The 72,089-nt window shown below is 47.0% G+C and overlaps 1 protein-coding gene and 2 non-coding genes across 3 annotated transcripts; all 3 read left to right on the top strand.

Moving 5' to 3' along the window:
• Window positions 1-13,225: 13,225 nt before the first annotated feature.
• LOC125550208 (cation/calcium exchanger 1) lies at window positions 13,226-15,451 on the top strand. The gene has a single exon (XM_048713152.2). The coding sequence runs from the start codon at window positions 13,423-13,425 to the stop codon at window positions 15,172-15,174; it is 1,752 nt and encodes a 583-aa protein (XP_048569109.2). The 5' UTR covers window positions 13,226-13,422; the 3' UTR covers window positions 15,175-15,451.
• A 3,635-nt stretch (window positions 15,452-19,086) lies between these two features.
• Window positions 19,087-19,157, top strand: TRNAG-GCC (transfer RNA glycine (anticodon GCC)). The gene has a single exon. It is a non-coding gene; the product is annotated as a tRNA-Gly (tRNA).
• An 8,046-nt stretch (window positions 19,158-27,203) lies between these two features.
• Window positions 27,204-27,274, top strand: TRNAG-GCC (transfer RNA glycine (anticodon GCC)). Its single transcript has one exon. It is a non-coding gene; the product is annotated as a tRNA-Gly (tRNA).
• The last annotated feature ends 44,815 nt before the right edge of the window (window positions 27,275-72,089 follow it).

Raw genomic sequence — 72,089 nt, 5'->3', positions numbered from 1 at the left:
AGGTCGTGGCGAGGAGCACGGGCGCCAGCGCGGCGGAGGCCACGGCACAGGCGGCAGGTCCGGAACCAGCGGTGCGTGGCGATGTCCATTGTCCGGGATGGATCACAGGGCCGCTCTGAAATAAGAAGATGCGTTGAGTATACCCGCGCATCAATCCATTTGATATTGGAATGCGCATCTGCACATTTGAAGTTGGGTAGCTAGTCGACGGAGGGGATGGTCTATGTGTGTATACACCTTATATGATATATAAAAAAGTCAAAAATTCCATTGTACTGGTGAAAATTTTGCAGCAAAAGAAAAAACCCCCCATTGACTTTCTTTTAGAAAGAAACAAAATTTTCGGCCCAAATACTATGAATAGTGACCTATGATAGTAAAAAATGTTACTTTATGCCCTGAAGTCAACGCTCGGGTTTTACTAAAATTTATATACTAATGTAAAGAAAGTCAAATTTATTCCAAAAAAACTTCTAAACTTTTTTGACTTTCATTTTAATTATTAAAATATTTCTCCAGATGAGGTGTATATACACCCAGGAATCAAAGTGTATTTCCTGATAGTCGACACACTTTAGCTACTTGCAAGTCTCCTGGATTTAGAATTTGTCGATTTTTTGGCCGTTGGATTTGTTATGAGATTCTTGAGTTTTTTTTTCTGCCTGGTGCGTTTGGTGGTCTTTTGCGTTGGCTCTAATCTGGCTTACTCCTTTTTTGGGCAAGATGATTTCCTTATTGGGCTCGTTGTATCACCTGTTCAGTTCCCGACGCTCGTTATCGGACGGTGAGCCCTGCCCGTGTCGCGTAGGGTGGAGGCCCTCCTGCGTCTCGGCTCTCTCTTTTCAATTAATTAGTCGAATCCGACCCCTCCCCCCTCCACACACCCCCCCCCTGGTTCTCTCTTCCAGCCAGTCTCTCCGCCTCTCTATAAAGTTCGTTGGTTCTTCGTGCTCTCGTGTTGATCTCTACCTTCGTTTGTGTTAGACCTGGTCTATTATTCGATTTTGATTGAGTTCTTGAGTTATGTTTTGATGTTGTTCTTCAGAATTTCGTTGGTGGTGCGTGTTAGGGCCCATCTGCTCCAACCACATCGTTGGTCTTCTATTTTGCCTAAGATATATGTTCCACATGCTTGAATTTGTGCGTTGTCCTTGTAATTTGTGCTTGTTTCCCTTTTGATTTAGAGATGTTGGTTACTTGAGGACTAGATATGTGTTATTGAGTTGATTTGCTAGTTTTTACTTAGTTAGCAAGCAATGTAAGTATGTAGCTATCATTTTCTTGTCCTTCTTTTGCTAGAATCTTTGCATTTTATATCCTGTTTGTCTTGTGGCTAAATCCCCAAATTTGGTTCTTTCGCATGTGAGTTAGCCCAAATTCTAGGTTTTTAGGTATGTGTAGTTTCTTTTCTGGTCGATTGTTGCCGTGATAGTCAGTTTTTACGTCTTAGGGGCACGTGCACGAAGACTTTTCGATTGTTATCGACAAGGTCAGCCTGGCTCCGGAATGGAAGCGACAACAGTGGGGTGTCGGCGATTCATTCTGGCGGTAGCGATGGTCATTCGATGGTATGAGGGCATCAATGTATTTTTTTTACTTGGGGTGCTTTTGTAGTTCTAATGAACATTTATGATAATATTCAAATTATTTTCACAACGAAAAAAGAAGCGTGTGAAGAAGAAGAAACCACGGTTCATGCGAAGAACTGCAATGCCTACCAGGACACTGGCTATAAAAGAACTGCGAAGGCGGCACTTTGTTTTACTCGGTTTGGGATTCCGATCAATCACGTCGATTACCCTGGAGTCCCTCTTATTTTTCCATCCGTGATGAAAATGGAGAACCTTGCAAAAACACTCCATCGGAGGCGCCGCTCGCCGTCACATACATTCGGTCCTCTCTCCTGGCTTGACAGAAACCACACGTGGAAGATTTCTTAGTTACCACTAGGCCGATGGATATGTTTAAATGTGGTTAAATCGGTTGTGTGCTAGTGTCTACCTGCCTTCTACTTCTGTATCTTGAGCTCCATCTGGCATTTCTCAATCAGTTGGACAGTGACAGATACACACACAACAATGTATTGCCTTTCAAAAAGGATTAAATGCGAACCTAAAAAAGGATTAAATAGGTAAAATAATATTAAAACATGCAAGTCAAACGTCCAAGAAGAGGTGAGGATGGTCGGTCAAGGCATGTACAATAGTTGATAAGATAGTCTTATCTTAAGTTTTACATGTAATTTTAGAGATAAAAAAAATGTCTAAAATAAATCATCTTTTAGCCTTATCTTTAATAACTAGTTATTCCTGTGAGACATATTGTGCTAAGAGATCATCTTTCTCCCACCTCAACCTCATTATGAGTTCTCTTTCCACACCTCGTTATGAGTTCTCTTTCCACACCTCATTGTTTATCGGAGTAATGCTACACATACAAACGAGTTACAAACTTTTACAAAGAGGGTTAATTTGATTGGTCAATAGGTGGCGAGCCCCCCCCCCCCCTCTCTAAAAATCGGGGAGGGGGGAGGGCAAGTTTATGATTGGTTAGTAGATGGAAAAATTCTAGTTAGCGTGTAATTGCGTGTAACTCTTTATATGTTTAGTATTATTGTTGTTTATCGTACGTGGCACTCTAAAATAACATCTTTGTACCTGCCTTATGGGTGTAGATTGGTGCTCCACCCCTGCCGCTCGGCGGGTGCAAATTGGTGCTCAACCGTTGGCGTGCTACATATACTTCGTTAGTTCGTTTCCTCGCAAAAAGAAAAACATATCCACGGTGACATGCACACACCCTTTGCACCCGTCGCGAGCAGTTTGTTTGCAAAGTTGACCGTGACGTTTATGCCCTGAAGTCAACGCTCGGGTTTTATTAAAATTTATATACTAGCGTAAAAGAAAGTCAAGTTTATTAAAAAAACTTCTAAACCTTTTTTACTTTCATTTTAATTATTAGAAAATTCACCATATGAGGTGTATATACACCCAGGAACCAAAGCGTATTTCCTGCTAGTCGGCGCACTTTAGCTACTTGCAAGTCTCTTGAATTTAGAATTTGTTGATTTTTTGGCCGTTAGATATGTCCTGAGATTCGTGTGGTTTCTTCTGCCTGGTGCGTTTGGTGGTCTTTTGCGCTGGCTATAATCTATCTTACTCCTTTTTTGGGCTAGATGATTTCCTTTTTGGGCTCGCTATCTGGCCCGTTAAGTTCCCGACGCCCGTTATTGGATGGTGAGCCCTGCCTGTGTCACGCAGGGTGGAGGCCCCTCCTACACCTTGGCTCTCTCTTTTCGATTAATTAGTCGTATCCGGCTCCCCCCCCCCTTCTCTCTCTCTCTCTCTCTCTCTCTCTCTCTCTCTCTCTCTCTCTCTCTCTCTCTCTCTATCAGTCACTTCTCTTTCAGTCTCTCCGCCTCTCTATAGAGTTCGTTGGTTCTTGGTGCTCCCGTGTTGATCTCTGCCTTTGTTCGTGTAAGATCCGGTGCATTATTCGATTTTGATTGAGTTGTTGAGTTATGTTTTGATGTTGTTCTTCAGGATTTCATTGGCGGTGCGTGTTAGGGCCCGACTGCTCCAACTAGATCATTGGTCCTCGGTTTTGCCTAAGATATGTTTTCCACATAGTCGAATATGTGCTTTGTCCCTGTGATTTGTGCTTGTTTCCCATTTGATTTGGAGACGTTGGTTACTCGAGGATTAGATCTGCGTTAGCCCTAATTCTAGGTTTTTAGGTGTGTGTAGTTTCTTTTCTGGTCGATTTGTTGCCGGGATAGTCGGTTTTTAGGTCTTAGGGGCACGTGCATGAAGACTTCTCGGTTGCCATCGACAAGGTCAGCCCGGCTTCGGTATGAGAGCAACAACAATGGGGTGTCAGTGATTCGTTATGGCGGTAGCAATGGTCATTCGATGGTATGAGGGCCTCAATGTATTTTTTATTTTTTTTGCTAGGGTGTCTGTAGTTCTAATGAACATTTATGATAATATCCGAATTGTTTTCGCAAAGAAGAAAAAAGTGCATGAAGAAGAAAAAAACTACGGTTCATGCGAAGAACTGCAATGCCTACCAGGACACTGACTACAAACAAACTGCGATGGCGGCACTTTGTTTTACTCGGTTTGGGATTTCGATCAATCACGTCGATTACCCTGGAGTCCCTGTCATTTTTTCATCCGTGATGAAAATGGAGAACCTTGCAAAAACACTCCATCGGAGGCGCCACTCGCCGTCACACACATTGAATCATTTCTCCTGGCTTGATGAAACCCACATGTCGAAGATTTCTTAATTTCCACTAGGCCGATGGATATGTTTAAATGTGGTTAAATCGGTTGTGTGCTAGTGTCTACCTACCTTTTGTTTCCGTATCTTGAGCTCCATGTGACATTTCTGAATCAGTTGGACAGTGACACGCACGCACGCGCACAACAATGTATTGCCTTTGAAAAGGCATTAAGTGAGCAAAATGATATATATAAAAACATGCAAGTCAAAGGCCCAAGAAGAGCTGTGGATGCTCGGTCATGGGTGCAGATTGATGCTCCGCCGCTGCCGCTCGGCTGCACCCACCGTGCACAAGTTAATAATATGCGTCCTTGTCTCGGGAAAAAAAAAGGTTAACATGATGCGTCCATGCAACCATTTCACCTCATCCATGGGTGCAAATCGGAGCTCAACCATTGGCGTACAGCATATATCCCGTTTCCTGAAAAAGAACACATATATTCCGTTTCACCTAGCCACGGTGAGACGCACACACACCCTTTGCACCCGTGGCGAGCAGTCTGTTTGCATGCGGCGGGGGGGCCTGAAGGCCTGAACCGAACCAACCAACCAACGACGAGCGCGCATCGGACGAGGGAGGGCCCCGGCCGGAAGGAAAAGGCAACGGTTTACCCGCGCGTGAGCCCAAAAGCTCTGGGATGGATGCAGACGAGACAAACAGAGCCCACACCGAGCAGACGCGGTCGCGCCATCGCCACGGTGCCCTCCACTCTCCTCTCCTGGAGATGGGTGGAATGGATGGATGGTCCTACGGGTATCTATCTTGGGCGCGCTCCGGCTCCCAATCCCAAGGCTCGGCCGACTAGGTCGGGACCGGCGGCACCACGGCAGGCACGGAGACGCGGGCGGGAAGGGACACGGGCCGACGGCACGCACGGACGGATAGGCGTCGGCGCTACATGGAAGGCACGGCTCTCCGCTCTCCAGGTAACCTGTATCCTCGGTTGGTGCCAAACGCCCAACCGTCAGATCCGCGACAAGTGCAGGCCGTGTGTGTGTGCCAGACGTCCAAGGGTTAGCGCATCGCTGACCAGTAACTTCTTCAGCGTTGAGTCCACTCCAAGGCGTACGTGTTACGACTTGAGAAAGATGAAATGGTCTGATCCATGGAAGGTCCAAAAAGGTTCTCATCAAATCATAGGCCGTCCTACGCACGTGTGGGCTCCTCTCCCTTTCTTATAAAAAAACATTTTTATTTGTGTGAAACCCTTTCTTATAACTCCATTACCGATAGGGAGACGTACATAATTGCACCGGCGATCGCAGAACGAAAGTATGTGTAGTACATTAGGTATCTCCACCCGCGTCCCAGGTAGACCTTTCCAGGCGATTTTTTCGCGCTGGCGTCAAAAAAACGGCCCAGTCGCGCCTTCAGGAGCCCGATTTTCGTCGGCCTGGGCCGAAAACAGCGCCGGCGGACTCAGGCCGAACCCGGCACGCTGGGGGGCGTCCGGGGGCGCCGGGGCGAACTGTTTTGGCGCGAATCAGCCGCGGGCCCACCGCGTCAGCGACACGGCGCCTCGTCTTCCCCCAACGGCCTCGGTTCCCGCGGGGAATCAATGCCAAGGCTGCCGCCGGTCAGCCTTGCCATTGATTCCTCACGGGTGGCGCGTCACGGGACGGCGCGCCGACGCCTCCCCTCCCTCGCACGCGTACACATGCGTGCGGCGCGGCTATATAGCCGGTGGCCTGCACTCGCCTGTGCCCACACCAGCCCCGCCCCTCGCCACCGCCCTTCCTCTCCCTACCTCTCCCGAGCGCCGCCGCCCAGCCCCTTCCTCTATCTCTACCTCTCCCGAGCCCGTCGCCATGGCGGAACGCTTCCTCGGAGACGAGGCGGCGGCCAACGGCTTCGGCCGCCGTTCGCTCCGCGAACAGGAGTCCTGGCTCCTGTTCCAGGCGAACATCCCGGCGCCGCCGGACATGCGCGCCGGGCCGACGGGGTGGAGGCTCAGCGCCAGGTGAGTGCCCATTCCCCTGTTGCCCGACGCCGTGGCGAAGCCGAAGTACTTCGCCAAGGAAGTCGAGGTCGTGCGCGCCTCCCTCACCGACGCCCAACTCTCCCTCCCCCGGTACGCCGCCGACAACCACGCGGCTTGGGCGGCGTATTTCGAGCGCCGCCAGCAACAGCGCTTGGCGTCCATCAACGGCGCGCCGGTGGTTGGCAGCCGGCAGAACAACGAGGGAGGCCACTTGTGGTGGGGCGTCCCCGGCCGCACACTCAAGGGCGTGCTGACGTACCTCGAGGGCGGCAACGACCCGCCGTTGGCGTACCCGGCGAGGGCGGCCGCCCCGGCGCCGCACTGACGCGCCGGGCCATGGGTGCCAAGGAGGTTCGGGTCCTCCTCCTCTTCTTCCTCCTCCCGATCTTCATCGCACTCCTCCGGCACTCCGGCCCTGCTCGGCGTCAAGGCCGAGCCCGCGGTGGAGACGCCGCTCGGCCGGCGCACTCGCAGCGCCGGCATCGTCATCAACGAGGGCGGCCGGCGCGCCTACTCGTCGGCTCCTCCTCCACGCTTCGTCAAGCCAAAGACGGAGCCAGGGCTCGCGCCGGTGAAGACGGAGCCGGGGCTCGCGCCGGTGAAGACGGAGCCGGGGCTCGCGCCGGTGAAGACGGAGCCGGGGCTCGCGCCGGTGAAGAAGGAGCCGGCCGCGCCGGTGACGACGACGACGCGGACCTGGAATTGACGCGCAGGGACTCTATAGCGATGGAGAAGGAGCGCCTGGAGAAGGCGAAGGAGCGCCAGCGCGCCGCCCTGCTTCGCTTCGCGGAGCTTCGACGCGGCCGCGACGAAGGCGGAGTCGTCGTCATCTGCGACAGCGACGACGACGACGACGATGCGTCGCCACCAGTCCGCCATGGCGACGCCGGGCAGGGGTCCAGCAGGGGCGCCCGCGTCAAGGAGGAGAAGGCCGACGACGACGATGGCGGCGACGGCGGCGACTTCACCCAGTTTTTCCTTTAGATTAGTTTATGTGTATGTGCTATGTAATGAAAATCCGCGAACTTCGCCGAAATGTGCCGAAATTTATCGTGTTTGGCCGAAATTTATCGTGTTTGGCCGAATTTTATCGTGTTTAAGCCGAACTTGGTCGAACTTTTTTTATTTTAAAACGTGCCTGGGGGCGGCCCTGGGGCCGGCGGCTGGGGATCAACTCACCCCTAGGCCCAATTTTTGCGCTGGCTCACCCCCAGGCGACGATTTTAGACGCTTCTTGAGGGGTACGGCTGGAGATGCCCTTAGTCACACACCCGTGACTAGGTGAAATGAGCACCCAAGATCACAACCGCGCCGCAAGGCTGTATTTCTGGAAAAGAAAAAAACACCTTAACAACATTGTTGTTTCAGCTATGAACAAACGTAACAATGATGCCGATGGCGGAACATGCAAAATATTACTCCCTCCGTTTCTTTAAGGTGTATACTTTTGGGCACGGTGACCAAAGCAACAAATTATGCATACATTAGTACAAAATTACCTTTGTCAAATGTATTGATTACTGGCAAGTAAATCAGTTAAGCTTTGGAAGAAAGAGATACATGCAATCATGAGAAATATATTTTCCTTATTTTGCTATAAAGAGAGGTACAGACAATCGGGAGAAAGATATTTTCCTCTTTTCTATAGGGATAAAAAAGGGATTATGATGAATTAGAAGAAATGCATCTTACATTGTGAGAATTTGTAAAAAAAATAAATACACCTTATATAAAGGAACGGAGGGAGTATTATCTTGTATGCTTTGTCAATTTCTTCATACATCCGTACAGTGGGTTTAAAGTGTTGAAATCCCCAGTTGAAATTATGTACGCCATCCAATCCAAATTAATTATCTCTGCTTTAGTACAAATTTAGAAGTTATTCTTGTGTGATGGACATACGGGCATCTATCTCTGGAGTCTGGTGCGCCCCAAGGATCGGCCGACTAGGTCGGGACCGGCGGCACGACTAGTGGCCGGTTGGGGCGCGCGCGTCGGCGCTACACGGCACGGGTCTCCAGGTTTGGATCATCGGTTGGTGCCGAACGCCCAACCATCATATCGGCGACAAGTGCAGGCCGTGTATGCGCGCCAGACGTCCAAGGGTTAGCGCATCGCTACCAAGTCCTACTGCAGCCAGTAACTTCTTCAGCGTTGAGTCCACTCCAAGACTCGAGAGAGATGAAATGATCTATCCATGAACGGTACTACATAAAGGTTCTGATCCATGGAAGATCCTAACACGTGTGGGCTCGCATCCCTTTCTTATGACTCCATCATGGATAGGAGATGTAGATAATTGCGCTCGCGATCGCACAACGAAAGTATGTGTACTGCCATGACACTTCATGAATAGATTGAAAGTTTTTCTCGAAAAAAAAATAATAATCACAAGTTTTTCCTCGTTACGGGTGGTTAGGTCAAATAAGCACCCAAGATCGCAACCAGTACATGTCAAACCATTTTTTTATAACAACTTGTCAAACCAATTTGATAGTAGACATAATGGCAAGGCTGTATTTCCCACCCACTCTCGCTCTCGCCGCTGTCTGGCAAAGCCCATGCGGCGGCTACGGCTGTGAGATCATGTTCAGGGGTGGGCCGACGTGGACGCTCGGAGGGAGAAGGCGAGATGGCAAAAGAGATGCGTGTTCGAGTGACCTGCGTAAGGCGGTGCTCAACTACGGTATTGGTGAAGCCGCCGACGGCGATCTTTAGTGACAGCTCGGCCTGGCGAGATGGCAAAGGAGATGCAAGTAGACTATTTTATGATGACTCAATTTGCCAGATGTGAATTTGGGATAAAAATTGATTGCATCATTCTAAAATTCACATCCACTTTGGTTAGTGTGGTATTTAGCAAAACTGTACCGAAATAGTTTGATATTTACCGAAGCCGAACCTTATAGCTATCTCATAACATATGAACAATCGTATCAAAATCATATTTCTTTGGAGAGGTTGCCTCTTGAAGCATGGAAGATATGTTGGACAATGAAGCGGAGACAATTGGTGTTTGACGCCACTTGAATCTTTGTAGCCCATGGAACCCGTTGTACTTTTCTTTGATTCTCTGTTGTTCCTGCTTTTTAGAGGTGAAGTGCTTCTTCAACAGAGTCCTAGTGCGCTTCTTCACGGCTTATTAGCTATGTGACGATTGACTTTGGTCATGTTGTGTAGCCACTTTGGCTCATAATTCACCAGAGTGCTTTCCGTCAAACTTCTCTTCTAAGCGCTTTTGGTTCAAAAATTTGGACCAACACCTCTTTCTCTCTCTCCCACTCTCTCTCCCCCTCCCTCCCTCTCTCTCCCCCTCTTCCTCCCCTTCACAGAGTTGCCTCTAGAGTTTCCAACTCAAAAAAGAAAAAGAACACCAAAAGGGCTCCCTAGCCTTTCACGTACGCTCATAGGGATGGCAGTTTTGCCCATGGGTATGGGTACCCGCGCGTAGCCGACCCGAAAACAACGGGTATGGGCAAGACCTGAAGAGATTATTTACCCATGGATAATGGGTATACATACCCACAAAATATATGGGTAGGATATGGGTATGACATTGCGCCCATGGGTAACCCAATGAATACCCAGAAACAATTAATAAATGAAAATAACTCCTATGACATATGGGTCATCATCCAACTCCTATGGTCCACCCTAAGTCTCGATTCCTTAAATTGGCCATAGCTCATAGGGCCGCAATCACCTGCTCGCCACTCCTCATGCATCCTATGTGACTCGTTGAAAAGATGAAATCTTGACTCTTCGCTACCAGACTCCTATCCAACGCTCGATCCAGCGATTCCCCATTCCCAGCATGACCTCCCACTGTACCGGGTTTCTACTAACCGCCGCTCATACTCCCTTGATGCCTCCAAGAGGCCACCCACCATAGTAGCCTGTGTTAGTGATATACTACTCGTCCATGATCATTTGAAGTTTAAACCCATTTCTCTACATTTTAAAATTTTAAATTCTATATATTATATCCACTGGATACCCATTGGGTATAGGATACCCGATGGGTATGGGCATGGGTTCCAATTTATGCCCATGGGTATTGAAATGGGTGGGTATAGAAATTTTGTGTGGGTTTGGGTTTGGGTAGAAGGAGGTTGTACCCGCCCATACCCTGCCCATTGCCATCCCTATACGCTCATACGTTGGTTGACTCATCGTTCAAACCCGAACAACCATTAGCTAAAGAGGGGAAATCTTCCTTTTTTCCTTGACAAAACGGTCTGAAAGAGGACGTGGACTTCCTGGTGCTATGTGCCCCTATTAACAACAACAACAACATAATAATAATACATGTGTTAGAAAGACTGTTTTTTTTTGTGCTAAACATTGTTTAGATTTTCGTCAACATTTGAAGTTTCATGGTGCTCTGGAAAAAGGGAAACAAAATCAATGTTTCGAGAAGGCCAATTTCAAAAGCATCCTGGAGCACTGATTTTGTATTATCTTCTCGAAATGCCATGAATGTATTCCATCGGGACAATATGCAAGTAGGTAGCAAACTAAGCGATGCTTTTCTTTTCTGTGCACAAATAAGCGATGTTTATGGCCGATTTTTTTTCATTTTTTGTTTTATAGGGATCGGAATTACACCTTTAGATAGTTGCACAAATCAACAAGAGCCCTGTCCTCACGCTTTTTTTAAGGAAAAGCCTTGTAAGACCTGCGTGCAGTAGAGCAAAAGTAAAGCTCCTGTCTCATTTCTTGGGGGAGGGGGGAGGGGGGGGACTTGGGGATAATGACAAATACCACCTTGCTAATTGGGAGTTTGTTTCTGAGAAAAGAATTTTGGGGGCTTGGTGGTGCTTAACCTCAGGGATTTTAATTTGGCTTTGTTGGCCTCTTGGTCTAAAAGATGTTTTGTAGGTGGACACAAAAATTGGATTTCTCTGGTCAATCATAGGTATAACACAAGTAAGCCCAACCTTCTTTGGTCTAACACTAATGTGGGCCCAGCTTTCTGGAAAGGGATCACTTGACCTTTTGTGGGAGCCCGCCCCTCTATAAATGGCCTCTAGGGATACTACGCTGGAAACACAATTCGGGGATGTTTACGATATGTTAGCAGCAATACTGCACTGTTGCACAGATTTGGGGTTGTACACTAAAACTGAAGTTCATACGATGTGTGCATGAGACGCATTTAACTAAATGGAAGGAGCTGCTTGATCTTATTCCAGTTTACGTCCCTAATTGTGATGATGATTGACCCATTTGGGTTCTGGGGCCTTCTAGCACCTATTCGGCCAGTTCCTTTTATAAAATGATCAAATGGGGTAGGGTTTGTACCCCTACCTGGAAAAACTTATGAAATTTTTTGTTTCCCATAGATATTTAGTGTTTGTCTGGTTAGCTTTTAACAACACGATCCGAACCAGTGATAACTTTAGTAAACGGCGACAAGTGGACGATCCGACTTGTCCTTTTTGTGAAGAGGATGAGTCTGTCCAACGTATGTTTTTTGATTGCATTGTACCCGAAGAGGTTTGGAAAGATGTAGCAGATGCTTTTAGCTTCATGTTTCCGTGTGATATGTCTGAATTATCTACTTTGTGATGTGTCTGTCACAAAAACTCTGTGGTTAACATTTGCGTTTGTTGCTACCATTTGGACATTATGGACTATGCGTAATTATCTTTTCTTTCAGGGCGCGGTGTGGACAAACACCTGTATTCTTCTGAGAAGAGTGAGTGACTTAATCCATCAATGAAAGATCCTATGTGCGGACATTAAGTCTGTACTGCTACGGTGATGTCTCGTGTTGCTGGAGCGGCGAAGAGGAGAGCTAATTCGGATCAGCTGGAGACGAAGAGCTGAGCTGGTGCAAGGAGCGGTGAGGGTGGTTTTGCGCTCAAGGCACATTCCGGCCAGTTGGTTGATATCAATCTGTTATCCGTAATAGCTTAAGAGCATCTACAACCGGATACACCAAATCCGGCCCATCAAACACCCACGGACGCGTCCGGACGTGCTTGCAATGACCGGTTGGCCCACAAATTTCCTTCTCTACATCTAAATACCTCATAGTTCAACCCTCAAGACCATACAAAACATGCAAAAGAAACATCTGCTTACTACGTAGATCAACTAAACCTACACCACACTACTCACTATCGTCGGAGATATCCACTATCTTAGCTCCGGGTACATGGGCAACAGATGCAACTTCGGCTCCGCGTCGGCCTCCGTCTCCTCCTATGCATCCAGCTCGTCGAAAAGCGCATCGGCCTCTGCATGTTCTTGCTGGATGAAGCGCCGGTTGGACTCCACGTATGCCTCATCTTGGATGGATTTCAGGATGGTGGTCTACTCCGCCATCTCCGCCGCTTGGGCGAGCGCGAACTCCGACATGGTGAAGCCCGCAACCAGCTCCGGCTCTGTCGCGTCTTCCTGCTCCGGACCCACCCCCTCCATGGACCCTTCCTCTTCCTCTTGCTCCTCCTCCTTCTTCGGCGAGTTTGGAGGGAGGCCGGCTCCGACACAGGCGGCGCGCCTTGCCCAGATCTCCTTCTGCATCTGGAAAGTGGTGCTCCAACGTTAACATAGTATACATGATGTTGTTCCACTGGGCCATGACGAAGACAGGTGGCGAGGAAAGAGGGAGACAGAGACGAAGAGATATGGATGGGCTCAGACCGGAGGCGCAAAGGAGGATGAAGAAGATGTGACTAGGGCTAGGGGAAGCCGTGCGGCTTAAATAGCCGGACTTTAGCCTCGGGCGCGCGAGCCGGCGTATCCCCAACATTGCCACAGTTGAGGCGTGTCCACCGATCGCACCGTCCGTCCGGAGACACGGACACATCACAGGGCGGCACGTAGCACGGCGTCCACAGAGTCCCGGAGCAGCAGAAGAAGGAGCAGAAGAGCAGCGGTGGCCTCCACGTAGTACACGCGCAGAGCCCACGTTCCCACTCGAGCGCTCGTTCGCACCGTCGCACGCACACTTACTTAACTCGCAAGGACCCGACCCATCACAAATCCTCTCCACTCCTCCACTCCGTCCGAGCATTCCCCGACACCTCCGGCCGCAGATCCCTCCCGGCCGCCCGCTCAGCCTCAGCCTCTGCCCGCCACCGCCATGCCCTCCTAGCGCGCCTCCCTCCCCGCCGCCCGATTTAGCCCCCGTCCCCCTTCTTTTATGGAGCCCCCGCGCGGCCGGCGCACTCGCAATGCCGCCGTCCCCACCGCCTGCTTCCTCCTCCTCCTCCCCCTCCTCCTCCTCGTCCCAACCCTCTCCCCCTCCGCCCGCCACCACGCCGCCCCCAGCCTCCGTCACGTCGTGCACCGGGCGGCCCTCTCCTCCCCGTTCTTTGCCGCCAGGCCGCGGGGGGACTGCCAGGAGCTGCAGGCGCTGCACGGCGCGGAGGCCCGGTGCGCCTACCTCCTGTCGCACACCCCCTGCGCGCCGGCGGGGTACGTCGACTACCTCCGCCTCTTCTACTGCGGATTCGCCGGCGCGGGGCACCCGGCGGCGGGCTACGCGGCGTTCCTGCTCTGGCTCGTGGTCCTCTTCTACCTGCTCGGCGACACCGCGTCCGAGTACTTCTGCGCGTCGCTGGAGGGCCTCTCCGCCGCGCTGCGCCTGCCCCCCGCCGTCGCCGGCGTCACGCTGCTCTCGCTCGGCAACGGCGCGCCCGACGTCTTCGCCAGCGTCGTCTCCTTCGCGGCCGGCGACGGCGGGGACGGCGGCGGGGTCGGCCTCAACAGCGCCCTCGGCGGCGCCCTCTTCGTGTCCACCGTCGTCGCCGGCGTCGTCGCGCTCGCCGCCGCGGGGTCACGGGGAGGGGCCGTCGTGGAGCTGCGCGGGTTCCTGCGCGACCTCTGCTTCCTCTTCTTCGCGCTCTGCTACCTCGTGGCCGTGCTCGTGAGCGGCACGATCACCGTCTGGGTGGCCGCGTCATTCGTCTCCATCTACGTCGCATACGTCGTCCTCGTCTGGACCTCCCAGTGCTGCGCCGAGCCGGGCAAGCCGCCGCACGCCGACCTCGCGGCGCCGCTCCTCCTAGAGGACGACGACGACGACGACGTACCTCCGCTGCCGTCCTACTCGTCCAAGACCGCGCCAGCCTCCACGACGGCAACAGCCTGCCTGCATTACCTCGTGTGCGCGCTCCGCATGCCGCTGTACCTCCCGCGGCGGCTCACCATCCCGGACATCGCCGCGCACCGCTGGTCCCGGCCCTGCGCCGTGGCCTCCGCCGCGCTGGCGCCAGTCCTCCTCGCCACGACCTGGACCTCGCACAGCCCGGCGGCAACATCCTCGCACCACCACCACACCAGCGACGGCCACGCGATCCTCCTCGCAGGCGCCGTCCTCGGCCTCCTGTTGGCCGCCCTCGCCGCGGCGACCACGGACGCCGCATCCCCTCCCCGCGGGCGACGGCGCCGCGTGCCATGGCTTGCCGCAGGGTTCCTGATGAGCGTGCTCTGGGCATACACCCTGGCGCGCGAGCTGGTGGCCCTGCTGGTGGCGATCGGGTACATGGTGGGCGTGAAGGCGAGCGTGCTGGGCGTGACGGTGCTGGCGTGGGGGGATTCACTCGGCGACCTGGTCTCCAACGTGGCGATGGCGACGCACGGCGGCCCGGGCGGCGCGCAGACGGCGGTCTCCGCCTGCTACGCCGGGCCGCTGTTCAACACGGTGGTGGGGCTGGGGCTATCCCTCACGCTGGCGGCCGGCGCGCAGTACCCGGCGCCGTTCACGCTGCCGGCCGACTCCGCCGTGTACGAGACGGTGGGGTTCCTGTGCGCGGGGCTGGCGTGGGCGGCGGTGGTGGTGCCGGCGAGGGGCATGCGGCTGGACCGGGTGTACGGGGTGGGCCTCATCGTCATCTACCTCACCTTCTTCGGCGTCCGCGTCCTCGACAGCCTCGGCCTCTGGTTCGGGTAGCCATCGCGCGACTGCAGCAGACACAAGCTGCTCTGCTCCCGTCAATGGCGGCACTGTGCGGCGATGTACGTAGGCTTGTACAGTGGAGGGGGACACATGCATGGATCATCAGATGCTTGTACAGTGGTAGTATTAGCGCTAGCGATCAGCCATTAGGTGTGGATTACCGATGGATTAGCTAGTGGGTGTAATTGTCGATTGTTTTGGTTGGCATCAAAGATGATTTTCCCTCCACGGTACGTACCGAGAGATGAATACATGTACCTACGTATGGATCTGGATTGATTGCTCGGCCGGAGTTAGCTCGACGTTGCGATCGCCGAGTGAGCTCGCTCGATCTCGGACCACGTTTGGTTTTGTGTGGCCATCGATCGATCATCTGTGGACGACGGATCCCAGGATGTCGTCGTCTCACGAAAGCACGGCGGCCGTTTCGCCCGGCTTGTTTTGATAACTGGCTTGCCTCGTCATGCCTCCGTCCGTCCGTCCGTCCGTCCCTGGGATGGATTTGCCGGCGCCGACAGACAAAATCTAATCCAAGACATGAACACAGTTGCCCGATTCCGTTGCTTCCAAATTAGACTTGCGAGGCCGCCGAATCTAGCAGCATGTTAGTTTTGTTCCCTTAAATAAAATTAATCAGGCATGATTCTCCCTTCTTGATGTTGGTACTGTGCCAGTTTATGGCATACACGTATCGGGGAGGAGGGGGCAGGCACAATTTGGTGCTTTGCTCCTGTTGTACTGCCCTGCACACATGCTTTCGGTCCCCTTTGTTTATGCGCCCGCGACGCGCATACGCGGGCGGAAATAAACAAGGGTTCGGTTCGAGGACCGTCCTGCCCCTCCACGCGCTAGCACACGGCCCGCCCTAGCTCCACCCGGCTCGTCGTCGTGCAGTGATCCACGGGGAACGGTTGCTTCAGAAGGACGTGCTCAATTGTTCACCGACCCACGGACGGGCGCACGCAACCATCCTAAAAAAAAGTCGCTCATTTCGAATATTTCAAACATGGATTCTAAGCGAACTCAATATATTACATGCAAACTACTCCCCCGTTTCTAAATATAAGCCCATTTAGAGATTTCAAAATATGAACCACATACGGATGTATGTATACATATATTAGAGTGTAGATTGACTTATTCTGCTCTTTACATAGTCCATGTTAGAACCCGCAAAATGTCTTACATTTAGGAATGGAGGGAGTAACAAAGTTTAACAAGTTCAATGTATTTTACATCCCACCTAATCTAAACTAAAACCACACAAGATGTCCAATGGCGGCCTTGTAGGTGTGACCTCTAAGACCAGCGGCGTCGTCGTTACGTTAGTTGTAGAAGCCACCCCAACCGCGGCGGCGATCTTCTCCCGGCCGACGTCGTCATTCTCTTCTTCATCGATCGACTACTCCTTTACCAGGGACGGAGCGGGGGAGGATGACGGTCCCGACGGCCTGCGGCGGCGGCAAGTTGTCTCCGCCCGGCTCGGACTGGATCCAGAGCTCCCCGTGTTTGTGTCCATCGCCGAGCAGTCACCATGCTCGTTTGAGCTCCTTCTCCTCCATCATCTTCTTGCCCATCGCAGCATTTGATGGTGAGGGTTTTGAAAGGGTGGTCGCGGAAGCGTGAGAGTATTAAAAAGCGGTAGAGGCGGTGGTGCTATGTGTTGGGAGGGAAGGGGGTGTCGGTTTGACGTGGAGAACGTTCAGACTCTCCTCAAAAAATGCAATTCACATCTGGACACGTCAATTGCCATATTTCAAATCCATACAAACTCATGTAACTACGTCGGCACTCCTCAAAAAATACGATCCACACCCCTCAAAAAATACGATCCACACCCGGGCACCTCAATTACCATATCTCAAATCCATACAAACTCATGCAATTACGTCGACACGCACGCATCGTCCGGCTACTCCATCATACTACACTAAACATGCCATCAGACTATCAAAATTTGGCGTGTTTGGCTATGGTGGAGTTCATCCACGACTGCCCTTGCCCTTCCCGGCGCCCTTGTCGTCCTTCTCGCGGAAGTACCGGTCCAAGACGCATACGGATCGAGCCGGACCTGCTCGTCGCTGGAGGTGTCCTCGCGCGTCGTTGTCCATCTTCTCCTCCTTCGGTGGCTGTTCGTCCATGGCACGAACCGCCCGATTCTGCTCTCGGGCGAGGGCGCGCGTGTTCCTCCGCTGTCGTTTCTTCATAATGCGGGTGCGGATGGCTTCCTCCTCTGCGGCCGCCCACGCCGCTGCATCAGCCCGCCGCCATTTTCGTCGCGATACGGGCCTCGGCGGCCCTTATCCTCTCCTTCCCATGGCGGGCCGCCCGTTCCCGGTGGGACTCATACTCTGCCCGGCCGGTGATGGGGAAGGAGAGGTGTTTCGGCCGGCACCACGAGGATCCAGCACTAGAGGACCCGAGCGCCCGGTGAGCCAACGCTATGGCGTCGCGGCGGATGGATCCATCTGTCGGCCAGGCGGTGTCCTCCCGGGAGCGGCGGAGTGCAATGTGAACTGCCATTGCCTTCTCCAACCCACACGGGACCACACCCCAGTCGACGGATTCGGGCTAGTCAGAGTCCGATCCGCTGCCTGCGATGGTGAAGAAGTCCGCAAACCGCCGGAGGTGAGCTCGGGTGGTGGAGGGGAGTGGAGTGAAGTGGCTAGAGTTTGCTCCGGCGAGAGGATGGGGACGAATATAAGTGGGGATGGGTGGTCCAGTATGGACCGGGTCCGACGTGGCGGGTGTCCTCGAGCGTCCTCATATCCGCCTCATATTTGAACTGGATATGGGGGATGCCGGTCAATCTGAGTGTTTCAGGCCCGTTTGAGGCATCCGTCTGGATCGAGAAATCGTGATCGGGCAGCCCGCTCAGACGTATGAGGCGGGTTCAAGAAAGATCCGATGTAGATGCTGTAAGGGTCTGGGTTAAAGGAGAGATGCCCGTGTGCTTTTCCTTACCTAGCAGACGGTAAAGCAAAGCATAACAAGATCTGCTGCAAATGGTCCGGCGTCAAATAAGTATCTGCTGCTTTGCTTCGGCTTGAGTCTTGCTCCGGAATTTCGTCCATGGCATTCTTCTCTGAACCGGTGACTTCAGTTTATATATGTCGGTAAAGTTGGTGCCGACCTTTCCCATTTGTTGATGGAGCACCAAACCCAAACTCTCGCGTCTCCTGGGAGGGAGGGAGGGAGGGAGGTCCGTCGACGTTGAGCTGACCATCTCCCTCCCCAAAAGAAAGGAGACGGCAAAGCAGGGCCGGTCGGTGTCTCCTTTTCATCCCACCCCACCCCTTGGCAATTTGCCCGTCGCCGTCACGCGGTCACACGGTGAACGTACGTATGGTATACTCTACAATGGAGCGGTAGCTCTCACGCGGTCTCAAGAAAAGACGGCGCAATTAAACTGGAGCCACACACGTCGCGCAGGAGCAGGCCGGCGATCGCTACCGGCAGTCCGCAACGCTCTGCACCGTGCATGACCAGGACGACGACGACGACGAGACGACGCTACCGGCAGTCCGCAACGCTCTGCGCCGCGCATGACCAGGACGACGACGGCGGCGACGAAAAGAAGAAACCGCTGCGTGCGTTTGAGCGTTTCAAGTCTCGTACGTACAGCGTAATGACAATGACACAACGTTTTGCTTTTCTTGGGCGATCCGCACCGGATAGAGTAGAGCAGTGCCAGTACTACATGGGCGATGTGACGGTTGCCGGAAGAGCAAAGCGAGCCCAAAGACGATCGATGACGGTTCCCTCTTTCTTTCCGGTTTGTTTGGCCGGTGAGCCCCTGACATCGACGCCGTGTTGCATCCTGGTGGCACGGCTCGTGTCATTTTGTTTCTTGGCTTCTTCTTACTATTGTTATTATTGTGGTCCCTTTCTTAGCGTTGCATGGAAGCACCAGTGGTCTAGTGGTAGAATAGTACCCTGCCACGGTACAGACCCGGGTTCGATTCCCGGCTGGTGCAATGCATTCCCTCTTTTTTATTTGCCATTCTCGTTTTTTTCTCCTATTATTTGTTGTGTTTTCACCTTCTTTTCAGTGGCGCTGTTTTCACATGTCCTGAGGAACAACTTCATACGCGAACTTGTATTCTTTTTTGAGAGCCGAACTTGTATTTGTTTGTTTTGAGAAATCTGACGATAGTACTAACTTTGAAGCCTAAAAACCGCCTGCGACCAGACGAATATTGGCTGACAAACAAACAAGCTGGGCCATGCTTTTTTTTTTTTGCGGGGTAACAAGCTGGGCCATGCTACCGCACCTGCAAAACCGAAACGCCCCGTGAGGAGGAGGTACGGCCTGCAGAGCCCAAGCCCCACCACCAGATTCCCAGGCCCACCCGGTCTTGCCGTCTGTGCTCACTCACTCATCTGCAGAGCCCAAGCTATGCCAACAACATACTACGTGTAGACGCGCAAAATTTGAATGAATTTAAACGGACACGCGTCGCCGTCCGATATGAATGTACGCGCAGGCGCCGGATTCGCTCGCGAAAAATAAGAGAGAGCACGGCTCGCTCTAGGTGGCGCGCCATTTCATCATCATGGTGCGGGAGTACATCATTTCCAGTAGGTGCTGGCAGCAGAGGGACCTCGCCACGCTACCTCTGCCTCTAGCTAGCTAGGTAGGTGGTTGGGTTGGGACGGTACTGCACATCATCGTCCTGCTCGACGACTGCTCCACTCTACTCGAACGTTTTCAAGGCGCGCGGAGACGGTGACCGGAACCGGCAATGCATATGCATAATATCATGCAGCCAGTACTCCGGCAAGGCTGACATGGCAGCATTTCGTGCATCGGCTGTCTGTCTCGCATCTCTCCGTGTTTGGTTGCGCGCCCTGCAGGCAGACTGCAGCGAACCTTAGCCTGCCTTTCAATCAAGGGATCTTAAGGGCATGTACATCCGGACTTGACAAATCTCCCCCCTCCTCCCCCCGCACGCCACGCGGGCACGTCCGCGGACAGTGTCCACCGGCCTCTCATATGTTGTGCCACATATTCACGTGCTCGAATTTCGATTCTCAATCCATGTAATCCATGCACGTCGATCATACAATACAAACTATTCGAATTCAACGGGTTAAAACAAAGCCAAAGCAAATCATAGTTCAACAGACCGGACATTGCCAAAATGAAATCAATGTCCGAGCGTGACACATGGATTCGGATCACTGCCCGGGAGTCTGATCCGAGCGGAATGCGTCATGCTCGTCCTGCTCCGCCTGCATCCGGGCTGCCTGCACCACCTGCATCCGGGCCGCATGATCTGCTGGCGCCCTCGCCACCTCGTACTCCCCACGGTCGTTGATCTCCTTCTTCTTGTCCACAAGCCACTTCTTTGTATGCCCATTCAAAAGGGTTTTGTCCGCCAACATGATCTTCGCATCCTCCATGTCCCGTGCGAGTTGCAGCCTCTCCTTCTCAAGCTCAATCTCGCCAAATGTCTTGGCTTTTTCGAGTTCCCATTTGATAGCTGCTTGTTGCTTCTCCAGCTCGATCTTATATAGTAAAAATAACTACACAAATTACATCATATGGATCACAATCTCATATGATCATTATATTGAAGAACATGAGAAAACATACCAAGTACCAACTAATACAAACCCGTAGTCTAAAGGTGCACCACCTGAAAATCATCATGGGAGTAGCATGGGCGATGAAGATGAGCAAGGGGCCGATTCTCTTCACCGATAGAATACATGAGTGTGGCTTTAGATTGGACCCTCTCAAAACGCAAAGTGATGGCAATGTTAAGTGTGTTTGGTTGCATTCTCATCTCAGCATAGTTGTTCCTTCTTCGTGCATGCTCAACTCAACACCCCTCTTCATGCATGCTTCTAGTGTATTTGTGTTGAACTAGTGTGGACTCATGCACCCTCCATACACCCTATCAAACACCCAAAAGTGGGTCGAGAAGGAAACTTTTGGAATCATACATCCTACGAAACACACCCATATAGAAGAACTTGTCAGTAGAACTTGCACACGTCAACTTTTTTCTTTGGAAAAATGTCCAAGGCCATATATTGAGCATCATGTGTCCCTGCAAACAGACCTATATAAAAAGATAAAATTCCAATCAAATTCTTGGGACCGAAGTCTTCTTCCTCCTGCATCCACCAGCGGCGCGCCATGAGCGTAGCTTGATGCTGCCTCTGGGCTCTACCTCATTGGAGCAAACTTTTATAAACACAAGAACTTGTAGAAGCGGCAACCGGGAAGTCATCGATGTAGACCAGGAGGCGCCGACGATCGCGATATGTGAAACAGATCATCGTCCGGAGAGGAAAACGCCAAGACTACGAACGTTGGGCGAATCCGTTGGAAACCTAAACCGACCCGGTGCTGGAAGGCCCATCGGAGACACGACTTTGTATGCCCTCCGCAGGTGACAAGCACATCAACGAAATGGGGAAAGGGCGGTGAGAAAATTATTCTCAGGGACAACGTCGCCGCCGCGCCGTCTCAAACCGTGAAGTCTCCCTAAAGAAAACCTAAAAAAATCATCAATGCCGGTGCACGATAGGTCCGGGTATGGCGTCGAGTTCGCTGCCTTCAAGGGCACATGCAACGACGCCCTGTTCTCCGGTGACCTAGCCAGGCCGGGCCGTCGTTGAAGATCACCGTTGGCGGCTTCACCAATACCATCGTTGAGCACGCCTTACGTAGATCACTCGAACACACATCTCCTTCGTCATCTCCCTCCGAGCATCCACATTGGCCCACGCCTGAACATGAACTCCCAGCCGTAGCCGCCATGTGGGCTTTGCCAGGCGGCAGCGAGAGGGAGAGAAGATGGGAAATGGATAAGGTGGCATCAACTCTATAATTGGGCTCTTCTCCGTCTATGTGAACTACTTCTAATGTGTTTTGTGCGAATATGACTATACATAAATAAGATTCTTTCTTGGAATAGCTCATAAATGAAGAGTCTAGTATGGACAAGAGAGACGAGCATTGAATCATGATCATACATGAAGACCGAGGCAAGCACAGAATAATAAATACTAAATTATACTCCCTTTGTTTTTATTTACTATGCATATTAGGTTTGACTGAAAACAAACTTCGTAAAGTTTGACCAGGTTTATAGAAAAAATATAAACATTTATCTAAAAAATCAAAGTGATGTGAAAGTAGATTCAATAATGAATCTACTGGTATTGATTTGTTATTGTACGTGTTAATATTTTTATTTATAAACTTTATCAAAATTTACAAAGCTCGACCATAACCAAAACTAATACACGGCCTAAATAAAAACGAAGGTCTAGTTTGGTAGCACTGTTTTTTTTAAACTGTGGTATTCCAAAACCTCAGTTTTCCAACGCGGGGACAATGAATACCTCGGTTTGTCCAAAGCATTGTTTTCATCTGTTTCTTCAAAACCACAGATCCGTTTGGCAAGTTCTGTTTTACCTGTTTTTTGACTGACCGCAACTAACTCAGCAACACCCAAGGAGCTAATCTTTTTTTTTTTGCAATCACCCAAGGAGCTAATCAGCGTGTAAAAAGTAAACACGGCCATGCAATGCATGCAGCCATCACATGCAAGCCAAGTCGAAGGGAGTAGTAAAGCAGAGACGATACGTTCGTGCGATCGCGGTGCAATTATTTGCCTTTCCTATCGATAACGTATTATAAGAAGGTATCTGTAAAAAAGGGGATTTTTTTAGCATCAGTATAGACACAAGCGCTCATATACACGCGCATACACTCACCCCTATGAACGCACATACGCACACTCTATCCCTATGAGCACCTCCGAAAGACTGAGCCGGCATATCATCTTGAGATTTACAAAGTCATCGTAGGCACCTCGTCGTTGACGGGAACGTCTCCTTCCACTGAAAGCTCATCGCCGGAAATCCTGAAATAAATGCAGAAATAATGCGAGCAACAGGATTTGAACTCTGATGGGTTGGGGATACCATTGTCCACCTAACCAATTCAACCACAGGTTGATTCGCAAAAGGGAATTTTTCTGTAAGAAAGGGAGACGAGCCCACATGTGGCATGACGTCCTATGATATGATCTCAGGACCTTTATGTACCGTCCACGGACGAGATCATTTCATCTTTCTGAAGTCTCAACACGTACGGCCTAGGTGGACTTCGCGCGATGCTACTCGATGCTTAACGTGGCCTCAACGCTAAAGAAGTTACTCGTCGCTCTAGACTTGGTAACGATGTGTTAACCCTTGGACGTCTCGCGCACACACACGGCCTGCACCTGTCGCCGATATGGTGGTTGGGCGTTTGGCACCAAACCTGGAGAGCGGAGAGCCGTGCCGTGCCATGTAGCGCCGCCGCCGCGGCGCGACGTGCGCGTCCCAACCGGCCACTAGTCGTCACATCCGTCCGTGCGTGCCTTCGGCCAGTGTCCGTCCGTTCCCGCCCGCGTCTCCGTCGCGGCAGGAGAAGGAATCCTTGCCTGCCGTGCCGCCGGTCCCGACCTAGTCGGCCGAGCCTTGGGGCGCACCAGACTCCAGAGATAGGTACCCACCCGTAGGACCATACATCCACCCATCCAGGAGATGGAGGAGAGTGGAGGGCGCCGTCCCGTGACCATGGCGCGACCGCGACGTGCCGCCGCACACGTACGTCTGCTCGGCGTGGGCTCTCTTTGTCTGCGTTGCATCCTTCCGGGAGCTTTTGGGGTGGTGGCGTGTCGACCGATGGCCACGCGTGGGGAAACGGCCGTTCCGTTGGCTTTTGGTTCCGGCCGGGGCCCTCCCTCGCCCGGTGCACGCGCGTGGTTGGTTGGTTCGGCTCGGTTCAGGGCCCCGCGCCGCATGCAGCGGCCCGACGTCACGGTCAACTGCGCGAACAAACTGCACGCGACGGGTGCAAAGGCTACTAGGTGAAACGGAATATATATGTTGCACGCCAATGGTTGAGCACCAATTTGCACCCGCGGATGAGGTGCAAAATTGTTGCATTGACGCGTCATATCAACTTTTCTTTTTTTCTTTTTAGACAATGACACAAATTAACTAGTGCACGGTGCGAGTAACCGAGCGGCAGCGGCAGAGCACCAATTTGCACCCATGACCGACCATCCCCAGACTTGCATGTTTTTTGAATATTATTTTGCTCATTCAATCCTTTCTTTCAAAGGCAATAGAGTACATTGTTGTGTGCGTGCGTGTCACTGTCCAACTGATTGAGGAATGCCAGATGGAGCTCAAGATACGCAAGTAGAAGGTACGTAGACGCTAGCACACAACCGATTTAACCACATTTAAACACCCATCGGCCCTAGTGAAAATTAAGTAATCTTTCACGTGTGGTTTCGTCAATCCGGGAGAAAGGGCCGAATGTATGTGACGGCGAGCGGCGCCTCCGATGGAGTCTTTTTGCAAGGTTCTCCATTTTCATCACGGGTGGAAAAATGAGAGACGTGATTGATCGGAATCCCAAACCGAGTAAAACAAAGTGCCGCCATCGCAGTTCGTTTGTAGTCAGTGTCCTGGTAGGCATCACAGTTCTTTGCATGAACCTTAGTTTCCTTTTCTTCTCCACGCACTCCTTTAATCATGAAATGAGTGCCCTATTTATTTTTAGTACGGTCTCGAACACGACGTCTAATTACAGATCATGTTTAATAGATGTATAACATTAAGCTTTTTCGAGATAAATGTAAACTGGTTACGCGTGGCCATGCAGAGTCAAAATATAAACATTTCGAGGCAGCTGTCAACCTGTGAGCTTGTACTTTTTGAATCGTTTCTTTCAGTACTATATATTGATGGGGCCGCACCGCTGTCATCCACCACACAAATGGGCAATGGATAGCAACATGCATGTAGCAATTTACGTCAAAATATTGCAAAACACACCCCCTCTCAGCTTGTGCATCTGAGGTGCCGGTGAATCCGCGGATCCGCCTCCACTCCGCCTGCCACTCCAGCAGCCGGTGCCAGGGAGGGGAGTCCTTGTGCCTCGACTCTTGCTAGTAGATATGTAGGGTTTTAGTCATCGACCGACACTCGAACAGATGGCAACATTCTTCTCCAAGTAAGTCTTCCGGGCCCCAAATCTTCTCAAGTATGGCTTCGCCCCGCCGAACATCATGTGCGCCTGTTCTTTGTGCCGCTGCGGGTCGACGGCGTCAAGCTCCACGGATTTGGAGAGGCTACAACCTAACCATCGTGTGCCTCACATTGAGTCGGGGAAACGCAAGGAGGTCGCCATGCACGGCGGCAGTGCTCTGTAATCTGAACACCACAGATGAGTTTGGCAACGCTGGAGGGCACGTAGATTGCGGCGACGGTGGCGGCATGGCCTCCGTGAGAGCTCGTCGCTCGAGGGAGGTTCAGGGATCGTAGAAATGCTCTCCCTCGCGCACTAGGCAGATGCGGTGCTTAGATTTATCCATCGGGTGTGAAGATGGATAAGGATGACCTTTCCACGTAAACAAGTCAACTGTTAGGACCAGTCAATGTATACCACATCAGCAAAATACGTTGGATATAATAACGGTGACCGTAGAGTGACACATTTATGCAATCTCAGTGATCGTATTCTGACACTTCTTGAATACAGTGACCAAAGTGAACTCTAGGATCAAGTTCAGGTACCATAGATGTAATTTACTCTGAAATAAGTATGTGCTGCTTTGCTTCGGTTTGAGTTTTGCTCTAGAATTTCCTTGGCTGAGCTGGTGACTTTTGTACCAGTAAAGTTGCGGATGAGCTTTCCATCTGTTGATCGACCAGCAAATCCAGACCGTCATCTCTCGCCTTGGGAGGGAGGGAGGTCGACGTTGAGCTGACCATCTCCCTTCCCAAAGGAAAGAAGACGGTAAAGCAGGGTCGGTCTCTCTTTTCCTTCCCGAGTTTTGCTAGAGCTACGGGTAGATTTATACTGAAGCAAGCTTATAAGTGAGTTGTCAACTTGTCATTACAAATAGGAAGGAAAGAAAGGCCCACATCGTGAATTTCACGAGAGAGTGGCTTAATAAGGATGGGACGCGTACACCCCATAACCCACTTCCGTGAAACCATCCCGTACGCCTAGGATTTTCGTTTCTTCCCCGCCCTTTGGCAACCAATTTGCACGTCGCCGTCACGCGGTCACACGGTGAATGAATGTATATACGTAGTATAAGGATAAGGAGTACTAGTAGCTCTCACACGGTCTGAAGAAAAGACGGCGCAATTAAACTGGAGTTACACACGTCGTGTGCAGGAGCAGGCCGGCGATCGCTACCGGCAGTCCGCAACACTCTGCACCGTGCATGAGTGCATGACGACGACGACGGCGACGAAACGAAGAAACTGCTGCGTGCGTTTGAGCGTTGCAGGCCTTCCTACAGTGGACGGACATGGACACGACGTTTGGCTGCTCTTGGGTGCTCCGCACCGGATAGAGTAGAGCAGTTGTAGTACATGAGCGATGTGACGGTTGCCGGAACAGCGAAGCCAAGACGATCACGGTTCCTCGGCTGAACTGCTCCGTCCGGAGTCCCTCTTTCCGGTTTGGCCGGTGAGCCCGTGACGTCGTGTTGCATCCTGGTGGCACGAAAAAAATTTATATGAGACCAGATCTCATGATTAGCAGAGACCCGTTTTGATAGCTGACACGTGGCATGCATAAATCACAAAGCATCTAATCTTTTTTCTCCTGATTTTAAATGGGGTGAAGGATGTTTAGTGATTTGTGAATGCCACGTGTCATTCATCAGGATAGGTCTTGCGTGAGACCTGATCCCATAAAATTCTTTTCCTGGTGATCTTCTCGCGGACTTAGCCATTTTGTTTCTTGGCTTCTTCTTGTTATTATTAATCATTGCGGTCGCTTTCTCATAATCTCATTTGTCTCCGTTACCGCGGGAGGGAGGGCCTGTGTCCCTGTCACCGGCTCACGCCACTGTTTCATACTACTACTGCGGTACGCAGCAAGAAGAAAAGAAAACAAGAAAGTTGTCGAGCGAGCTCAGTACTAGTACGCTCCAAGTAAGTCAAGGTTAATGAGCGAGCTCAGTACTAGTACGAGCATGGAAGCACCAGTGGTCTAGTGGTAGAATAGTACCCTGCCACGGTACAGACCCGGGTTCAATTCCCGGCTGGTGCATTATCTCTTGTTTTTTTTTCTCCTACTATTTGTTGCGTTATCACCTTCTTTTCAGTGGCGCGTTTCACCCACTAGTAAGTGTGCACATGCAACGTACGTTTATTTGAATTAATAAGTGTGTGCACATGCAATACGCATCTATTTGGATTAACATATTATACTAAACTTAATACAAGACAATTTATTCATAAATTTGAAATTTCCCTATAAAGTACACGATCTCTTATTTCTAACTCGTACAAATAATAACATGTCTCCTGTATTAAAAGACCATCCACTTTTCTCAATGTATAAAATTCAAAATTATTTAGAAGATTCATCATGATTCTTTATGTGCACACATTTATGCAAGTATAGTCACACATGAGAATGTCACTTAGGACAAGCTAAGGAACCGTTTCAGTGCCAACAAATTCCAGTCAAGAACTACACAAGATCGTCATGAATATATACAGAGAGAAGTGACCTCTCTTTCTCCGAGATTGATCGAACAACAAGTTTTTGTATATATCTATCCGACACTACTACATATATACAATATAACATCTTTTATAATCCCTAACATCTAAAATCAATTTCAACTTCCACATGGCATTCTCCGTCTTTATGTATGACATGGTCAAGAAAGAATCCCGCCAATTCCTCTTGAATTGCTCGTATGTGATCATGTGGTATGAGTTCATTCCGCATTTGTCACATCTAATTTAAAGAAGTGGGTCAATACATATATATGAAAGAAACTCAACACAATTGATGGTAATAAAATAAAATTGTGAATATTGTTTATGTACTAAATGATATGAGAATTTACCATGACCACAACATATCCTACATTCATCATCATCATAATCAACATGCAGTTTTTGCTTCTCTTGTATGTAGTCCAAGTCTTCTATCAGGAAAACATGTTAACTCAATTGTAGATAAGGACGGTATAAAAATGCTCATGTAAAATTACAATTGCCATGTATTTGCTGGACAAACAAATACACTTATGCAAATTTCAGGTTTTTTTAGTAAAACTTATGCGAACTTTAGTTTTTTTTATTAAAACTTATGCAAACTTTTGGGTTTTTTCAGTGAAACGTAAGTTCATGACTGCAAGTAAGGTCTTGGTTCAGCGAATTTGTCTGTGAGTTCACTATGTAGTCGTGAGTTGGCCATGTAATAACCGGTAGTCAGTACTTAAAAAAACAGGGATGTCTGTTGCAGGTACGCGAAAATCAGTGAAAAAATAAATAAATAAAGAAGGTGAATGTCTCTGTGTGTGCTCCAGGTGTGCGTGTGGTGCGTTCGCGTGAAGGCGAGCGTCTCTGTCATTCAGGCATGCAAGCGGCCGCGGCGACCGTGTCCTCTCACCAGCTGGGCGGCATTGTCGATGCAGGTGAGTCAGTCGTCCAGCTTTGAGGCGGCGGCCTCCATGCACCGGGATTAGCTTTGTACGACGTCGTGCACGCGCGAGTACCGGACAAGCGTGTCCAACAAAGCAGCACGCGTCAGAGTTGAGGGAGTCGGCGCTGGCTTCGGGCGAGTGAGATGGGGCCGTGATTAGCTTCACCTGCTGCACAGTGGCCGAGACCTGCACCGCCTTGGGGACGATGATGGTTGGCGACCAGGAGAATCTACATGCATGGCTGTGGGGGCAGATTTTGGCCCGCTTATACTGGTCCAAGATACTCAGCGTTGCCCCCACTTGAAGGACCTCGGCGGTGGGTGGTTGTCAACGTGGGTGTTGTGAATGAAGCTGAAGTCGATGCGGATGCCGGTGGTTCCCGGAAAGCATGCCCAGGATGTGGACGAAGTCGTTGCAGTCAGTAGAAGTGTGTTCGGAGGAAGCCGCAGCTCCTCCTCGCGTGTCTCCCATTGTGGCTCGCGTGAGTGGTGGGCTGGTGATGGCTGGCGACTCGCGATCACGATTCCCTGATAGGAGACGATAGAATGCGCTCGCGATTAGTTTCCTAATAATTAGATGCGTTCGTGATTAGTTATCTAATAGGATGCAGCCGTGATTAGTTTCCCAATAATTAGATGTGTCCATGATTAATTTCCTAATAGGATGGCTCGTAATTATTTTCCTAATAATACGATGCGCGCGTGATTTTTTTCCTAATAATAGGATGGGTTTGTGATTAGTTTCCTAATAATTAGATGTGCCCGTGATTAACTTGTTAATAGGATGTGTCCGTGATTATAGTTTCCTAATTGATCAGGCATGGACTTTCATATTTTCCTCCGCGGTGGAGTATGGTCAGTCAATGTAAATTGCTAAGTGCACACAGAGAACAAATTCGGTTAAGCCTAGCCGTTAGATTGAGTTTAGTGGGACTAATCATGCGATGGTAATGTATCCGTATGTTTTGTGAGGTGTACTTAGAGAAGATAATGTTTGCTTTTTTATAAGTAGTATAGAAAAACCACCTGCGACCAGGAGGAATATGGCTGACAAACAAGCTGGGCCATGCTGCCGCACCTGCAAAACCGAAACGCCCCGTGAGGAGGAGGTACGGCCTGCAGAGCCCAAGCCCCGCGACCAGATTCCCAGGCCCTAAATGTACGCGCAGTGTCGGCGATCCGGTAGGTGCAGGCGCCGGATTCGCTCGCGAAAATAAAAAGAGACGGTCGCTGTAGGTGGCGCGCCATTTCGCAGTGCAGTACGTACTAGTACACACGTCGCTGGCAGCCATGGACCTCGCTAGCTCTAGCTCTTTTCATAGCTAGGTGGTTGGGTACTCGGAGTCGGAAATCATCATGCCGCTCGACTCGCCGGCGACGGGAGGAGCCAGGAACGCATATGCATGCACCCAGCAAGTGCTGCGGCAAGACCGGCCGGCAGTGTCACTGACTGATCGCCCGCAACAACAACAACAACAACATTGTCGCCGACTGATTCGGTCCCTCTCCGGCAGTTCGAACTCGCCTCCTTAACATCGTACCCGCTCTCTCGTGCTCCCACTCACGGAATCTGACAGCATTTCGACCGGCGTTTGCCCGTGCCCCTGCAGACATACTGGAACGAACCTCAGCCGCGGTCTCAATCACAAGGGTTATACACAAACGACGAGGAATTCAAACTTAGAATCCCGTTTGGTCACCTGGACCATCGAGCCATCAAGGCTACCGGTGACATGCAATGCAAGCTAGGCTACGGGCATGCAAAGATGGGAGCGTCTAGAACTCAGCTGAATAAGATATAGTTTGGTCTCATTCAGCTGACATCAGGATGACATCATCGACATCATCATGTATCAATATTGGTATTTTTTACCTCTGTGATCGACCACGTATGCCTAGGCTGGTTTTCTTTCTATATGTGCGTGGTCTGGGTAGATAATATGGGCCATTAGAGCATCTACAGCCGGGCGTCCCAAACCCGCCTCATATGCCCGGACGGGGCGCCCGATCACTGACCGGTTATGTTTTTCTGACCCAGACGGCCCCCTTAAACGGGCCTTAAACACCCTGGCTAACCGGCACCCCTCATATCCATCCCAAATATGGGGCGGATATGAGGGCACCCGGGCGCCCGGGTAGCGCCAGCGTTGAGACTATTTCTTTCTCCTTCTCTGGTTCCCCTGTCCGTTTATCCTGCTCAACATTGACAAAGGGGTGGTCTTGCACCACTTCCCGACCTTGGCAACGGCGATGCGGAGCTGGAGAGGTGAGGTTCATGATTTTTTGCTCAGATTGGATCGGGTCTATCTTTCACCATGGTGGTTGCGAATAAACAATCCTCATCTAGAGCGGAAGAGAAGGAGAGGCTGAAGGCTATCATGCATGATCTCGATCTCAATTAGGAAGTTCTCGGTGCTGTAAATTTCGAGGAAGAACAACATCTGGCTGAGGAGGACATGAGATGGACAATCATTGTACATATTCATATGGACAAGGGCTTCATCATCTAATGGTTCTTCGGAACATGATGATTGTGTAGGATTTAGCCCGTGAGGAAAATACCAGAACCCTAGATGAAAACATGTTTGTGATGTACTTTGGATACTTGAGAGACTGTAACTCAGGGTTGTCTGCGGCCCTTCAAAGACAAACAATAAATAGGGGAGTATGTGGCGTCGTAACCTACTTCTTTCGATTTCAATGTGATTTTTACAGAGTCCAGGTGCGTCGCGGCGTTCCCAAGCCTCTGAAGAAAGCGGTCTCTCTTCACAGGGAGGTAACAAAGAATTTTTTTGTGGTGAACTATGAAAGGTTGCCAGATTGGTTTCAAGTTTGCGGGATGATGGGTCATGAATTCAAGGAACATGGAGATGCGGCTCACCCGCCATCGGCTCTAGTTTTTAAAAACCTTCGGGAGTCTCGGAGCATGCATCGTAGCCTGGGTCCTTCTAGGCGAGGGCGAAGACGCGGCGGCATGAGTGGTGCTAGTCGGGGCGGTTGTCGTGGTGAACCGTTCTTCTCAGGTTGTAAACACAAGGAAAATTTTTACGGTGCATTGCAATATAGAAGAGGGGGTGTATTATATGGGTGATCCAACGGTTCAGACTATTTGGACCTTATCAAAGCCCAAGGGTATTTATCGACCTAAAAGTTTAGGGGTATTATCATTCTAAAGTTGATTAAGTATAATTAACTTAATTACATTACATAGCGCTTAATTATAATTAAAAGACATCTATTAGTGTGTGGTAATTTGAATTATACTTTTTGCGAAATTGTGGTAATTTGAATTTGGGCTGGAGCAGTTTCCCATCTTCATATGAGCCCTAGTCTCTGGCAAACACATGATCGCCCTTGCTCGCCGCCGCGGCGCTCCCTCCTCCTCCCTCTCCCACACCCCATTATCGGTAATGGAATGAAAGGGTTTCCCACGAATAAAAATGATTTTTTTATAAGAAAAGGGAGACGAGCCCACACGTGCTAGGACGCCCTACGATTTGATCAGAACCTTTATGTAGCATCCATGGACCAGATCATTTCATCGCTCTCAAGTCTTGCGGTGGACTCAACGCTGACGAAGAAGTTACTGGTTGCAGTAGACTTGGTAGCGATGTGCTAACCCTTGGACGTCTGGCACACGGAACACACACGGCCCGCACTTGTCGCCGATATGATGGTTGGGCGTTTGGCACCAAACCTGGAGAGCGGAGAGCCGTGCTTGCCGCGACGCGACGTGCGCGGCCCAACCGGCCACTAGTCGTCAGGTACGCACTCAGGTCCCCCGCCTATCCATCCGTATCCGTGTGTGCCGTCGGCCCGTGTCCATTCCCGCCCGCGTCTCCGTCACAGCGAGGAGGAATCCGTGCCTGCCTTGCCGCCGGTCCCGACCTAGTCGGCCAAGCCTTGGGAGCCGGGGCGCGCCGGAGATGGATACCCGTAGGACCATCCATCCACTCATCCACCCATCCAGGAGATAGAGGAGAGTGGAGGGCGCCGTGGCGATGGCGCGATCGCCACGTGCCGTCGCACGCGTCTGGTCGGCGTGGGCTCTGTTTTTCTTTGATCATAATAACTTTATTTCTCAGATAATAGCAAGGTCATTTACATAGTTATAAATAATAAAGTCAGGGACGAAAGTCTCCCAAACCTCAGAAGTACCATTGCTTAAACAATGCTTTGCTAATCCATCCGCTAGCATATTTGCCTCTCTGCTACCGAACTCATAGCTAACACGTGCAAACTCCATTGCCAAGAGGGAGCACTCCGCCACCACAGGAACATCCACTCCCATATAAGCATCCGGGTCAGATATAGCTTCCAAAGCGTTCATACAATCCGACTCAACGATGAGATTTGCGCATCCCAAATTCGCTGCCAAGTATAGTCCAGAACGTATGGCCATTAGCTCAGCTGATCCCGCGCTTGAGACATGAGGTAATGCTAATGTTGCCGCTCCCAGAAATTTGCCCTGATCGTCACGTGCGACAACTCCACAAGCTCCACTGAGGTTCTCCTCATGAAATGATGCATCAACATTCACCTTTATAACTCCTCTACTTGGCTTCTTCCACACTTGATCATTTTTGCGGATGGGCTGGTTTGGTGTATATACACGGACAAAATTGGTAGCAAGTACCCCGATGTAGATTGCTGATTGCTGTGGAGTTGGGATAGTCTCCCCCTTCGCAACTTGCCTCCTTTGCCATCATATAAACCACATGGCCACCAGGATGAGCTCTGTTTGTTTGCATCCTTCCGGGAGCTTTTGGGGTGGTGGCGTGTCGACCGATGGCCACGCGTGGGGAAACGGCCGTTCCGTTGGCTTTTGGTTCCTTCCGGCCGGGGCCCTCCCTCGTCCGGTGCGCGCGCGTCGTTGGGTGGTTCGGTTTAGGGGCCCCGCCTGCCGCATGCAGCCGTGCGACATCACGGTCAACTGTCCATGCAAACTGCACGCGACGGGTGCAAAGGGTGTGTGCATGTTACCGTGGCTAGGTCTAGGTGAAACGCAATATATGTCGTTTCTTCTTCGAGGAAACGGAGTATATGTTGCACGCCAATGGTTAAGCACCAATTTCCACCCATGGATGAGGTGAAATGGTTGCATGAACGCATCATATTAACCTTTTTTTTTGACAAGGGCGCGTATTAACTTGTGCACGCTGGGAGCAGCCGAGCGGCAGGGGTGGAGCACAAAATTGCACCCATGACCGAGCATCCCCAACTCTTCTTGGGCCTTCGACCTGCATGCTTTTTACATTGTTTTGCCCATTTAATCCTTTTTCAAAGGCAATGCATTGTTTTTCAAAGGCAATGCATCGCTGTGTGCGTGCGTGTCACTGTCCGACTGATTGAGAAATGGCAGATGGAGCTCAAGCCACGAAAGTAGAAGGTAGGTAGACACCAGCACACGACCGATTTAACCACATTTAAACATCCATCGGCCCAGTGGAAATTAAGAAATCTTCCACATGTGATTTTGTCAAGCTAGGGGTGTCACCGCGAGCCGCGCCTCCAATGGAGTGTTTTTGCAAGGCTCTCCATTTTCATCACGGATGGAAAAATGAGAGGGACTCCAAGGTAATCGACGTGATTGATCGGAATCCCAAACCGAGTAAAACAAAGTGCCGCCATCACTGTTCGTTTGTAGTAAGTGTCCTGATAGGCATCACAGTTCTTCGCATGAACCTTTGTTTTTTTTGTTCTTCACGCACTCCTTTAGTCTTGATATGAGCAGCCTATTTATTTTTATTATGGTCTCAAACACGACGTCTGACTATAGATCATGTTGAACAGATGTATAACATTAACCTTTTTCGAGATCAATATAAACTGGCTACGCGTGGCCATGCAGTCAAAAGATAAACATTTCAAGACACCTGCCAACCTGTGCGGTTGTACTTTTTGAATCGTTTCTTTCAGTACTATATATTGATGGGGCCGCACCGCTGTCATCTACCACACAAATAGGCAATGGATAGCAACATGCATGTAACAATTTACGTCAAAATATTGCAAAACACAACCCCCTCAGCTTATGCATTTGAGGTGCCGGTGAATCCGTGGATCCGCCTCCACTCCGCCTGCCGCTCCAGCAGCCGGTGGCAGAGGGAGTCCTTGTGCCTCGACTCCGGCTAGTAGATAGGTAGGGTTTTAGTCCTCGCAGGACCGACACTCGAACATATGGCGACATTCTTCTCCAAGTAAGTCTTCCGGGCCCCGAATCTCCTCAAGTTCTTCCGTTAGGGCAGATTAGACGGAGGTCCAGCGTAAACTCTTGCCAGCTCCTTGAGGCGGCGAGGTTAGGGTTTCTAGTCGTGCGTACGCAATCACGAGATTTGGTGTCTGATTCTTCAGATCAACGAGGACGGCCGTGGCTCCAAAGCGCTGGTCCTTGTCATCACCACGGCTTGGTGACAGGTCCTATATATACACGATGCCCCAAGCGCTGCTTCGTTCAACCAATGCGCGCCTCGACGCCAAAATGGTCCGCGACTCTGTACCGATTGCTTCACTCTTGAAAACATTATGAGTTAATAAATTCTTGCTTCGCTAAAAACGTAGTTTTGAACCCACATTGCTCGGGCCGCTCAATCCAGGACGCTGGTTGCTAGTTCGCCACGACCATTCACCGTTGACCGGGACCATTAACGTTGATTAGGTTGTTGACCATTGACTATAACAGAAAAGTTGACAAAAAAATCACAAATCTATTTTTTGCAAAGTTTAAAAACATCCATGAATTTTGAAAAAAAAATCTCAAGTTCATAAATTTGGAAAAAGTTCATTTAAAAAAAGTACTAAGTGAATCTGTAAAAACATCATGTATTTGAGGAAATTTACAAATTCGAATTTTTTATTAATTTTAAGAAAACTCATATATTTTAAAAAAAGTTCACAGATTTGGAAAATGGTCTCATGTGTGAAAAAGTTCAAGTATTCAAAAATAAAAAAATTAGCAGATTTGAATTTTTTAATCCATTTTCCTAAAAGTTCCTTGAATTTGAGAAAATTTATGGATTTTAAAATCAATCGCTAATTTTAGGAAGTTCATGAATTGGGAAGAAAGATCATGTGTTTGAGAGAGGTTTAAAAACATATCAAAATATAAAAATAACGAAAAAAATACAAATACGAAAAGAAAAGGGACAACTGAAAAATAAAAGGAAAGCAAAACGAAAAAAGTAAATCAAAAACAGCAGGAAAACCCCACAGAAAAATGGTAGAAAGAAACATAACTGATTAATAAGACAATTAAGCTGATGGGCCGATACACTTAGGAAACCTCTGTACACACTCGGGGAGTTCGCCTTTTACCAATTTGCCGCCTCGCCGTCCCAAACCGAACGTGAAGTCTCCTTAAAGAAAACCTAAAAAAATCATCCATGCCGGTGCACGACAGACCGGGTATGGCGTCGAGCTCGCCACCGTCAAGGACACATGCGTCGACACCCTGTTCCCCGGTGACCTAGCCAGGCCGGGCCGTCACTGAAAATTGCCGTCGGCGGCTTCACCAATACCGCCTTTGAGCACCGCCTTACGCAGATCACTCAAACACGCATCTCCTTTGCTGTCTCGCCATCTCCCTCCGAGCGTCCACATCCGCCCACACCTGAACATGATCTTGTTAGGTTTCGTAGTAATTTCAAAAATTTCCTACGCACACGCAAGATCATGGTGATGCATAGCAACGAGGGAGGGAGTGTGATCTACATACCTAGTAGATCGACAACGGAAGCGTTTGGTTGATGTAGTCGTACGTCTTCATGATCCGACCGATCAAGCACCGAAACTACGGCACCTCCGAGTTCGAGCACACGTTCAGCTCGATGACGATCCCCGGACTCCGATCTAGCAAAGTGTCGGGGAAGAGTTCCGTCAGCACGACGGCGTGGTGACGATCTTGATGTACTACAGCAGCAGGGCTTCGCCTAAACTCCGCTACAGTATTATCGAGGACTATGGTGGCTGGGGGCGCCGCACACGGCTAAGGAATAGATCACGTGGATCAACTTGTGTGTTTGGGGTGCCCCTTGCCTCAGTATATAAAGGATGGAGGAGGAGGAGGCCGGCCAAGGTTGGTGCGGCCAGGATGTGGAGTCCTACTAGGACTCCAAGTCCTAGTAGGAGTCCACCAAGAGGGGAGGAAGGGAGAAGGAAGTGGAGGAGAAGGAGAGGTGGCCGGCCCCCTTTTCCCTAGTCCAATTCGTACTAGAGGGGAGGGGGGGGGGCGCAGCAGCCCCTTGGCCCTTTCTCCTCTTCCCACTAAAGCCCATCAAGGCCCATTGCTTCTCTCGTAACTATCCGGTACTCCGAAAAATACCCGAATCACTCGGAACCTTTCCGATGTCCGAATATAGTCGTCCAATATATCAATCTTTACGTCTCGACCATTTCGAGACTCCTCGTCATGTCCCCGATCTCATCCGGGACTCCGAACTCCTTCGGTACATCAAAACTCATAAACTCATAATATAACTGTCATCGAAACCTTAAGCGTGCGGACCCTACGGGTTCGAGAACAATATAGACATGACCGAGACATGTCTCCAGTTAATAACCAATAGCGGGACCTGGATGCCTATATTGACTCCTACATATTCTACGAAGATCTTTATCGGTCAGACCGCATAACAACATACGTCGTTCCCTTTGTCATCGGTATGTTACTTGCCCGAGATTCGATCGTCGGTATTCCAAATACCTAGTTCAATCTCGTTACGGCAAGTCTCTTTAGTCGTTCTGTAATACATCATCCCGCAACTAACTTATTAGTTGCAATGCTTGCAAGGCTTAAGTGATGTGCATTACCGAGAGGGCCCAGAGATACCTCTCCGACAATCGGAGTGACAAAACCTAATCTCGAAATACGCCAACGCAACATGTACCTTTGGAGACACCTGTAGTACTCCTTTATAATCACCCAGTTATGTTGTGACGTTTGGTAGCACCCAAAGTGTTCCTCCGGTAAACGGGAGTTGCATAATCTCATAGTTATAGGAACATGTATAAGTCATGAAGAAAGCAATAGCAACATACTAAACGATCGGGTGCTAAGCTAATGGAATGGGTTATGTCAATCAGATCATTCACTTAATGATGTGATCCCGTTAATCAAATAACAACTCATTGTTCATGGTTAGGAAACATAACCATCTTTGATTAACGAGCTAGTCAAGTAGAGGCATACTAGTGACACTTTGTTTGTCTATGTATTCACACATGTATAATGTTTCCGGTTAATACAATTCTAGCATGAATAATAAACATTTATCATGATATAAGGAAATAAATAATAACTTTATTATTGCCTCTAGGGCATATTTCCTTCAGTCTCCCACTTGCACTAGAGTCAATAATCTAGTTCACATCGTCATGTGATTTAACAGCAATAGTTCACATCACCATGTGATTAACACCCATAGTTCACATCGATATGTGATCAACACCCAAAGGGTTTTACTAGAGTCAGTAATCTAGTTCACATCGCTATGTGATTAACACCCAAAGAGTACTAAGGTGTGATCATGTTTTGCTTGTGAGATAATTTTAGTCAACGGGTCTGTCACATTCAGATCCGTAAGTATTTTGCAAATATTTATGTCAACAATGCTCTGCACGGAGCTACTCTAGCTAATTGCTCCCAGTTTCAATATGTATCTAGATCGAGACTTAGAGTCATCCAGATCTGTGTCAAAACTTGCATCGACGTAACTTTTTATGACGAACCTTTTTGTTCACCTCCATAATTGAGAAATATTTCCTTATTCCACTAAGGATAATTTTGACCGCTGTCCAGTGATCTACTCTTAGATCACTATTGTACTCCCTTGCTTAACACAGTGTAGGGTATACAATAGATCTGGTACACAGCATGACATACTTTATAGAACCTATGGCTGAGGCATAGGGAATGACTTTCATTCTCTTTCTATCTTCTGCCGTGGTCGGGCTTTGAGTCTTACTCAACTTCACACCTTGTAATACAGGCAAGAACTCTTTCTTTGACTGCTCCATTTTGAACTACTTCAAAATCTTGTCAAGGTATGTACTTATTGAAAAAATTTATCAAGCGTCTTGATCTATCTCTATAGATCTTGATGCTCAATATGTAAGCAGCTTCACCGAAGTCTTTCTTTGAAAAACTCCTTTCAAACACTCCTTTATGCTTTACAGAATAATTCTACATTATTTCCGATCAACAATATGTCATACACATATACTTATCAGAAATGCTGTAGTGCTCCCACTCACTTTCTTGTAAATACAGGCTTCACCGCAAGTCTGTATAAAACTATATGCTTTGATCAACTTATCAAAACGTATATTCCAACTCCGAGATGCTTGCACCAGTCCATAGATGGATCGCTAGAGCTTGCATATTTTGTTAGCACCTTTAGGATTGACAAAACCTTCTGGTTGTATCATATACAACTCTTCTTTAAATCCATTAAGGAATGTAGTTTTGTTTATCCATTTGCCAGATTTTATAAAATTGCGGCAATTGCTAACATGATTTGGACAGACTTAAGCATCGCTACGAGTGAGAAAATTTCATCGTAGTCAACACCTTGAACTTTGTCAAAACCATTTTTCGACAAGTCTAGCTTTATAGATAGTAACACTACTATCAGCGTCCGTCTTCCTCTTGAAGATCCATTTATTTTCTATGGCTTGCCGATCATCGGGCAAAATCCATCAAAGTCCATACTTTGTTCTCATACATGGATCATATCTCAGATTTCATGGCCTCAAACCATTTCGGGGAATCTGGACTCATCATCGCTTCCTCATAGTTCGCAAGTCGTCATGGTCTAGTAACACGACTTCCAGAACAGGATTACCGTACCACTCTGGTGCGGATCTCACTCTGGTTTACCTACGAGATTCGGTAGTAACTTGATCTGAAGTTACATGATCATCATCATTAGCTTACTCACTAATTGGTGTAGTAGTCACAAGAACAGATTTCTGTGATGAACTACTTTCCAATAAGGGAGAAGGTACAATTACCTTATCAAGTTTTCTACTTTCCTCCCACTCACTTCTTTCGAGAGAAACTCCTTCTCTAGAAAGACTCCGAATTTAGCAACAAAAGTCTTGCCTTCGGATTTGTGATAGAAGGTGTACCCAACAGTCTCCTTTGGGTATCCTATGAAGACATATTTCTCCGATTTGGGTTTAAGCTTATTAGGATGAAACTTTTTCATATAAGCATCACAACCCCAAACTTTAAGAAACGACAACTTTGGTTTCTTGCCAAACCACAGTTCAGATTGTGTCGTCTCAACGGACTTAGATGGTGCCCTATTTAACGTGAATGCAGCTGTCTCTAATGCATAACCCCAAAACGATAGTGGTAGATCGGTAAGAGACATCATAGATTGCACTATATCCAATAAAGTAAGGTTATGACGTTCGGACACACCATTATGCTGTGGTGTTCCATGTGGCATGAGTTTGTGAAACTATTCCACATTGTTTTAATTGAAGACCAAACTCGTAACTAAAATATTTGTCTCCGCGATCAGATCGTAGAAAGTTTATTTTCTTGTCACGATAATTTTCCACTTCACTCTGAAATTCTTTAAACTTTTCAAATATTTCAGACTTATGTTTCATCAAGTAGATATACCCATATCTGCTCAAATCATCTGTGAAGTTCAGAAAATAACGATACTTGCCGTGAGCCTTAACACTCATCGGACCGCATACATCAGTATGTATTATTTCCAATAAGTCAGTTGCTCGCTCCGGAGAACGGAGTCTTAGTCATCTTGCCCATGAGGCATGGTTCGCAAGTATCAAGTGATTCATAATCAAATGATTCCAAAATCCCATCAGCATGGAGTTTCTTCATGCGCTTTACACCAATATGACCTAAACGACAGTGCTACAAATAAGTTGCACTATCATTATTAACTTTGCATCTTTTGGTTTCAATATTATGATTATGTGTATCACTACGATCGAGATCCAACGAACTATTTTCATTGGGTGTGTAACCATATAAGGTTTTATTCATGTAAACAGAACAACAATTTATTCTCTTACTTAAATGAATAACCGTATCACAATAAACATGATCAAATCATACTCATGCTTAACGCAAACACCAAATAACACTTATTCAGGTTCAACACTAATCCCGAAAGTATAGGGAGTGTGCGATGATGATCATATCAATCTTGGAACCACTTCCAACACACATCGTCACTTTACCCTTAACTAGTCTCTGTTTATTCTGCAACTCCCGTTTCGAGTTACTAATCTTAGCAACTGAACTAGTATCAAATACTGAGGGGTTGCTATAAACACTAGTAAAGTACACATCAATAACATGTATATCAAATATACTTATGTTCACTTTGCCATCCTTCTTATCTGCCAATCACTTGGGGTAGTTCCGCTTCCAGTGACCAGTCCCTTTGCAGTAGAAACACTTAGTCTCAGGCTTAGGACCAGACTTGGGCTTCTTCACTTGAGCAGCAACTTGCTTGTTGTTCTTCTTGAAGTTCCCCTTCTTCCCTCTGCCCTTTTCTTGAAACTAGTGGTCTTGTCTACCATCAACACTTGATGTTTTTCTCGATTTCTACCTTCATCAATTTCCGCATTACGAAGAGCTTGGGAATCGTTTCCGTTATCCCTTGCATATCATAGTTCATCACAAAGTTCTACTAACTTGGTGATGGTGACTAGAGAATTCTGTCAATCACTATCTTATCTGGAAGATTAACTCCCACTTGATTCAAGTGATTGTTGTACTCAGACAATCTGGGCACATGCTCACTAGTTGAGCGATTCTCCTCCATCTTTTAGCTATAGAACTTGTTGGAGACTTTCATATCTCTCAACTCGGGTATTTTCTTGAAATATTAACTTCAACTCCTGGAACATCTCATATGCTCCATGACGTTCAAAACGTCTTTGAAGTCCCGATTCTAAGCTGTTAAGCATGGTGCACTAAACTATCAAGTAGTCATCATATTGAGCTAGCCAAACGTTCATAACGTCTGCATCTGCTCCTGCAATAGGCCCGTCACCTAGCGGTGCATCAAGGACAAAATTCTTCTGTGCAGCAATGAGGATAAACCTCAGATCACGGATCCAATCCGCATCTTTGCTACTAACATTTTTCAACACAATTTTCTCTAGGAACATATCAAAATAAACATATGAAAGCAACAACGCGAGCTATTGATCCACAACATAGATATGCTAATACTACCAGGACTAAGTTCATGATAAATTAAATTTTAATTAATCATATTACTTAAGAACTCCCACTTAGATAGACATCCCTCTAATCCTCTAAGTGATTACGTGATCCAAATCAACTAAACCATGTCCGATCATCACGTGAGATGGAGTAGTTTCATTGGTGAACATCACTATGTTGATCATATCTACTATATGATTCACGCTCGACCTTTCGGTCTCCGTGTTCCGAGGCCATATCTGTATATGCTTGGCTCGTCAAGTATAACCTGAGTATTTTGCGTGTGCAACTGTTTTGCACCCGTTGTATTTGAACGTAGAACCTATCACACCCGATCATCACGTGGTGTCTCTGTTGGGTTTCGTAGTAATTTCAAAAAATTTCCTACGCACACGCAAGATCATGTGATGCATAGCAACGAGAGGGAGAGTGCTATCTACGTACCCAACGCAGACCGACTGCGGAAGCGCTGACACGACATAGAGGAAGTAGTCGTACGTCTTCACGATCCAACCGATCAAGTACCGAAACTACGGCACCTCCGAGTTCGAGCACACGTTCAGCTCGATGATGATCCCCGGACTCCGATCCAGAAAAGTGTCGGGGAAGAGTTCCGTCAGCACGACGGCGTGGTGACGATCTTGATGCACTACAGCAGCAGGGCTTCACCTAAACTCCGCTACAGTATTATCGAGGAATATGGTGGCAGGGGGCACCGCACACAGCTAAGGAATAGATCACGTGGATCAACTTGTGTGTCTAGAGGTGTCCCCTGCCTCCGTATATAAACGAGTAGAGGGGGGAGGCTGGCCGGCCATAGAGGGAGGCGCAGGAGAGTCCTACTCCCTCTGGGAGTAGGATTCCCCCTCCAATCCTAGTCCAACTAGGATTCCTCGGAGGGGAAAAGAGGAGGAGGGGGCCGGCCACCTCTCCTAGTCCTAATAGGACTAGGGGAGGGGGGGAGGCGCACAGCCCATCTAGGGCAGCCCCTTCTCTTTTCCACTAAGGCCCACTATGGCCCATTTAGTTCCCGGGGGGTTCCGGTAACTCTCCCGGTATTCCGGTAAAATCCCGATTTCACCCGGAACACTTCCGATATCCAAATATAGGCTTCCAATATATCAATCTTTATGTCTCGACCATTTCGAGACTCCTCGTCATGTCTGTGATCACATCCGGGACTCCGAACAACCTTCGGTACATCAAAATGCATAAACTCATAATGTAACTGTCATCGTAACCTTAAGCGTGCGGACCCTACGGGTTCGAGAACAATGTAGACATGACCGAGACACGTCTCCGGTCAATAACCAATAGCGGGACCTGGATGCCCATATTGGCTCCTACATATTCTACGAAGATCTTTATCGGTCAGACCGCATAACAACATACGTTGTTCCCTTTGTCATCGGTATGTTACTTTCCCGAGATTTGATCGTCGGTATCCAATACCTAGTTCAATCTCGTTACCGGCAAGTCTCTTTACTCGTTCCGTAATACATCATCTCACAACTACCATATTAGTTGTAATGCTTGCAAGGCTTATGTGATGTGTATTACCGAGAGGGCCCAGAGATACCTCTCCGACAATCAGAGTGACAAATCCTAATCTCGAAATACGCCAACCCAACATCTACCTTTGGAGACACCTGTAATGCTCCTTTATAATCACTCAGTTACGTTGTGACGTTTGGTAGCACCCAAAGTGTTCCTCCGGCAAACGGGAGTTGCATAATCTCATAGTCATAGGAACATGTATAAGTCATGAAGAAAGCAGTAGCAACATACTAAACGATCTGGTGCTAAGCTAATGGAATGGGTCATGTCAATCAGATCATTCAACTAATGATGTGACCTCGTTAATCAAATAACAACTCATTGTTCATGGTTAGGAAACATAACCATCTTTGATTGACGAGCTAGTCAAGTAGAGGCATACTAGTGACAATTTGTTTGTCTATGTATTCACACATGTATTATGTTTTCGGTTAATACAATTCTAGCATGAATAATAAACATTTATCATGATTATAAGGAAATAAATAATAACTTTATTATTGCCTCTAGGGCATATTTCCTTCAGTCTCCCACTTGCACTAGAGTCAATAATCTAGATTACACTGTAATGATTCTAACACCCATGGAGCCTTGGTGCTGATCATGTTTTGCTCGTGGAAGAGGCTTAGTCAACGGGTCTGCAACATTCAGATCCGTATGTATCTTGCAAATCTCTATGTCTCCCACCTGGACTAGATCCCGGATGGAATTGAAGTGTCTCTTGATGTGTTTGGTCCTTTTGTGAAATCTGGATTCCTTTGCCAAGGCAATTGCACCAGTATTATCACAAAAGATTTTCATTGGACCCGATGCACTAGGTATGACACCTAGATCGGATATGAACTCCTTCATCCAGACTCCTTCGTTCGCCGCTTCCGAAGCAGCTATGTACTCCGCTTCACATGTAGATCCCGCTACGACGCTTTGTTTAGAACTGCACCAACTGACAGCTCCACCGTTTAATGTAAACACGTATCCGGTTTGCGATTTAGAATCGTCCGGTTCAGTGTCAAAGCTTGCATCAACGTAACCTTTTACGGTAAGCTCTTTGTCATCTCCATATACAAGAAACATATCCTTAGTCCTTTTCAGGTATCTAAGAATGTTCTTGACCGCTGTCCAGTGATCCACTCCTGGATTACTTTGGTACCTCCCTGCTAAACTTATAGCAAGGCACACATCAGGTCCGGTACACAGCATTGCATACATGATAGAGCCTATGGCTGAAGCATAGGGAACATCTTTCATTTTCTCTCTATCTTCTACGGTGGTCGGGCATTGAGTCTGACTCAACTTCACACCTTGTAACACAGGCAAGAACCCTTTCTTTGCTTGATCCATTTTGAACTTCTTCAAAATCTTGTCAAGGTATGTGCTTTGTGAAAGTCCAATTAAGCGTCTTGATCTATCTCTATAGATCTTTATGCCTAATATGTAAGCAGCTTCACCGAGGTCTTTCATTGAAAAACTTTTATTCAAGTATCCCTTTATGCTATCCAGAAATTCTATATCATTTCCAATCAGCAATATGTCATCCAGATATAATATCAGAAATGCTACAGAGCTCCCACTCACTTTCTTGTAAATACAGGCTTCTCCGAAAGTCTGTATAAAACCAAATGCTTTGATCACACTATCAAAGCGTTTATTCCAACTCCGAGAGGCTTGCACCAGTCCATAAATGGATCGCTGGAGCTTGCACACTTTGTTAGCTCCCTTTGGATCGACAAAACCTTCCGGTTGCATCATATACAACTCTTCTTCCAGAAATCCATTCAGGAATGCAGTTTTGACATCCATCTGCCAAATTTCATAATCATAAAATGCGGCAATCGCTAACATGATTCGGACGGACTTAAGCATCGCTACGGGTGAGAAGGTCTCATCGTAGTCAATCCCTTGAACTTGCCGAAAACCTTTTGCGACAAGTCGAGCTTTGTAGACAGTAACATTACCATCAGCGTCAGTCTTCTTCTTAAAGATCCATTTATTCTCAATTGCTTGCCAATCATCAGGCAAGTCAACCAAAGTCCATACTTTGTTCTCGTACATGGATCCCATCTCAGATTTCATGGCTTCAAGCCACTTTGCGGAATTTGGGCTCACCATCGCTTCTTCATAGTTCGTAGGTTCATCATGATCTAGTAGCATGACTTCCAGAACAGGATTACCGCACCACTCTAGCGCGGATCTTACTCTGGTTGATCTACGAGGTTCAGTAGTATCTTGATCTGAAGTTTCATGATCATTATCATTGGCTTCCTCACTAGCTGGTGTAGGTGTCACTGAAACAGTTTTCTGTGATGAACTACTTTCCAGTAAGGGAGCAGGTACAGTTACCTCGTCAAGTTCTACTTTTCTCCCACTCACTTCTTTCGAGAGAAACTCCTTCTCTAGAAAGTTTCCGAATTTAGCAACAAAGGTCTTGCCTTCGGATCTGTGATAGAAGGTGTATCCAATAGTTTCCTTTGGATATCCTATGAAGACACATTTCTCCGATTTGGGTTCGAGCTTATCAGGTTGAAGTTTTTTCACATAAGCATCGTAGCCCCAAACTTTCAGAAACGACAACTTTGGTTTCTTGCCAAACCACAGTTCATAAGGCGTCGTCTCAACGGATTTTGATGGTGCCCTATTTAACGTGAATGCAGCCGTCTCTAGAGCATAACCCCAAAACGATAGCGGTAAATCAGTAAGAGACATCATAGATCGCACCATATCTAGTAAAGTACGATTACGACGTTCGGACACACCATTACGCTGTGGTGTTCCGGGTGGCGTGAGTTGCGAAACTATTCCACAGTTTTTCAAATGTACACCAAACTCGTAACTCAAATATTCTCCTCCACGATCAGATCGTAGAAACTTTATTTTCTTGTTACGATGATTTTCAACTTCACTCTGAAATTCTTTAAACTTTTCAAATGTTTCAGACTTATGTTTCATTAAGTAGATATATCCATATCTGCTCAAATCATCTGTGAAGGTGAGAAAATAACGATATCCGCCACGAGCCTCAATATTCATCGGACCACATACATCGGTATGTATGATTTCCAACAAATCTGTTGCTCTCTCCATAGTACTGGAGAACGGTGTTTTAGTCATCTTGCCCATGAGGCACGGTTTGCAAGTACCAAGTGATTCATAATCAAGTGGTTCCAAAAGTCCATCAGTATGGAGTTTCTTCATGCGCTTTACACCGATATGACCTAAACGACAGTGCCACAAATAAGTTGCACTTTCATTATCAACTCTGCATCTTTTGGTTTCAACATTATGAATATGTGTATTACTACTATCGAGTTTCAATAAAAATAGACCACTCTTCAAGGGTGCATGACCATAAAAGATATTACTCATATAAATAGAACAACCATTATTCTCTGATTTAAATGAATAACCGTCTCGCATTAAACAAGATCCAGATATAATGTTCATGCTCAACGCTGGCACCAAATAACAATTATTTAGGTCTAATATTAATCCCGAAGGTAGATGTAGAGGTAGCGTGCCGACCGCGATCACATCGACTTTGGAACCGTTTCCCACGCGCATCGTCACCTCGTCCTTTGCCAGTGCCCGCTTATTCCGTAGTCCCTGTTTCGAGTTGCAAATATTAGCAACAGAACCAGTATCAAATACCCAGGTGCTACTGCGAGCTCTAGTAAGGTACACATCAATAACATGTATATCACATATACCTTTGTTCACCTTGCCATCCTTCTTATCCGCCAAATACTTGGGGCAGTTCCGCTTCCAGTGACCAGTCTGCTTGCAGTAGAAGCACTCAGTTTCAGGCTTAGGTCCAGACTTGGGTTTCTTCTCTTGAGCAGCAACTTGCTTGCCGTTCTTTTTGAAGTTCCCCTTCTTCTTCCCTTTGCCCTTTTTCTTGAAACTAGTGGTCTTGTTAACCATCAACACTTGATGCTCCTTCTTGATTTCTACCTCCGCAGCTTTCAGCATTGCGAAGAGCTCGGGAATAGTCTTGTTCATCCCTTGCATATTATAGTTCATCACGAAGCTCTTGTAGCTTGGTGGCAGTGATTGGAGAATTCTGTCAATGACGCAATCATCCGGAAGATTAACTCCCAATTGAATCAAGTGATTATTATACCCAGACATTTTGAGTATATGCTCACTGACAGAACTATTCTCCTCCATCTTGCAGCTATAGAACTTATTGGAGACTTCATATCTCTCAATCCAGGCATTTGCTTGAAATATTAACTTCAACTCCTGGAACATCTCATATGCTCCATGACGTTCAAAACGTCGTTGAAGTCCCGATTCTAAGCAGTAAAGCATGGCACACTGAACTATCGAGTAGTCATCAGCTTTGCTCTGCCAGACGTTCATAACATCTGGTGTTGCTCCAGCAGCAGGCCTGGCACCCAGCGGTGCTTCCAGGACGTAATTCTTCTGTGCAGCAATGAGGATAATCCTCAAGTTACGGACCCAGTCCGTGTAATTTCTACCATCATCTTTCAACTTTGCTTTCTCAAGGAACGCATTAAAATTCAACGGAACAACAGCACGAGCCATCTATCTACAATCAACATAAACAAGCAAGATACTATCAGGTACTAAGTTCATGATAAATTTTAAGTTCAATTTAATCATATTAAGAACTCCCACTTAGATAGACATCCCTCTAATCCTCTAAGTGATCACGTGATCCAAATCAACTAAACCATGTCCGATCATCACGTGAGATGGATTAGTTTCATCGGTGAACATCATTATGTTGATCATATCTACTATATGATTCACGCTCGACCTTTCGTTCTCCGTGTTCCGAGGCCATATCTGTATATGCTTGGCTCGTCAAGTATAACCTGAGTATTCCGCGTGTGCAACTGTTTTGCACTCGTTGTATTTGAACGTAGAGCTTATCACACCCGATCATCACGTGGTGTCTGGGCACGACAAACTTTGGCAACGGTGCATACTCAGGGAGAACACTTCTTGATAATTTAGTGAGGGATCATCTTATAATGCTACCGTCAATCAAAGCAAGATAAGATGCATAAAAGGATAAACATCACATGCAATCAATATAAGTGATATGATATGGCCATCATCATCTTGTGCTTGTGATCTCCATCTCCGAAGCACCGTCATGATCACCATCGTCACCGGCGCGACACCTTGATCTCCATCGTAGCATCGTTGTTGTCTCGCCAATCTTATGCTTCCACGACTATCACTACCGTTTAGTAATATTACATCGCGATTGCATTGCATACAATAAAACGACAACCATATGGCTCCTGCCAGTTGCCGATAACTCGGTTACAAAACATGATCATCTCATACAATAAAATTCAGCATCATGCCTTGACCATATCACATCACAACATGCCCTGCAAAAACAAGTTAGACGTCCTCTACTTTGTTGTTGCATGTTTTACGTGGCTGCTACGGGCTTAAGTAAGAACCAATCTCACCTACGCATCAAAACCACAACGATAGTTTGTCAAATAGACTCCGTTTTAACCTTCGCAAGGACCGGGCGTAGCCATACTTGGTTCAACTAAAGTTGGAGAGACAGTCGCCCGCAAGCCATCTATGTGCAAAGCACGTCGAGGGAACCGGTCTCGCGTAAGCGTACGCGTAATGTTGGTCCGGGTCGTCTCGTCCAACAATACCGCCGAACCAAAGTATGACATGCTGGTAGGCAGTATGACTTGTATCGTCCACAACTCACTTGTGTTCTACTCGTGCATATAACATCAACATAAATAACCTAGGCTCGGATGCCACTGTTGGGTTTCGTAGTAATTTCAAAAATTTTCCTACGCACACGCAAGATCATGTGATGCATAGCAACGAGAGGGAGAGTGCTGTCTACGTACCCAACGCAGACCGACTGCGGAAGCGCTGACACGACGTAGAGGAAGTAGTCGTACGTCTTCACGATCCAACCGATCAAGTACCGAAACTACGGCACCTCCGAGTTCGAGCACACGTTTAGCTCGATGACGATCCCCGGACTCCGATCCAGCAAAGTGTCGGGGAAGAGTTCCTTCAGCACGACGGCGTGGTGACGATCTTGATGCACTACAGCAGCAGGGCTTCGCCTAAACTCCGCTACAATATTATCGAGGAATATGGTGGCAGGGGGCACCGCACACGGCTAAGGAATAGATCACGTGGATCAACTTGTGTGTCTAGAGGTGTCCCCTGCCTCCGTATATAAAGGAGTAGAGGGGGGGAGGCTGGCCGGCCATAGAGGGAGGCGCAGGAGAGTCCTACTCCCTCTGGGAGTAGGATTCCCCCTCCAATCCTAGTCCAACTAGGATTCCTCGGAGGGGAAAAGAGGAGGAGGGGGCCGGCCACCTCTCCTAGTCCTAATAGGACTAGGGGAGGGGGGGAGGCGCGCAGCCCATCTAGGGCAGCCCCTTCTCTTTTCCACTAAGGCCCACTATGGCCCATTTAGCTCCCGGGGGGTTTCGGTAACCCTCCCGGTATTCCGGTAAAATCCCGATTTCACCCGGAACACTTCCGATATCCAAATATAGGCTTCCAATATATCAATCTTTACGTCTCGACCATTTCGAGACTCCTCGTCATGCCCGTGATCACATCCGGGACTCCGAACAACCTTCGGTACATCAAAATGCATAAACTCATAATGTAACTGTCATCGTAACCTTAAGCGTGCGGACCCTACGGGTTCGAGAACAATGTAGACATGACCGAGACACGTCTCCGGTCAATAACCAATAGCGGGACCTGGATGCCCATATTGGCTCCTACATATTCTACGAAGATCTTTATCGGTCAGACCGCATAACAACATACGTTGTTCCCTTTGTCATCGGTATGTTACTTTCCCGAGATTTGATCGTCGGTATCCAATACCTAGTTCAATCTCGTTACCGGCAAGTCTCTTTACTCGTTCCGTAATACATCATCTCACAACTACCATATTAGTTGTAATGCTTGCAAGGCTTATGTGATGTGTATTACCGAGAGGGCCCAGAGATACCTCTCCGACAATCAGAGTGACAAATCCTAATCTCGAAATACGCCAACCCAACATCTACCTTTGGAGACACCTGTAATGCTCCTTTATAATCACTCAGTTACGTTGTGACGTTTGGTAGCACCCAAAGTGTTCCTCCGGCAAACGGGAGTTGCATAATCTCATAGTCATAGGAACATGTATAAGTCATGAAGAAAGCAGTAGCAACATACTAAACGATCTGGTGCTAAGCTAATGGAATGGGTCATGTCAATCAGATCATTCAACTAATGATGTGACCTCGTTAATCAAATAACAACTCATTGTTCATGGTTAGGAAACATAACCATCTTTGATTGACGAGCTAGTCAAGTAGAGGCATACTAGTAACAATTTGTTTGTCTATGTATTCACACATGTATTATGTTTCCGGTTAATACAATTCTAGCATGAATAATAAACATTTATCATGATTATAAGGAAATAAATAATAACTTTATTATTGCCTCTAGGGCATATTTCCTTCAGTCTCCCACTTGCACTAGAGTCAATAATCTAGATTACACTGTAATGATTCTAACACCCATGGAGCCTTGGTGCTGATCATGTTTTGCTCGTGGAAGAGGCTTAGTCAACGGGTCTGCAACATTCAGATCCGTATGTATCTTGCAAATCTCTATGTCTCCCACCTGGACTAGACCCCGGATGGAATTGAAGCGTCTCTTGATGTGTTTGGTCCTTTTGTGAAATCTGGATTCCTTTGCCAAGGCAATTGCACTAGTATTATCACAAAAGATTTTCATTGGAACCGATGCACTAGGTATGACACCTAGATCGGATATGAACTCCTTCATCTAGACTCCTTCGTTCGCCGCTTCCGAAGCAGCTATGTACTCCGCTTCACATGTAGATCTCGCTACGACGCTTTGTTTAGAACTGCACCAACTGACAGCTCCACCGTTTAATGTAAACACGTATCCGGTTTGCGATTTAGAATCGTCCGGATCAGTGTCAAATCTTGCATCAACGTAACCTTTTACGGTAAGCTCTTTGTCACCTCCATATACGAGAAACATATCCTTAGTCCTTTTCAGGTATCTAAGAATGTTCTTGACCGCTGTCCAGTGATCCACTCCTGGATTACTTTGGTACCTCCCTGCTAAACTTATAGCAAGGCACACATCAGGTCTGGTACACAACATTGCATACATGATAGAGCCTATGGCTGATGCATAGGGAACATTTTTCATATTCTCTCTATCTTCTGCGGTGGTCGGGCATTGAGTCTTACTCAACTTCACACCTTGTAACACAGGCAAGAACCCTTTCTTTGTGTAAGCGTACGCGTAATGTCGGTCCGGGTCGTCTCGTCCAACAATACCGCCGAACCAAAGTATGACATGCTGGTAGGCAGTATGACTTATATCGCCCACAACTCACTTGTGTTCTACTCGTGCATATAACATCAAACCATAAAACCTAGGCTCGGATGCCACTGTTGGGGAACGCAGTAATTTCAAAAAATTTCCTACGCACACGCAAGATCATGGTGATGCATAGCAACGAGGGGGGGAGTGTGATCTACATACCTAGTAGATCGACAACGGAAGCGTTTGGTTGATGTAGTCGTACGTCTTCACGATCCGACCGATCAAGCACCGAAACTACGGCATCTCCGAGTTCGAGCACACGTTCAGCTCGATGACGATCCCCGGACTCCGATCCAGCAAAGTGTCGGGGAAGAGTTCCGTCAGCACGACGGCGTGGTGACGATATTGATGTACTACAGCAGCAGGGCTTCGCCTAAACTCCGCTACAGTATTATCGAGGACTATGGTGGCTGGGGACGCCGCACACGGCTAAGGAATAGATCACGTGGATCAACTTGTGTGTTTGGGGTGCCCCTTGCCTCAGTATATAAAGGATGGAGGAGGAGGAGGCCGGCCAAGGTTGGTGTGGCCAGGATGTGGAGTCCTACTAGGACTCCAAGTCCTAGTCGGAGTCCACCAAGAGGGGTGGAAGGGAGAAGGAAGTGGAGGAGAAGGAGAGGTGGCCGGCCCCCTTTTCCCTAGTCCAATTCGTACTAGAGGGGAGGGGGGGGGGGCGCAGCAGCCCCTTGGCCCTTTCTCCTCTTCCCACTAAAGCCCATCAAGGCCCATTGCTTCTCCCGTAACTATCCGGTATTCCGAAAAATACCCGAATCACTCGGAACCTTTCCGATGTCCGAATATAGTCGTCCAATATATCAATCTTTACGTCTCGACCATTTCGAGACTCCTCGTCATGTCCCCGATCTCATCCGGGACTCCGAACTCCTTCAGTACATCAAAACTCATAAACTCATAATATAACTGTCATCGAAACCTTAAGCGTGCGGACCCTACGGGTTCGAGAACAATATAGACATGACCGAGACATGTCTCCAGTTAATAACCAATAGCGGGACCTGGATGCCTATATTGACTCCTACATATTCTACGAAGATCTTTATCGGTCAGACCGCATAACAACATACGTCGTTCCCTTTGTCATCGGTATGTTACTTGCCCGAGATTCGATCGTCGGTATTCCAAATACCTAGTTCAATCTTGTTACCGGCAAGTCTCTTTACTCGTTCCGTAATACATCATCTCACAACTATCATATTAGTTGTAATGCTTGCAAGGCTTATGTGATGTGTATTACCGAGAGGGCCCAGAGATACCTCTCCGACAATCAGAGTGACAAATCCTAATCTCGAAATACGCCAACCCAACATCTACCTTTGGAGACACCTGTAATGCTCCTTTATAATCACTCAGTTACGTTGTGACGTTTGGTAGCACCCAAAGTGTTCCTCCGGCAAACGGGAGTTGCATAATCTCATAGTCATAGGAACATGTATAAGTCATGAAGAAAGCAGTAGCAACATACTAAACGATCTGGTGCTAAGCTAATGGAATGGGTCATGTCAATCAGATCATTCAACTAATGATGTGACCTCGTTAATCAAATAACAACTCATTGTTCATGGTTAGGAAACATAACCATCTTTGATTGACGAGCTAGTCAAGTAGAGGCATACTAGTAACAATTTGTTTGTCTATGTATTCACACATGTATTATGTTTCCGGTTAATACAATTCTAGCATGAATAATAAACATTTATCATGATTATAAGGAAATAAATAATAACTTTATTATTGCCTCTAGGGCATATTTCCTTCAGTCTCCCACTTGCACTAGAGTCAATAATCTAGATTACACTGTAATGATTCTAACACCCATGGAGCCTTGGTGCTGATCATGTTTTGCTCGTGGAAGAGGCTTAGTCAACGGGTCTGCAACATTCAGATCCGTATGTATCTTGCAAATCTCTATGTCTCCCACCTGGACTAGACCCCGGATGGAATTGAAGCGTCTCTTGATGTGTTTGGTCCTTTTGTGAAATCTGGATTCCTTTGCCAAGGCAATTGCACTAGTATTATCACAAAAGATTTTCATTGGACCCGATGCACTAGGTATGACACCTAGATCGGATATGAACTCCTTCATCCAGACTCCTTCGTTCGCCGCTTCCGAAGCAGCTATGTACTCCGCTTCACATGTAGATCTCGCTACGACGCTTTGTTTAGAACTGCACCAACTGACAGCTCCACCGTTTAATGTAAACACGTATCCGGTTTGCGATTTAGAATCGTCCGGATCAGTGTCAAATCTTGCATCAACGTAACCTTTTACGGTAAGCTCTTTGTCACCTCCATATACGAGAAACATATCCTTAGTCCTTTTCAGGTATCTAAGAATGTTCTTGACCGCTGTCCAGTGATCCACTCCTGGATTACTTTGGTACCTCCCTGCTAAACTTATAGCAAGGCACACATCAGGTCTGGTACACAACATTGCATACATGATAGAGCCTATGGCTGATGCATAGGGAACATTTTTCATATTCTCTCTATCTTCTGCGGTGGTCGGGCATTGAGTCTTACTCAACTTCACACCTTGTAACACAGGCAAGAACCCTTTCTTTGTGTAAGCGTACGCGTAATGTCGGTCCGGGTCGTCTCGTCCAACAATACCGCCGAACCAAAGTATGACATGCTGGTAGGCAGTATGACTTATATCGCCCACAACTCACTTGTGTTCTACTCGTGCATATAACATCAAACCATAAAACCTAGGCTCGGATGCCACTGTTGGGGAACGCAGTAATTTCAAAAAATTTCCTACGCACACACAAGATCATGGTGATGCATAGCAACGAGGGGGGGAGTGTGATCTACATACCTAGTAGATCGACAACGGAAGCGTTTGGTTGATGTAGTCGTACGTCTTCACGATCCGACCGATCAAGCACCGAAACTACGACATCTCCGAGTTCGAGCACACGTTCAGCTCGATGACGATCCCCGGACTCCGATCCAGCAAAGTGTCGGGGAAGAGTTCCGTCAGCACGACGGCGTGGTGACGATATTGATGTACTACAGCAGCAGGGCTTCGCCTAAACTCCGCTACAGTATTATCGAGGACTATGGTGGCTGGGGACGCCGCACACGGCTAAGGAATAGATCACGTGGATCAACTTGTGTGTTTGGGGTGCCCCTTGCCTCAGTATATAAAGGATGGAGGAGGAGGAGGCCGGCCAAGGTTGGTGCGGCCAGGATGTGGAGTCCTACTAGGACTCCAAGTCCTAGTCGGAGTCCACCAAGAGGGGTGGAAGGGAGAAGGAAGTGGAGGAGAAGGAGAGGTGGCCGGCCCCCTTTTCCCTAGTCCAATTCGTACTAGAGGGGAGGGGGGGGGGGGCGCAGCAGCCCCTTGGCCCTTTCTCCTCTTCCCACTAAAGCCCATCAAGGCCCATTGCTTCTCCCGTAACTATCCGGTATTCCGAAAAATACCCGAATCACTCGGAACCTTTCCGATGTCCGAATATAGTTGTCCAATATATCAATCTTTACGTCTCGACCATTTCGAGACTCCTCGTCATGTCCCCGATCTCATCCGGGACTCCGAACTCCTTCGGTACATCAAAACTCATAAACTCATAATATAACTGTCATCGAAACCTTAAGCGTGCGGACCCTACGGGTTCGAGAACAATATAGACATGACCGAGACATGTCTCCAGTTAATAACCAATAGCGGGACCTGGATGCCTATATTGACTCCTACATATTCTACGAAGATCTTTATCGGTCAGACCGCATAACAACATACGTCGTTCCCTTTGTCATCGGTATGTTACTTGCCCGAGATTCGATCGTCGGTATTCCAAATACCTAGTTCAATCTCGTTACCGGCAAGTCTCTTTAGTCGTTCTGTAATACATCATCCCGCAACTAACTTATTAGTTGCAATGCTTGCAAGGCTTAAGTGATGTGCATTACCGAGAGGGCCCAGAGATACCTCTCCGACAATCGGAGTGACAAAACCTAATCTCGAAATACGCCAACCCAACATGTACCTTTGGAGACACCTGTAGTACTCCTTTATAATCACCCAGTTACGTTGTGACGTTTGATAGCACCCAAAGTGTTCCTCCGGTAAACGGGAGTTGCATAATCTCATAGTTATAGGAACATGTATAAGTCATGAAGAAAGCACTAGCAACATACTAACCGATCGGGTGCTATGCTAATGGAATGGGTCATGTCAACCAGATCATTCACTTAATGATGTGATCCCGTTAATCAAATAACAACTCATTGTTCATGGTTAGGAAACATAACCATCTTTGATTAACGAGCTAGTCAAGTAGAGGCATAATAGTGACACTTTGTTTGTCTATGTATTCACACATGTATTATGTTTCCGGTTAATACAATTCTAGCATGAATAATAAACATTTATCATGATATAAGGAAATAAATAATAACTTTATTATTGCCTCTAGGGCATATTTCCTTTAGATATCCCTGCTGCAGCCGCCATGTGGACTTTGCCAGGCAGCAGCGAGAGCGAAATAAGATGGGAAATTGATAGGGTGACATCAACTCTATTATCGGGCTCTTTTCCGTTTATGTGAACTACTTCTAATGTGTTTTGTGCGAATATGGCTATACATAAATCAAATTTCTTTTTTTGGTATAGCTCATAAATGAAGAGTCTAGTATGGACAATAGGGGACGAGCATTGAAGCATGATCATACATGAAGACAGAGGAAAGCACACAAGCATAGATGCTAAAGTTCTACTAAAGCATCGATAATTAATTTAGATTGGATGGAGAACATAATTTCAACTGGGGATTTCATGAATTGGGGAAAAAGATCATGTGTTTGAGAGATGTTAAAAACATAACAAAATATAAAAATAAGGAAAAATACAAATACAAAAAGAAAAGGGACAACTGAAAAATAAAAGGAGAACAAGATGGAAAAAGTAAATTAAAAAAGGCAGGAAAACCCCACAGAAAAATCGTAGAAAGGAACATAACTGATTAATAAAACAATTAAGCTGATGGGCCGATACACTTGGGAAACCTCTGTACACACTGGGGGAGTTCGCCTTTTACCAATTTGCCTATATGTGGTGCAGTGGGCGTCAAATAGGTGCTAGCAAGGGCGCTGGTCCATATCGGTTGTTGCGAGCGATATGCGCGCGTAGCCCGCGTCTGCAACGTGATATACGCCGGGCTCTGTAAAGATGGCGCACGCCAATTTGTTGTGGTTTTCTCATTTCATCTTTTGTTTGTTTGTTTTAATTTACAAGTTGGAAAATATTCATGAATACAAAAACAAAATGTTGTGAATTCGAAGAGAAGTCCACACATATTCAAATTAAAAAACATTCACACATCTCCCGTGGTTCTGAATATCGGCGGCCATGGCTATTTACAGAGAAAAAACAAAATGAGGGAGGTATAATGAAGGAAGGAGAGGGAATGAAGAGGCGTGGCGGGTGCGCAGGGTCTCGCCAGCGTTGGGCGGCTGAATGGAGCATGGCGGACCATTGACTGTTGACTAGGTTGTCGACCGTTGACTTTTATAAAACAGTTGGCATAAAATTCACACGTCCAAAAAATGTTTGCAAAGTCTAAAAAGATCCATGAATTTGTATTTTTTTATGAATTTGAAAAAATATTCATCAATTTGTAAAAATCTCGAGTTAATGAATTTGGAAAAAAGTTCACTACTTTAACAAAAGTTCCACAAATTTTTATAAAACTTGGAAAATCTAAAAAATGATAACGAATTGGTGGAATGTTCCCAAATTTGAAAAAGTTTATGAAATATTTTTTTTAAACCTGAAAAAATTCATAAATTTGATAAATCACTTATATGGAAATTTCTTGTGGATTTGAAAAATTCATTAATTTCTGAAAAAATAACGGATTTGAAAACAAAATGTAATTTTTAAGAAGTTTATGAATTGGAAAAAACATCATGAGTTGGAGAGAAGTACTAAAAAGTAATAAAAATACAAAAGGGAGGAAAAACATAACTGATTTATAAGACTTTTACGACTATGGGCCGACCCACTTGGGAAACATGTGCACACGCGCGTGCGCGCGGGGCGGGGGGGGGGGGGGGGGGGGGGAGTGGGTTGGTGGTGCCTTTTACCAGTTTGCCTCTAAGTGGCGCCGCGGTCACCGAATAGTAATTGGCAAGGGTGCTGATGCTTATCGTTTTTTTAGCCTAATGTGTATCGCTTGTTGCGAGCCATACGCGTGCGTCGCCCACGTCTCCAACGTGAGATGGGCCGGGCCGAGTGAGATGGCACATGTCATTTTTTTGTTTTTCTCATTTCATCTTCTGTTTGGTCTGTTTAATTTATAATTTTTAAAAAATACCGAATACGAAAAAAAATGTTGTGAATGTGAATAAATGTTCACACGTATTCAAAAAATGTTCACAAATTTAAAAATATTCACACATCTCCCACGGTTGCGAAGGTCTAGTGGGAGGCGGCCATGGTGAACTGCAGAGAGAAAAGAGAAAGAGGGAGGGAAGATGAAGGAAGAAGGAAAGAATAGGAGCGGCAGGTGCGCAGTGTCTCGCCGATGTCGGGTGGCTCAATGGAGCATGACGGTGAAGGGGCATACGCGAGGTGCGACTAGGGTGTTGGCAGCGAGGAGGTGCCTCTCCTCTAGGTCGGGCGCAAGAAGTGGCTCCGAGCTCACGATGGGATTCACGGGCTTGCGGTGGGTTGCATGGACTTGCAGGGCCGCCGAGTGTTGTGGGGGCATGCTAGCCGTCAGATTTTGATCTGGACGACTTAGATCTAGGGGGTTAATCAGGACTGGCCTGTTAGCAATTTTATATGCAAATCGATTTATTAATTAACTTGATGTAATGCCCTCATATTTAATCGTTGGGGGCATCAAGCGAGCTTTGATTGACGTAAAATGTTAAATATAGCCTTTATATACTGTAATGAGATTATACAAAAATAAACAACCCATTTCAAGATCATTTAATTGCTATTTAGAAAATAAATCCTTTATTCAATAAATGAGCTTTGAATTACGGGTGTTAGCTAATCTTGAGCTAAAATTGTGAAATAATTCAAATAGACCAAAATATCACAAAATGGTCAGGTGCAAGGTTTGGAGGCGATTCTTGAGGTAGAACGTCGATAGCTAGAAAGATTTACTTATTTGTCATTTAATAAAATGACAAAATAGAATATCCAAATTAATGCAATATGGTGCTGATGCAATGGTGATGTAAAATAAAATAACAATCAATTTCTATTTTAAGAATAAATCATGGTTTGTTAGAGACATGCACGGCTGCAAGTGCGTTGCGACAAGCAAAGCTAGGAGTGGTGGGATGCTTTGCTGCCGTGCTAGCGTCGACTCACGGTACTCGGAGCCGGCGGCAATGCCGTAGGGGAGGGGGGAGGGGGCACCGACCATCCATGCTAGGAGGTGTTGCTGCACAGGACCGTTGTCGCTTCATGTGGGACAAAGGAAGGGTGCGTTCAGAAGAGCTGAAGGGAAGAGTGCTGATAGAGGGTGTGAGGGGAAGAGATGATAGGAGCATGGTTCGACCCTTAGAGCATTTACCGCTGGTCCCCTCAAATTCTCCCAAACGTCTGGGCAGACAGCCCGGTCACTGCCCGGATTGAAGAGATATGGAAAAACGAAACTATTTTACGCTTGATGGGTGCGTGCCTGATTTATGCATGATGCAAAATCAAACGATGTTCTGGATGCTGCTTTCTCACATCAACGGCTTGATTAATATCATTGTGCATAAATCGGTCAGATTACATCGTGTGTAGCATCGTTCAAGAAAAAATGTGGCCCAACCAGACGTCCTTAGTTTGTTCCTATATGTCTTGTGAGTTCACAAACCCTCATACTCGGACCATATACGAGGGCTCGCGGACGCGTCTGGTTAGTCCGCCACGTAAGACGTGATCCCCCCAGATCATATTTTCTTCTTTTTTTATTTTTTCTCTTCTCTTTCTCTTTGCCCCATCAATCACATGTAGAAGACCGGACAATTTAAAGATGAAGTGAGGGACATAGCTGCGTACATAAAAAAAATAAGGACCACAAACATGGATGGAGACCGAGACCTCACCCTCTTACCATGGCGCCGCCCTGCTCCTCTGCATCCTCCCCATGGCGCCACCCCTGCTCCTTTCCTTTCTCCCCCATGGATGAAGACTGAGCCCCCACCCCATGGTGGCGACCCGCTCCTCCATGACCACGCCATGGCACCACCCCTGTGTTGGGCCACGCTAAGTGCACAATAAAAAAAATCTATGTGCAGATCAACTAGGAACATGCTAATGGAGGATGGATCACGAGATTAATACCACTAGACGCGTAGTGCCATGCAGCGAAAGAAGAGTTTGGCATCACGTCTCCACGGTTATCTCCTCCTAGCCGACCTCCCTCGTAGCCGATCGTCGGACCCCATGAACAAGTTCGCCGAAGCGGCACAAGTGCACCACCTCTAATGGTATCTGCGTGTGCAGGAGCAAGGGTGCAGTGCGACGCCCGATCCGCCCTGCTTCATAGGAAAAATAGATTGAAGTTAGTTATAATGGCCCTTCTCAGATTTAGTTCAATTTTAACTAATCCTCCATTTATGCGGGACTATGCGGGATGCCCACTTGCATCCCTATGCAGGAGGAACATGGCGTGGCGGACTGCTAGGTCCGATCACACAGCCGGTGGCGAGTGAAGGTGGCTAGTTGCAACACATGTAAAGTTGTAATGACAAAGGTCAAAGCGATCAACTCAATATGTGTGCCGCGCTGCTACTCCGTTAGGAGTTGCTAGATTTCCTCGAAGAGGAAGGATGATGTAGCACAACAGCAGAAAGAATTTCCCTCAGTTAAGAACTTTTAATCGAACCAGTAGGAGTCTCCAAGCTAACAAGATAAGCATCACCTACAAAAAATGCTTGCACCCAACTTGGCAAAGGGGTTTTCAATCCCCTCGTTCATGTGCTATACGAACCTAATTCCAATGCCAGAGAGTACCGCTACAACTACAACACCTAGTTGAATATGTTGGTGCAATATATGTGTGCCTACAATCTTGGTCTATTAGTTACATTTGGGTTGCAACTCTTGTTGGGAACGTTGCATGGAAAACAAAAAAAATTCTACGCACACGCAAGATCTATTCATGGAGATGCATAACTACGAGAGGGAAGAGTGTGTCTACGTACCCTCGTAGACCGTAAGCAGAAGCATTTATTAACGCGGTTGATGTAGTCGAATTTCTTCGTGATCCAACCGATCAAGTACCGAACGTAGGGCACCTCTGCGTTCAGCACACGTTCATCTCGATGACGTCCTTGCCTTCTTGATCCAGCAAGATGGGCGAAGTAGTAGATGAGTTCCGGCAGCACAGCGGCGTGATGATGCTGATGGTGAACTTGTTCCCGCAGGGCTTCGTCGTGCACTGCGGAGAAACTAGACGAAGGACTAAACTGTGGAGAGGGGCGCCGCACACGGCTAAGAGATTGTCGTGGTCATTGTGTGGCGTCCCTCCCTCATATATATATAATGGGGGGAGGGGAGGCAGCCAGGAGGCTCCCCAAGGGTGGCCGGCCGGCCCCCTTGGGCTCGTGCCCTCTAGCGCCCCCTTCTTTGTGTGGCGCCAGGGAGAAGGCAGGAGGGGGTGGCGCCCCCCCTTTCCTTTCTCCCATGAGGAGGGGAAGGCAGGAGGGGCTAGCCCTCCCCCTTTACTTCTCTAGGTCCGACGGTCAGGGAGAGGGCACGCCAGCCCCGTTGTGGGCTGGTGTGTGCCTCCCCTTGGCCCATTAGGCCCATAGACCTCCCGGAACCCCTTCCGGTGATCCGATGACTACCCGGTTCACTCCGAAACCTTTCGGATGTCCAAATAGCATCTCGTGATCTCATCAATATTTACCTCCGGAGCTCCGTGTCATGTCCGTGATCTCATCCAGGACTCCGAACAACATTCGGTCACCAAATCACATAACTCAAATAACACTATATCGTCAAGGAACGTTAACCGTGCGGACCCTACGGGTTCGAGAACTACGTAGACATGACCGAGACACCTCTCCGGCCAATAACCAACAGTGGAACCTAGATGCCCATATTGGTTCCTACATATTCTACGAAGATCTTTATCGGGTGAACCTTATGACAACATACGTAATTCCCTTTGTCTATCGGTATGTTACTTGCTCGAGATTCGATCATCGGTATCTTCATACCTAGTTCAATCTCGTTACCAGCAAGTCTCTTTACTCGTTCTATAATACATTATCTCATAACTAACTCCTTAGTAAATTTGCTTGCAAGCTTCTCGTGATGTGTATTACCGAGAGGGCCCAGAGATACCTCTCCGATACACGGAGTGACAAATCCTAATCTCGATCCATGCCAACTCAACAGACACCTTCGGAGATACCTATAGAGCATCTTTATGATCACCCAGTTACGTTGTGATGTTTAATAGCACACAAGGTATTCCTCCGGTATCCAGGAGTTGCATGATCTCATAGTCAAAGGAATATGTATTTGACATTAAGAAAGCAATAGCAAGAAACTGAACGATCATATGCTAAGCTTACGGATGGGTCTTGTCCATCACATCATTCTCCTAATGATGTGATCCCGTTATCAAGTGACAACACATGTCTATGGTTAGGAAACCTTAACCATCTTTGATCAACGAGCTAGTCTAGTAGAGGCTCACTAGGGACACTGTATTTTGTTTATGTATCCACGCATATATTTAAGTTTCCGATCAATACAATTCTAGCATGAATAATAAACCTTTATCATGAATAAGAAAATATAATAACAACTTTATTATTGCCTCTAGGGCATATTTCCATCAACTCTTGTTATGTGCTTCATGGTAGATTTATGTGTATTCTCATGGGTACTGTTCAGAAAGCATTTATGACTTTTGTACATAAAGGTGTGTAAGAACATATTATTTTTGTACTAATAGCTTTGAAATGCCAAGATGGATTTGAAAGTGGTTGAATGCATTGTCAATAGATGGTGATTGATGTGTTCCCTTCTTATTTGACAAAGGTTTCTAATACACCTGACATTGGCTTCACATTTCTGGTGCAAATTTCATCGGTTCAAATTTTTATTCTTCATTTCTTTTAAATTTTCTTTAAATTATTAAATCATCATCTTGAATGTTTGTGTTTTGCACTTTTCATGGAACATTTGTTTGTTCTTGTATATTATATATTGGAAAGTACATGATGCTACTACATGTACCATATACTCAAATGCAGTTTCTCAGCTATGTACAATAGATCTATCAATCAACTCACTAGATTTTATTTTGTGTCCATTAGATGGAATACCAACCTTTCCAATAAAGGAGAACTAACATATATTAGCTTACAAAATCTATTTTTGTTGGGGAACGTTGCATGGGAAACAAAAAATTTCCTACGCTCACCAAGATCAATCTAGGAGATGACCATCTACGAGAGGAGAGATTGCGTCTACATACCCTTGTAGATCGCTAAGTGGAAGCATTAAGAAACATGGTTGATGTAGTCAAATGTTTTTGCGATCCAATCATGATCCGTCTCGCGAACTCCCGATCTAAGTGCCGAACGGACGGCACCTCCGCGTTCAACACGCATACATCTTGATGACGCTTTCACCTCCTCGATCCAGTGAGCGATGGTGAAGTAGTAGCTCGAGTCCTCCAACAGCACGACATCATGATGGAGGTGGTGGTGGAGAAATCTCAGCAGGGCTTCGCCAAGCCTCACGGAGAAGAAGAAGAAGGACTACGAGGGAGAGGGAGGGCAGCGTCGTGGCATAGATGGGTGCGCCTGCCCTCCCTCTACCTCTCTATATATAAGGGGAAGGAAGGAGGGGTGGTGCCCCTAGACCCCATCTAGGGGGGGGGCAAGGCGTATGGGGGCGCCCCCTAGGGAAACCCTACGGTGGCTTGCCCCCAAGCCAGGTGGAGGGAACCCTAGAGGGGGCGCCCACCTCTCCTGGTTACGTAGGAAAGGGTGAGGGGGGCGCACAGCCCCTTAGTGGGCTGGTTTGCCCCCTCCCCTTGGCCCATGCCCCCCAACACTTGCCGGGGCCCCCCGAAACCCCTTTCGGTCATGCTGGTCATCATCCGGTACCCCTGGAACACTTCCGGACTCCAATACCCTTCGTCCAATATATCAATCTTCACCTCCGGACCCTTCCAGAGTTCCTTGTCATGTCTGGGATATCATCCGAGACTCCCAACAACCTTCGGTAACCACCCTAACAACTCAAATATACTTATATCGTCACCAAACATTAAGTGTGTAGACCCTGCGGGTTCGAGAACTGTGCAGACATGACCGGGACACCTCTACGGTCAATAACCAATAGCGGGACCTAGATGCCCATATTGGTTCCTACATATTCTATGAAGACATTACCGTTCAAACCTCGATGCCAAGGATTCAGCTAATCCCATATGCCAAGGATTCGATCATCGATATCTCCATACCTAGTTCAATCTCGTTACCGATTCTATGAAGATATTACCGGTCAAACCTCGATGCCAAGGATTCAGCTAATCCCATATGCCAATGATTCGATCATCGATATCTCCATACCTAGTTCAATCTCGTTACCGGCAAGTCTCTTTACTCGTTCAGTAATACAAGTTCCCGTGGCTAACTCATCAGTCACATTGCTTGCAAGCTCAGTGTGATACTATATTACCGAGTAGGCCCTGAGGTACCTTTCCGTCATACAGAGTGACAAATCCCAGTCTTGATCCATGCCAACTCAACAGACACCCTCGGAGATACCTGTAGAACATCTTTATAGTCACCCAGTTATGTTGCGGCGTTTGATACACGCAAGGTACTCCTCCGGTATTAGTGAGTTGCATGATCTCATTGTCATAGGAACATATACTTGACATGCAGAAAACGATAACAATAAACTTGACACGATCTCATAGTTTGGGTCTTGTCCATCACATCATTCTCCTAATGATGTGATCCTGTTATCAAATGACAACTCATTCCTATGGCTGGGAAACCTTAACCATCTTTGATCAACGAGCTAGTCTAGTAAAGGCACACTAGGGACACATTGTTGTCTATGTATCCACACATGTATCTGAGTTTCCGATCAATACAATTCTAGCATGGATAATAAACGATTATCATGAACAGGGAAATATGATAATAACAAATTTATTATTGCCTCTAGGGCATATTTCCAACAATTTTGTGCGGCAGTTAAAATATTTTTTTTGTGATGGCTCAACAATACATTTTTTCATGGTGTTATTTCCTGGGTTTCTCCAGTGCATCTTCAATGCCAGCTACCAACAGAGTTACCAATACTTCAATTAAGTAGATATTTGTAAATTTACCAGCACGACGATTATGTAGTTACCAAGCAACCCATGCTATAGCTACCAACACATTGAATATGTAGTTACCAGACCTGACCGGCCCTGGTTGACTCTCTCTTGCTAACTTGTGTGATCATTTCATAACACATTTCCTATTGCGAACAGATGGTTGTGTGGAACTCGAAAGATATTCTGTATGGGTGGCCATCACATCATTTTTCAATGGGGTAACTTGGACTGTCTACGCATGTCTCATCCGAGACAGGGCCGGCCCATAGCCTGGGAAAAGGTGTCATCGCCCGTGCCTTGAATATTGTTTTTGCTAGTTACCACTATCATATTATACATTACACCGCAAAGATTATCAAAACTATAAAAGAGAGCCTCAAGATAATTTAGCACAATTTATGATAACTAGGTTTCTGTGTTTAAACCAATGCACATTTTTTCGTTTGAAAAACGGGTAAAAGATCTCATATGCACCAAATCAAATCAAGTGAATCTAGAGAAGCATGTCAGATAATCGAACAATATGCAAAAGTACAACCAACAACATTTTATGTTATTTGATGATAATAATAGTGCAAATTTCAATATAAATACACATCATAAATATGTTGTAACCTATTACTAAACCCAACTTACAAATCACAGTTGTCATGCCCTAAAAGTTTCTATGAATATATTTACCTAATATACATCAGAAACCACTAGGAAGATATTTTTTAGTGTGTGTGATATGGAGTACATAGATACACAAATATATGTGTATACACTATATAGTTTAGGCAATATTATAAAGTATTCAGAATACATTTTTAACAACAAGCCGATAGTTTGTTGCTCATACAATTTAAAATTTTGAGAATAAAAAATTACAATTAAATATTACAAATGCATAACAAAAAAATATTTATTATTTAAAACCATTGTTATGGGATTAAATCTGATTGTAACATGCATGGTATAATTAGTTTAAAATAAGTATAAAATATTAATATAAAAAATGGTGTGGACTTCCTCCTTAAATGCAAGCGAGCATGTAAAGATGTTTGTGAATAGAAAGGTGTATCAACTCAACAAAATTATGGTAATAAAAGTGCATTAGACCGCAGTAGAATCTCATTCTGACGCAGCACAACCGCACAAGCAGGTTAAAATTGGGAATTTTGTGTAATGCTTAGACGTACTACTATACATGCCCCACTAATAGTGAGGTTGAAAACGGTCCAAGCAAGTTGTATATAACCGGAACAAAGCCCATGTTTATTTACCTCGATAGCTATGCGGACAGCATTAATCAGTACGAGCGGCCAACGAATCGGGTTCGGCAGCCCATAAAAAAGTCCAAACAATGCATCTCGTTACCGTTGCCAGAAACATGTCTACTTTGTAGTTTCCCACGTTACCCTCACTGCAGATGTGCCATATCGTGGGGCTGCAACCAAAAACAATTGAGTTATAAGAAAAGAACATCTAAATGGACACATGTTATAGGAAAAATAAATAATAATTAAATAGCATGAGAATATTACATGAGAGATCAATACATGGCTGCAGTGAATATGTAACCGAAAATAAGTACCACACCCACGCCTGTCGGGCATCTCGCTAGACGGTGATGGCGATGGTGCGTGTGTGAAACAAAACAATCAGAGCATACATATATCAGCTACGCAGTGTACCCGCAAAAAAACTACGTAGTATGATGGAGCGCAAAAGAGAAAGGATGAGTTTCATGACCGCCTATAGAAAGTTTATATCAAATGCTATGAGTACAATACAACGAACGTGTAAAGTGCTGAGGTTGAAGAAATGTATCAGTACATCTACTATACCTTGGCAAAGTCCACAGTGCGAAAGCCAACTATATTGACCTCCCATTTAATGAATCCAATGGCAGCAAACTCAGCTGCTCATCGTCCATCCCTGAATGATGACGACAACATGGAACTGCAGCTCCACATTGATTTTTGCTGGTAATAGTTGGCGCTTCATTACCTCCTTTCTCAATAACTCTTCCAGAATATAAAGGACTCACTAGACAGTAAACTATCTTTAGTTACTTGAAAAGAAATTTGGCGCATTACACAACAAATTAACACTAAAGTGTAAACCAAACCAACACAACTTTTTGCAATTATGGCCTTCATTATTTATATATGTACTATTGAACATTCTAACACAATTCGTTTCTGAACAATTTAATATGTAGCCAAATAGTTACAGCAATATCTAAATTTTTGATGTGCTTTCCTGGAATAAACCATGGCCAAGCAATGAAAAGAATCTACACAAGGAATAAACCTATGTGGAAGAGCAAACATTGTAGCCTCTCAAGTAGCTGGGTGAGATAAACTACTCCTGGAAATGTGACCCTGTTAGTTTGAACCTGAAGGTCCTTTGAGCATCAGGTCCAGCTTTTCTCAGACAAGAAATACAAAATGGATGTTGGTTTTTTGCTTTTTGTAAGGGCCGCGTTACAATCGCCTCAATAACCCAATCTGACAAAAAAAGGATTCACAACACTTTTCTTCATGACAAAATAATAAAAAATCTCACAGAAGAATCTGCACATAGTAAATTTCCTGGTACAGTAAAAACAGCTAGTGGAACAAAACGCGTCACCAAATGCGTATTTCGCTCTGCATAATCTGCTGATGGTTAGTAAAAGACAGAACATATTCTGGTATAGGTTCTTCTAGTTAACTTTAATTGACTGCACAACCGAAATTAACTCAGATCAAATACTCCTACAAAGCAACAGCTGAACTTACTACTACTACTGAGGCCACTTGTTCAGAACAAAGGGTGAAGCATTCCTACCCCTGCTTAGCTACATTAATTACTGCTGCCCTTGTTCAGCTGCATTGCTACTGAGGAGAACCTGAGAAGCCATGTAGCTTAACAATCCCACACAGTTCATAGTCTCATACTACTTGAGCTGCACTAGTACTGAATTAAACTGTTCACCATACTACTAACTGATATTGCATCAAACAAGCTAACCATCAGATACTTGACTGCATCCTCCTCGGCGTCCTGGCAGCCAGCGATGTAGTGGACTTGGGAGCGGCGCCGGCAGCGGCAGGTCGGATTAGATCAATCCGGACTCTTAGCATGAGCGTGTCGCCGAAGAGCAGCTCCTGGGGCACCGCCAAGAACATCCCTTGCCCCGGCACCGACGCGCCGGTGGACAGCGCGCTGCTGCTTCATCTCCGGCGGCGACGACCTCCTTGGCCTCCCACCACGTCTTCTCCGCCTCCCGGCGACGCTTGAGCACTGGGGATAAGATGCGGTCGAGGCGGCGGAAGTTTGTCCATGCCCGAGTGGTGGCGTTGCGGTCGCGCGCTTGCTGCCTCCACCGTTCGTCCATCGGCGGGCGGAGGGAGGGGCTCCCGGCCTCCGCGACGTGGATGCGCTTGCTGCTCTAACAGTGTCGAATGCATGCCATATAATTTTATTTTGTAACTCTTGTTTTATTATGTTGATGAGATATCTTCTGGGTTGGTGGAGTTGATTTGAAATGGGTTTGCTTCAACCCAAATCACTTTCTTTTCAAGTGAATCTATTGAATAAACATGACAAAACCCATATCTTTTTGGAACTTATTAAGAACGATCGCTCGCTCCATCTCTTTCGTGTGGGACCTGAAATTAAGTAGTGCCAATGCATGCACTAGGAGGTGGCCTGGTTAGGTTTGCGTGGAGACCGGAAGATCTGGTACTAATTAGGATCTTCATTCTGATTGATCATGTTTGACATGAACGTCTCCTACATGAGCGCAAGTTCACACCACATACTAATAGTTTATAGGAGTGCGCCGGGGAAACGATTTTGCCGCGAAAGCCTGGCGGGTCCGCCGAGTCAGCGACCGGGCGCGCTCGTCGTCCTCATCGCCTCAGTTTCCCGGGGGGAATCAATGCCAAGGCTGCCGCGCTGGCCATCCTTCCATTGATGCCTCACGGGAGGCGTAGTGAAGGTGTGATGACGCGCGTCCCGGCCGCTCCGGCGACGCGTACGCACGCATGCCGCCCGCTCACCGCCCCCCGCCACTATAAAAGTCGGCCCCTCCCTCGCCGTTGAGCGCACGCCCTCCATCGGCATAGAATCCTCTCCCCCCTCGACCTCTCACCGTCGAGGGAAAATGAAGGGAGGAGAATGGAAGAAGAGGCTCGACGGGTTGATTGAAAACCTGACTTGTTGGGCCCGCCAGTCAGGCCCTAGAGTTTGAAAAGTTGACAGGAAAGACCCTACTTATTTACTGCAAACCACACAAAGTTTGGAAACCTCGCAAAAAGGGCCTAGATTTTGACAAGTGCGCTCCTTTTTGTTCAAAATTTTGGCAACATAACATGCATGTTGGGAAGAATCCAAATCAGCAAAAAAGATGCTGTGTTGTTCATTTCAAATTTCATTCATGGACCTCAAGTCAGTCAATACACTCAATGAAACATTACATATCATCATCCTACCAAATCATTTCCCAACACAGCAAAGAAGCTAATCCAACACCACCACAAACCAAATCATGGCAATGCTCACTACTCACTGCTGGCCCTTCATTGTGTTGTCATTCTTCTGGTCACAGGTATCGACGCACCTAAGACGGACCTTCCTTGTGTTAAATGAGCTAGCACCCAGCAAAATGACAACCCATCAAGCACTTCACGCCACCCGATATCAATCCTCCCACTTTCTTTGGAGTTGCAAGAGCTCATGAAAACACGCTACAGACTCAGCAAGGAGTTGCAAGAGCACTTCACAACGCGCTACTCACAGATACATCTCCATCGTATCTACTTTTCCAAACACTTTTGCCCTTGTTTTGGACTCTAACTTGCATGATTTGAATGGAACTAACCCGGACTGACGTTGTTTTCAGCAGAATTGCCATGGTGTTATTTTTGTGGAGAAATAAAATTTCTCGGAATGACCTGAAACTTCACGGAGAATATTTTTGGAATATATAAAAAATACTAGCGAAAGAATCAAGAACAGGAGGGCGGCGCGCCTACCCCCTGGGCACGCCCCTGTCTCGTGGGCCCCCTGAGGCTCCACCGACCTTAACTCCAACTCCATATATTCACGCTCGGGGAGAAAAAAATCGGAGAGAAGGATTCATCGCGTTTTACAATACAGAGCCGCCGCCAAGCCCTAAACTCTCTCGGGAGGGCTGATCTGGAGTCCGTTCGGGGCTCCGGAGAGGGGAATCCATCACCGTCATCATCATCAACCTTCCTCCATCACCAATTTCATGATGCTCACCGCCGTGCATGAGTAATTCCATCGTAGGCTTGCTGGATGGTGATGGGTCTGATGAGATTTATCATGTAATCGAGTTAGTTTTGTTAGGGTTTGATCCCTAGTATCCACTATGTCTTTAGATTGATGTTGCTATGACTTTGCCATGCTTAATGCTTGTCACTAGGGCCCAAGTGCCATGAATTCAGATCTAAACCTATTATGTTTTCATGAATATATGTGAGTTCTTGATTTATCTTGCAAGTCATTAGTCACCTATTATGTGTTATGATACGATAACCCCGAAGTGACAATCATCGGGACCACTCCCGGTGATGACCATAATTTGAGGAGTTCGTGTATTCACTAAGTGTTAATGCTTTGGTCTGGTACTCTATTAAAAGGAGGCCTTAATATCCCTTAGTTTCCAATAGGACCCTGCTGCCACGGGAGGGTAGGACAAAAGATGTCATGCAAGTTCTTTTCTATAAGTACGTATGACTATATTCGGAATACATGCCTACATTACATTGATGAACTGGAGCTAGTTCTGTGTCACCCTATGTTATAACTATTGCATGAGGAATCGCATCCGACATAATTATCCATCACTGATCCAATGCTATGAGCTTTTCACATATTGATCTCTGCTTAGTTACTTTTCCGCTGCCACTGTTACAACTACTACAAAAACTGCTACTGTTACTTTTGCCACTGTTACCGTTACTTCCATACAACTTTGCTACTAAATACTTTCCTGCAGATATTAAGTCTTCCAGGTGTGGTTGAATTGACAACTCAACTGCTAATACTTGCGAATATTCTTTGGCTCCCCTTGTGTCGAATCAATAAATTTGGGTTGAATACTCTACCCTCGAAAACTGTTGTGATCCCCTATACTTGTGGGTTATCAAGACTATTTTCTGTCGCCGTTGCCGGGGAGCATAGCTCTATTCTTTGAGTCACTTGGGATTTATATCTGCTGGTCACTATGAGGAACTTGAAAGACGAAAAAACCAAGATTTATCCCTCGACTACGAGGGGAGGTAAGGAACTGCCATCTAGCTGTGCACTTGATTCTCCTTCTGTTTTGAGTAAACTTGTGAAGGAAATATGCCCTAGAGGCAATAATAATGTTATTATTTTATTTCCTTATATCATGATAAATGTTTATTATTCATGCTAGAATTGTATTATCCGGAAACATAATACTTGTGTGAATACATAGACAAACCAAATGTCACTAGTATGCCTCTACTTGACTAGCTCGTTAATCGAAGATGGTTATGTTTCCTAACCATAGACATGTGTTGTCATTTTATTAATGGGATCACATCATTAGGAGAATGATGTGATTGACATGACCCATTCCATTAGCTTAGCACCCGATCGTTTAGTATGTTGCTATTGCTTTCTTCATGACTTATACATGTTCCTATGACTATGAGATTATGCAACTCCCATTTGCTGGAGGAACACTTTGTGTGCTACCAAACGTCACGACGTAACTGGGTGATTATAAAGGAGCATTACAGGTGTCTCCAAAGGTACATGTTGGGTTGGCGTATTTCGAGATTAGGATTTGTCACTCCGATTGTCGGAGAGGTATCTCTGGGCCCTCTCGGTAATGCACATCACATAAGCCTTGCAAGCATTACAACTAATGAGTTAG

Source organism: Triticum urartu, chromosome 4A (assembly GCF_056163025.1).
Source record: "Triticum urartu cultivar PI428250 chromosome 4A, HENAU_Tu73, whole genome shotgun sequence".
Lineage (NCBI taxonomy): Eukaryota > Viridiplantae > Streptophyta > Magnoliopsida > Poales > Poaceae > Triticum > Triticum urartu.
This window is presented reverse-complemented; position numbering and strand designations above follow the sequence as displayed.

What these genes read in the sequence shown, in the direction of transcription:
- LOC125550208 (XM_048713152.2), top strand. Translation starts at nt 13,423, where the DNA reads ATGGAGCCCCCGCGCGGCCGGCGCACTCGCAATGCCGCCGTCCCCACC.